Source organism: Aphis gossypii, chromosome X (genome assembly GCF_020184175.1).
Source record: "Aphis gossypii isolate Hap1 chromosome X, ASM2018417v2, whole genome shotgun sequence".
Taxonomy (NCBI): Eukaryota; Metazoa; Arthropoda; class Insecta; order Hemiptera; family Aphididae; genus Aphis; species Aphis gossypii.
Genome location: NC_065533.1, coordinates 14,377,249 through 14,446,902, shown reverse-complemented (window position 1 = coordinate 14,446,902; position 69,654 = coordinate 14,377,249). Strand labels below are relative to the sequence as shown.

Genomic DNA, 69,654 nt, shown 5'->3' with positions numbered 1-69,654 from the left:
CTTATTATTTGTCTCAAACGCGTTATACGTTCATTATAACTATTTTTTGTTTCTACCGTATATATCTCATATTCACTATCATAATTTATCTTATTTATATCGGTTACGTCTATGTCTTTTATCTCCTCAGATATATTCAACATACTAACTATTGCTTTCCCTTTATTCACAGTAGACACCGTACTACTGCAATATACGTCATTTGTAATTTGTTGTTTGTGTATGTATATACTTTTACTTTCCACGACTGGATCAGCTATTGCTATTTCTACGACGGTTTCCGTACGTGGTTGCAATTTAAAAACAATAGAACCGCAATGTTCTTCGTGCAAGGTTGCTTCATCATCTTGAATAATTAACCTATTTTTGGCTACGTCCACCATTACTTTGTTTTTTAGTAAAAATTCATGTCCTAATATACCGTCCTTGGGTATAGGAAATAACATTCCCACTACATAAAATTCTATGTCTATATTCTTGTTATTTATTATAACTGGTATTTTTATCTTGCCTATTGTTTGTATTAACTCCTTATGAATGCCTCTTAAATTAATTTTTTGTGTTTCATCTATATTTAATTGTCCTTGTAAACAATTTATTTTAAGTATATTCACCTGACTACCTGTATCTATTAATAAATTAACTCGTTTGTTTTGCTCGCAGGTGATATACATGTTATGTGATTGTTTTCTAAATCAGCGACGATGTGGTAACATTGTGCATTTCCTCCGCGATTATTTGGTTTATCGAACGAGTACCACGGTCCTCGACCGACACGTTCACGTTCCCGAATTGTGGTTCCTACTTTCATTATTACGTTTTTTATAACATGCACTTATATCATGGCCACTTCGTTTACAATATGCACATGTGGTTGCGCGTGCGTTATAATTTGTTGGTGGTTGAGTAAAACTATTCCGATTAGATGGACGATTATTATTACTTGCAGGTTTATTTCTACATTGAGCTGCATAGTGATTACCATTACAGTTATAGCATTTAATAGGTGGTCTATTAAAATTATTTTGCTGAGTATAATTATTTGTCCGTCCTTGATAACTCGGTTTACTAAAGTTATTTGGTTGGAAATTCCTATTACGACTATTCGTATTATTATTTCTTGTATTATTCTCACGTTGGAAATTATTATTATTTTGTCGTGAAGCATTATAATTGCCTTTATTAAAATCGTTCCTGTATCCGTTATTTTCTCTTTCTGAATTATATTCTACTTCTTCTGCTTTTGCCAATTGCTTAGCTACCTCTAATGTTTTAGGATTTCGTGCCTTTACAATTGTTCTTATAGGACTTATTAATCCTTTTATAAAAATATTCAGTGTTTGTTCTTTTAAAGTTTCGTGAATTACTTTTGCTTCTGATTCTTCTTTATTAAGTGTACACGCATTACATAATTTATAATACAATTTTTCTACTCTATGACAATAATCATTGACGTCTTCACCATGACGCATCTTAATGGAATTTAATTGTATCTGCAAACTTGAAGCAGTTGTCGTATCTTCAAAAGCATCCGATAAATAACTCTTAATGTATACCCATTTAGCAACATTTTTATATTTTATCATTTCTAATGCTCTACCGGATAACCTAGTTGTTATATATTTAACTAAAGTCGGTGCGCATTTTTCTTCAACTAAATTTACTGCCATACCACATGCATTCATGAACGGATAGATATCGTCTTCTCCCGTACACATAGGTATAAGCTTAAATGCTTCCTCTAATTTTATGGTAACCATTTTCTTTACACGCGGTTTTCTCCCGAACGTTAACTCAATATGTTCAAAATCGTCCGTAACCTTGCTACGTGTAACCTTTTTATTGTCTAAACTTAAACTTCTCTCTAAGCTGTGTTTTATTTTCGCGCTCTGGCGTTCACTTTGGTTTCTAAATAAACTAGGGCGTTCTTTCGGGCTTTCACTAGGGCTAGGGCTTCTACTAGGGCTTCCCAAATCAATCAACTGTTGGTTTTATTTAATACTTCTAAACTCAAATCTGGAGTTTCTAAAGACGTCTTATTCGATGGATTAGCTACTTCCAAAGGAGATGTACCTGTGTTCTCCATAAATTGCTTTCACACTCATTTGATACGTTTTACAAACAACTATAATAATATAACTCAATAATAAATCTCAATAATATATGCCCTTTAATAATTCTCAATAATTCAACAATATGCCCTCAATAATAATTCTCAATAATAATCTCAATAATTCAACAATATGCCCTCAAAAATAATTCTCAATAATAATCTCAATAATTCAACAATATGCCCTCAAAATAATATAATAATTCAATAATAACTCAAATAACTCAATATGCCCTCAATAATAATATAATAACTCAATATTTCTCAATAATAATTCAAATAAATCAATTGCCCTTTAATAATCAAAAAAAAAAAATTCCTAAATAGTTTTTTTTACGACCTACTTAAATATATTCAGTTACTTAAATGATATTTCTTAGGTTTTATATTTTTGAACATATATCCGTGTAATAATTTAATTAACTATTCACTCACAATAATGCGACGTTCGTTGATGTTGTCATCCTGTCTGATACTTTCTGCAACGTTGAATTGAATGGTCTTCTCTTCTGAAGTTATCAACGAGGTAGACTGCGCAATCTTCCTTGTTGATGGTAGCCTTTGACGGTTTGCCTCCTTGAAAAGTGAATCCTACCGACTGCGCCAAACTGTTGCGTGCCAGTATCAGATTTGAATCCAAGTAGTTAATTTGAATGAAAGTTAAACTTAATAACGTAATATGTTTTATTGCATACAAACAAAATACATGTAACAAATTAAATAAGTGGCTGAGTGACGTGAAAGTGCTCTGTTGTTGATAGCTTTGGTACATCTGCCGTTGCTGGTCTTCGGGCTCCCTTATATATTGTGGTGCGTCTCTTGTTTACGTCGTGTTTTCGCCTTCTGGGTAAAACCAGGTGTCCTTGTTGTTGTTGTTGCAAATTCGGACACGAATTTGAGAATGTGTAATAACATCTCAAATGCATCATTAGTGCACTGTAATTATTGGTGCGCTTACTATCCCGACACGTGTCATGGTCATAGTAGCATCCGCATTACCCTTGACATGAGGCATGGTCATACTAACTTAGCCTTGTAGTCTCGTAGATATCTTATAGATATCTCGTAGCCCATAACAACAGACATACATTTACAAATATACTTTAACAACATTTGGGGGCCTCTAACCACTCAGAGCGGCCATTCGGCCCACAACAAAGAAGACTTAACTAAGTTTCAAAAAAAAATAAAAGTTATTGTTGTAGTGGAAACTAGTTAGCCGTCTGCCTCTCCCGCTCCAACTTCTCCTTTCTGCTCATGATCGCCTCCACCATATCCACGAACTGGACCCTGCGATTGTTGGCTGCAACCATTAACCTCTCCCTGGATAATTGGTCATCTGGAAGTCCCGTTCTCTCTGGGTCACAGAGGAAGTCCACCACATCCTCGGGACGCAACGGCCTCCCTCAGTGACGACTCCAATCCGCGTCTCTCGCCGCACCAATAGACGCACACAGTGAGGGTGTGTTCAGCATCGTCTACCTTAGCCGGACACAGAAAACAAGCCGGGCTATGTGCCCTCTTCTTGGTCCACAGGTATTTTTGGAACGAGCCGTGGCCCGTGAGAATTTGAGCCAGGTGGAAGCTCACCTGATCTGGTCCGTGGAACCACCACCTGGACAGGTCCGGGATCAAGCGTTTGGTCCAGGCTGCTTTGGTGGTCGATTGCCATAATGCCTGCCAACGTCGGATTAAATCCGCCGTGACCTATTTCCGGTCCAGCACCGCACCATCCCTCCTGGCCATCGAAGTTTTCTTCCTCGCCAGAGCTAGCACTGTAGCCGGGGGCATCTTGGCCAGGACAAGCGAGGCCATGTCAGAAACTGTGCGGTAGCATCTAGCCACCCTCAGTGCCGCACACCTCTGCGCTTGTAGGAGCGTGTTGCACGTCTTCTTTAACGTTAGGGCCGGTTCTGCCCAGATTTCAGCACCATACAAAAGGCGGCTCATGACGACGCTCATCAGTAGACGCCTCTTGGACTGCGTCGGACCGCCAACGTTTGGCATAAGCCTGCCGAGGGCCGCTGCCGCCTTCCTTGCCCCCGCCGCCACAGTGGAAGTATGGTCCACGAAGGACAATCTAGTGTCCAGCCGTATGCCCAGATATCTAATCGCTCGTTTTACCGGTATACGGCAGCCCTGTAAAACGAGATTAGGTTCACGGAACGATTTTTTCTTCGTCAAGACGACACTTTCCGTCTTCTCCGGTGCTAGGCTGAGGCCGTTTGCGGTCATCCACGCTGCAACGTCTACCAGAGTTGGATTGACCAGTTCTTTTAGGAGTTCAGTGTTGTGGGCAACAGCAACGACCACCACGTCGTCGGCAAACGCCACAAGCCTTACACCTTGCCGAACCGGTAGCCGCAGGATACCGTCGTAGAATAGGTTCCACAAAGTGGGCCCCAGGACAGAACCCTGCGGTACTCCACATGTGACAGGAATGTGCGTGTTCTCACTGGTTAAGAGGATCCTATTCTCCATATAGGACCTCAAAATCTTTACGAGATATACGGGAACCGCCAATCTCCGCAGTTCCTTGTCAATAAGGAGCCATGGCGCCGAGTTAAAAGCGTTTTTAACGTCGAGGGAAACATTAGATTTATTGGCAGCCCGGGCTGCGCCCAGCACCTCAACGGCTCCTGAGGTGGATCTGCACCGCCTAACTCCGTGCTGGGATTCGCTGAGAGCGCCAACTCTGGCTATGTGCGGCTCCAACCTGTTCAACAGCACCCTTTCAAAGACCTTGCCGGCTCCGGCCAACAGGCTCAAGGGTCTGTAGCTGGAGGGTTGGTCGCGCGCCTTTCCTTGCCCCTTATAGAGGAGGACGAGTTTAGCGTGTTTCCACCGGGCTGGGAACGTCCCAGTGTTTAAGCACTCGTTGTAACATCTAACGAACACGTCAGGGAATTTGGTAAATACAAGCTTGATGACTTCATTCGGTACATGGTCCGGACCAGGCGCCTTCCTTGGTGGCAGTCTATCGACAAACGCGGTGACTTCTTGCGTTGTAACCGGTGGTACATTTTTCCATTAAGACGCCAAACTTGAAATCTCGGTCGTTTGAAAGCCTAATAAAACCGTGCATATTAGCTAAAATCCCATACCCATCTTGAAGGCAATCGATCAAGTTGAACCCTGGACTAATTTGATTTATCTTCTTAATAAACATTGCTCCACTCGAAGTCATGACTTCAGCAATCGAATTATTATTGGGAAACTCGGTTAAATGTAACTCATTCAGATTGATGACTAGATTCTCAGATACTATACTTAAATTCATGCAATCAGCATGATACTTTATAACCCTTACAACATCACGCATTCTATAAACATTAGTTAATGGCATATCAAAGATCTCCCCTTCCGGATTGATCTTAATACGCATTGTCCTCCTTGAAACATATATACAGAAAAATCCTTTCCTCGGATCAGACCTGTTCGAGAGAATTGCAGCCATTTCCTTTCAGAACTAAACTAATTAAAAATTGTTTAAGTTATTTTTTAGTTATTTTGATCCTGTTAGAACCTGTAGTAACTGGAGTTGGCTTCTGAATGCTTATGTTAGCATCAGGTCTATTAGCGAGCTTGTCCTTGACATCGATTATTGATGCCTTGTCTGGTAGACTTTTTTGACTAGTGTCAGTATTTATGACGTTTAACGTCGGAGTTTGAATCAGTGACTCGATCGCTTTGTTAAAAGCCTTTTCTTCGGATGACGCCATTATAATAGCGTTGGATCTCGGAAAAAAAAAAAGTCAGGCGAACAACAAAAAAGAAAACTTAAAATATGGTGGTGATTAAAAAAAAACAAAAGGGGATAGAGTCAGTAGCGAACTGGGTGCATGCTGAAAAGCGCGGTCACAAGACTAATTCGTCTAGGTCCGGTTCGCGGTGTCGGCGGCTCGGTTGGTCCGCGTGCGGTTATCGCACGTCGGTGTCGTCCGTCGTCATCTGGCGGTTGGTAAGAAAAGTAATTAGCGGTATTCCGCGTAAATTCCGTTTGATTTCAAATGGCTATTACGCGGGGCCGCGTTAATACTACAAACAGTACAAACATTTTTCTTTGTAACAGTATATAATAATAGTTATTCATAAATTAAAAAACAAATATTTACATAATGTAAGAATTACCTTTTAAATTCTAAAGAACAACATATTATAATAAAATAATTATAAAAACAAAAAATAAATAATTTAGTATAAAAAAATTTAAGTTACCTACTTTGAATTGTAATGAAAGAATAATAGCATATTAACTTTTTTCATTTTTTAACCTACAACGACGGTCATTTAGGACTAATCCGGTACTAGAAAAAATTCGTTCACACGGTACAGATGTACCTAGATGACACAATGTATTTTTGGCCAAACCACTCAAATGTGGATAATTATAGCTATGTTCTTTCCACCATTTTAATGGATCCTGACATCTTGTTATTATCGGATCTTCTAAGTAACGCTGGACTTCCACAATAGCTCTCGATTTCGCAGTTCCCATAGGTGTTGATTTGGCGACACAACTATCAATATCTTTCCAAATAGATAACTGTTCACTATTGGAATGTGTAACATCTACCAAAGTTGCTGATTCATGTGTCCCGTCTTCTTCAATATATTTGCTGCGAATAATTTCTGAAGTTTTTTCAATGATATCATTTTTTGTTGTATTCAATAATGTGGCATTATGATTGAATGGTATATGCCTAAATCGTTGATCAAGAAAAGTACATCGTGAAAGAGTTTTACTTTTTTCCATATGTTTAAAGCTATCCCTTTCATTCATATTTGCTAACAATTTTTCAACCACCTCTAAGACTCTTTGTGTAAAATTCATTTTTAATAAATTATCAAAAACTTTGAAGAGTCCCTGTACAATTACAATTACAAGTGATGCTGTTATATATTTTTGACCGCTAATAGCTTTAGTAGCTTCTTCGAATGGCTTCAATACTTTTATGAGACCTATTAAAATAACCCATTCTTCTGGTTTAAGATTCTCTGGAGCATTATTTAGCAAGCCCAAAGTACCTCGTATTGATGTCTCCAATTCAACAAATCTACAAATCATATAATATGTGGAATTCCACCTAGTTTGGACATCTTGAATTCATTTTTTGGGTTCTTTTATACCGTTATTAATTTGGTAAGTTTTTAAAGCGTTATTAGCTACCGTACTTTTTCTGAAATGAGCAACTATATTTTTTATTTTGTTTATTAGGTCTTCTTCTAATTTGAGTGCTGACTAGTTTATTAAATTCATGGTGTGCGCAAAACAACCCATATTTTTAAAACCTAACATTTTAAGCGCATTTTTAATATTAAAAGCATTGTTGGAAACTGCAAATGTAATTTTGTTGTACAAATTCCATGAATTTAATACATTTTCAATTTCTTGTGAAAGGTTGGTTGCAGTATGATTCATATTGAACGAATGACACCCTAAAAGTATTGATTTTAGTTCAAACTCGGTGTCTATAAAATGTATAGTAATTACTATGAAACTTTCATTATTTCTAGATGTCCAGCAGTCTGTGGTTAAGCAAGCACTCTCAATAGTTGATGTCAAACTTTTCATCTCTACTTAACACTTTTCATATAAAGCTGGGATGAGTTCTTTTGATATTGCATGGTGGTTTGGTAATTCATAGTTTGGATTCAGTGCTTTTACAAATTGTTTAAAACCTGAATCCTCAACAACTTTAAAGGGTTGGAAATCATTCACAAATAGTTTTAAAAGTTTCTGATCCAAATTTTTTTTAGCATTCACTGTTAGTTTTCTTGGCAAATAACCAACAACAGATGTTTGTTTACTTTTCTGGATTGAACTCGAAATTTGCATTATGGTAAAAGAATTTGATGATGATGATGAAGAAGGTGTGGATTGAATGGTTACAATATCAGACATGGGTTCAGATGGCAGTGAAGAACTAGGCTCAGGAATTGTTGCAGGGTTATCAATATTTTCACTTTCATTATGGTTCTAATGTAAAATTAAAATAATTAAGTACAATAATTTTAATTTTGGAGTCAATTAGTTAATTTTAGTAAAAACTAGTAAATTAGTTAATTTTGAATTTTTTTAGTTTTATTTTTAAATAATAATTAGTGTGAACAATAAAAGACTAATATTTAATTATTATATAAATTATTTAAAAAAAAAACAATTCAAAATTACAGTAGCCAGTATTAACTTAATATTATGTTTTGTTTTATTTTTTAATTTCAAGATTGAAACTAATTTTTAATATATATTACAATATAAATAAATTTAGATAGCAGTAATTTTAATATAGTTTAATCTTAAATATTTATAAATTATTTTAAATTCATTAGCTTGTATTTACTGTAGATATATTTGAAGACATATGAATTGAATAAACACCAGCTAAATGTTTTTTTAAGATTTGTAAGTGTAGATTTAAAAGAATATTTTTTTAGACACATATCGCACTTAGAAATTTTATTTTTTTCATCAATTACGGTAAAATGGCTCCATACATTGCTCGTACGTCGATCCATTTTCTAAAAGCTGTATTTTATTGATTGTAAAAAGTTGTTGTACAAAATAAAATGGTTTCAAGATTTCAAATTATGCTTTTTTTGTACTTTATAACATCACACGGTGAGTTAAAGAATGGTAGTGACAAGATCCAGACATTAATATGCCTTAGTAAAAATTTATTTACAATCAAGAATAAACTTGTGCTTTCAGTTTTAAACCAATTTAAAACATGCATGAATATTGAATAATCTTGTTTCCTACGACTACTACTCACTTACCACCCATTATGTAGTCAAAGAATTTTTTTTCTTTTACATATATATAAAAATTGAACAGGTTACAATATTATTAACCAATTTGCCTTTATTTTTAATATTCATGAATACTGATGAAATTAATTTATTATTGAAAATAAAGGAATACAAAAAACAAAAGTATATAATATTTATATATGCTGTTTATTTCTTTTCAAAAAGATATAACAATAACTTAATAGTTATAACATAATAATATAACAATAACAATTAAAAATACTGCATTCGTAAAAAAAGTTATACTACAATATAATATTAGGTATTAATAATTAATATTTGCATATTAACTTAAAACAAAATGAATTCGCATCTCAAATAAAAATATTCTATGGTATATGTTATACATTTTACAATTTTAGTTACATAGAAAATGTAAAAATTCGCCATTCGGTTGTTGTCACCTGTATTTAATTAAATAACACCCATTAGTTTTTCGTAATCAGAATACACATTGCAGAAAAATTAATTTTCATGTTTTAGGTACATTTTTAATGTATTGTGACTGTTATTGGTTTTAAATCAATTTTTATTATAGCTTCTCCTAGAAGTTGTAAATATCATCGCTTAATAGCAGCTTTTTTTTCTAGTAACAGTATCAATAACAGTTACGGAAATTGATAACAAGTTGCCATCACTAAATTATTACGCAGCGTACGATTAACAATCTCCTGCAGTTGTTCTCCAGTCCTAGCTATCCCAACCACCACGAGATCGTCGGCGAAGCCCACCAGATGCGCGCTAGGAGGAACGTCCATCGCTAATGAGTCGTCATAGGTGACATTCCACAGGGTGGGTCCCAATACCGACCCCTGAGGAACGCCACAGGTTACTGGCCTAGGTGTCCTGTTCTCACCTACGAGCAACTCCCTGTCCGAAAGCCAGTAGCGAATCATACGTACAAGGTAATCAGGCGTCGCCTTCTTCCTTAGTGCTTCATCGATCACTGGCCACCTCAGGTAGTTGAAAGCGTTTTGCACGTCTACCGTGACGAGGACGCAGAGTGGTTTGTACCGTCCTGTGCCCTGGGCCGTGCTGGTGGCGAGTCCGGTTACTACTCCAATTGCCGTCTCCTAAGATATACCCCTGCTGAACCTAACCTAACCTAGGGGAAACTTAAGTAGGAATTACGAATTGTGGTGTTGTCCACATTTTGAAAAAAAAAATGAAAGTATGAAATTGTTTAGAAATCTACGACCTAGACAAATATATTAAGTATTATAATTACATCGAATTATTAAACCGTAAACTGTTTATAAATTTGGTATTTTAATCATGCTGGCAATTTTTGAATATAGTTATTCGTTTTTGTTTTTCCATATTTTACACTTAAGTATAATAGAACCAACAGCATAGCAAATTACTATTTGGGAAGATTTGTTGGACAGCATTCATAAGAGCGTCTGTACTATAATCAGCGTCTCGTGAGGTATAGGTCGGCTTGTAGTATCACTTGCATTATGGGAACCGATGGCTTGAATTTTTTATTTCTGTTGGTAATTTAGTTGTGTTTTTTAATTTACGTTTATTAACAATTGTTGTGCTTAGTAGCTGTCCCGTAATTTGTCGTCGAAAGTTTTTCATTGTCATTTTATTTCCAGTAGCTTGTGTATAATATACTATATGTGAGTTTACAACTGCAATATCAAGAAAATGGAAAAAATTCTATGCCACCATTTTTTACTTTTGCCATCTATTTGACATAATTTTTTATTTTGATCCAGTTTGTTCACACAGTTCATATTTTGATTATAATCTTTCAAAACTTTTGGACATGGTATCATTGAAATTGTTCCATCTTTAGCTCGCCTTTGCACATTTTCGGCATCCCTTGGGTCATGAAAATTTGATAAAAGACTATACGACCAATAAGACCATAACTAAGACCATACGTTTGTCTTTCCATTTGATAGTTGATGTTGAAAATTGATCAATACGCCAATCGTAGTCCCCTTGTTTAAATAATTTGTCATTTTTGAACTTTGGCAAATGTTTTCTTCACAGTTCCACATGCGTAAATATCATTTGATTTTAAATAAGTTATACGTGGATAACTTGTAAAATAATTATCAAAGTATAAAAAATAATTTTTATTTTGAAGTGGAGCAGAAAAATTTTTAACCACTTGAGCACCCAAGTTTTTTCAGCTATGTCACCAGATTTCCCTCTGTACATATCGAAGTTCCATAAGTACTCATATTTGTCAGCCAAAGCCCATACTTTGTAATCTCTTTTTATGGGCTTTATAGGCATATATTGTTTACATGAATTACGACCTTTAAATTTAATCATCGATTCATCGATAGCCACTACTCGATTAGGATTATACAATGCCTGACTATTTTTCAAAATACAATTTAGGTATGGTCTTACTTTATACAACTTTTTATAATTTACTTCACCTCTTTTTGGAATGACCGAATTATCGTTCAAATGCAAATGAGACAGTATCCAACTAAAACGATTTAATGGCATAATACTACTTATATACTCATCATGTAAATCTGGGACGGATGACCAATAGTCTCTGTAACTGCATTGTTTTTTAATCCCCATTAGTAGATTTAATCCAATAAATGCATTTATTTCGTTATTATTTGTTTCCGTGTATGATTTTCCGTTTCGCATGTAATTTGATTTGCATACAAATTAGTGTGAAAAGTAATATACGAAATAACTTCTTCTGTCAGTAAAAGTTTGAAAACTGAAAACGGAGTTATTTCAGATGACGTTTCTAAAATATTCGTAGGTCCTTCCAAACAATCAAACGAAGAAATTTCAATATTTATATTTTCATTAGACGACCAAAAAGGTTCTATAAACTCGTCTTGAAAATTTGAATTTGTATCAAAAGTTTGTACTGCATTCGCTGTGTTTTGTGTTAGTAAAGGTACAGCAAGTTCATCGTTTGTTTGATTATTTTCAATATTAGGAAAAAGCTCACGACCGCGACAGTTAGAGAAAACATATGGTATGAATTTAATTGGATTTTTTCGACGATTTGACGATCGATTTTTTTGCGGACTTGGGAGAATATAAGTAACATTTTCTTCTACATTTAAAATTTCTACATTTTCATCACTGTCTGAATCTTACTCGGTAACTAATAATGTATTGTTATTAGGTACGGGAACATATGTTTCGTCGTCATCGGTATCGTCAATTGACGATAAACTTTCGTCATCTGACGGTAAATATTCGAATAGCATTTCATATACTTCGTGGTCTGAATAACGTTTAGCCATTGTAATGAAATAATAAAAAATTAATAAAATCGCACACCCCAACTAATAATAAACAATAAATCCGACAATAAACGAACTCGCACTGTACGCGTACCACCGGTGATGTTTACAACGAATACTATCACGTTATTGCACGGTGGGACATATAATGGATGCTCACTTTTACATATACATCCGGTCATATACTTAGAATAGCTAATTAAAACTAAAATCAAAATAATCTATACTATATTTGGAATTCAATGAAATAATAATCAAGCAAATCGACCGATTCAATAAGGAGAAAACTAAATAACAAAATTTAAGAATAAATATTTAAAAATAATAATTTGAGAAAATTAATTAAATTATATTTAATAATGTTAACATTCTAAGAATTTATATACATTAGCTATATATAATAGAAAACATATTAAATGTCTTAAATTAAACCAACAGACGACTGAAAAATAGAAAAAAAATAGATTATAGGTGGTATGCTATTTGTCCCACCGTGCCGGAAAGAGTTAACCTACAACCGGCAGCTCCTTGTAGTAAACTCAATACCCTTGTATTGTGTTATATTATTATTTAATGTAGAAAACACGTTAATTTAATTTACTTCTTTCTCAGGCATTTTAAGCAATAGGCCAAAGGGCAGAAGAACATGTTCTTTCCGCCGAATGATAGTTTTTACATAGGATACACTATTATAAGTAAAATATAGCCGTACTTACTACTAGTAGGTACGTTACGCGTGTGGTGAAAATTGAACTACGGAACCGTAACACAATCAGACCGTGTAGCGGGCCGGCGATAGCTAATCTGTAATCTTAAACCGTGCTATAATGCTATAAATATTAGTCGGGATAGTCGAATAGTATGCGGTTTATTAATGTTTTGTGTTCTACCATAAAAACAATTTTCACGCAGGTATTTTATTTCATTTTATACATTTTATTTAAATATCTACTTCCCAATTCCTATCATCGATAATAAGTAATTAAATAGAATACTTCTAAATTATATTTTATCTTATTTTTACCTATAATAAAGAAATGTTTAATTATACAAATAAAAAATACAAATATTTCTAAATTCTATGCCTAAAATTTAAAATGCTAAAATTATCCATTTTATGAATAATTAATTTAATAATATTTTTAGAAACAACCGTGAGCTCAGCAATGTCAACTATAATATCCCGTCCGGTGTCTTCATTATTTCAATACAGACCAGGAACCGGTTAAGTAGGTGTGTTGCCCAATCTGACACCCAACTCTAGTCTCTCTGTTCGTTCCAACGCTTCGGACGAACAAATCATATAATAATAAGTATAGTATATAGTATCATATATTAATACTAACTAGACCCGATTCTAGATTGTCTCCATAGTCCCATAAAAGCTGATAAGTAGACCCTTGTCCAAGGATCGTTGACGTCCAGTCAACTGAATTCAACCGACGTATTACTAGAGCTCAGACGATGTCCTGCGACGAGATTTACTAGACTAGACCGATGTCAAGAATGCTAAAGCAAGATAGGCCGTCGTTCAGAACATCAGTGCGATCGGTAAAATCTAATTACAGTATGCTTTCGAAACACGAGAAGTTTTCTCCTTCCGAGTGTCGAACTAAATTAGTTGCTGAATGTAAAGATTATGGACTAGCAGAATCGTTGACATGTGGTTTAATCGATATAGCTGTTCCATCAGGTTCTAATTTGTCAACGTCGAAATTTGAAGAAAAAATCAATGTGCTGATGAAAAAAGTAAGTTATTTTGAATTAAGTAATGATTATTAATCATAATTAAAAGTTAATGCAAGTTATTATTAATGATAATCTATCCGGTCTGCGTTTCCAATCATAAGCGAATCGTGTTGAGATGAGAGTTTACTATAAGCATAAAAATAATTTATAATTAATAAACTTTTTATTCTTAAAATGCATACATATTTTATTCGATTTTCACTGAAAATTAATTATTTATGTATTTTTTTTTTTTCATAAAATGCACCAGTTTTTTTTTTAATATCAAAAGTGGGTAAACTGCATACTATATTGCATGGGTGGCCACTAACCTTAACTTTGGGAGTCGCAAATTTATAAAGTTAATCCGAGGTGAGCCACATTGTAAAGCAAAGTTTATAAAATAAAGATACATTTTTCATTTTAAATCAAATGAAGGAATATTTATTTACATTTAATTTTTATCTAAGTTTGGTTCGAGAGCCGCACAAAATTGATTTAAGAGCCGCATGCGGCTCGCGAGTCTCGTTGTGGCCACCCCTGCTATATTGTAATTTGTATTACGGTAAACCATGTTTATTGATAGACCGAATATCTTTTGAGGAGATAGCCAATATCATCATCATAAAATATTTATATTACAGTTAATAGTTAAGATATGCATTAAAAGATTCCAAATTGAGGTTAATTTGTTCTATGACATTTTATCAGTATTAGGACAACAACTTAGGCATTTCAATAAATCTTGATTGGTGTGAATGGTGGTGCTGTGCCATTGTAGTATTTAAGTTACTTAGATAAAAAAAAAAGATCTTTTGCAAATGTTACACTTGAATTTTGTTCTTTTGGGGTTAGGTTAGGTTAATAACATTTCTAAAACGTCTTTATTGACATCCATGTTTGATGCTTGTGGAGAAGATTATTAAAAATGAAGAATGTACCTATATACCCAGTTGACCTCTCCTTCACCCAAAACCCTAATTATTAGAAATGTTCAAAAATGAATTAAAAAAGTATTTATTTATTAAAATAAACAACTTCCAACAATATAAATTATAAAATTGCTTTTCCTAGAAATTTGTCTATAAATATTGAATATTTTCCATTATTATATGCTTACTTATTTGATAAAATTAATTACCTATTTGTTAAATTATTTTAGGTTTATGACCTTATATTTAATAGAAGTGTTTGTGTCTAATATAGGTGATTTTATATAAACGATTTACAACATTATTAATTCTAGAAACAACCAGATAAAAATGAAATACAATGTTTTCTATTTATTAAATAACAACAATATCATAACATTTATTATGAAAATTACTGTACATCAACCGCACACAGTCTAATTTTTCATTTATGATATTTCTTTTCATTTGACAATTGTTTAACCTACGGTATTTGTCATTAGGGAACTGAGTTGTGAAAGGTTTCGCATTTTCTCAATAGTGGATTTGGCCCTCTGTATTTTCAGTTTGGGAAAAAAACCACAATTTTTTTCATTTATTTCATCTATAATCCCTGCATAATATGATATTTTGTATTAAGAAACAGTTACTACTTATCTAAAGTAAAAATTTTCATAAGAGTGTAAGAAAAAAAATATATTGAGTGTTTATTTTATATTTAACAGCGTATTTTGCAATAGGTACATACTTTCAAAATAACTATCTTTGATGTAGCTGAGATCGTTATAAATTGCTGGTTGAAGATTCATCTATACTCATGTTTTCATTTTCATTATAATATTTTAGTAGAAATTATTAGTATTGTGCTAGTTCTTCTATTTTTTTTCGCTCATTAACCTGGATGTCAATCACCAGGGATTTCAAATTTCAAATGTAGTACATTTGTTTAAAAAGTTTGGCGAACCCCTGCACTATAATAGTAATACCTTAAATGTCTTTTTGTTGTAATCAAATTATTTTGTAGGCAATTCTTAAATTAATTGTAATACACGTACATTTGTAAATCATATGATTAAGCATAGAATATGGGAAAGTCAAGGGTTATTCGGTTATTAAGAGGTGTTGCATTGCAACTCTGGGCATATATGATAATTGATTATGTTATTAATTACATAAATAATGTATTGAGATATTAAATAAATTACTAAATAAGAAACTTTGAAATGTCACCAACAAAAATATAAATGTTGATTAACGCCTTTTTTGCAGGTGGTACAAACTTTAAATTTTCTATGATCTCCGAGAAATCTCTGAAATTTTCGTCAAAATCGATCGTGTAGTTTTTAAATTTTAAAGCACAATCTTAAATTATAACAGTGTTCATCTTTGATAATATTAATGAAAACGAGTTCAATAAAATTAAATATAAATAAATAACATTCATACAGTGTTTGGGAATAGATAACTAAAAAATTATCTAAATAAAATAAGATTATTTCATCAAAATATTATCTTGATAAAAATAATAATAACCTCAAGATTTTATCTAGATACAGACAAATATAACAATACATTTATCTAAATAAAAATATAGATAATCATCATTTTTTTTCAACTCATTTGTATTGTTATTAATTAAAAAATTGTCACCAAGGTTTCCCACATTTTGAAGCTTATAAAATTCATCAAATAAATATTTTTAATAAGATGTAGGTTAAGAAATAATAATAAATAGTAACGATAAGAGTTCGACACTGCTTATGAAAAACGACATACAATTATAAACATAATATTATGTGAAGAAAATGATCAGTGTGGCTCCACGTGGAGCCGATTTTAAGTAATTTATAATAATGGAATAATAATGTAAAAATAATAATAGTTTAATGATATAATAGTAAGTATAATAATATTTATTACAAGAAATATGGTTATCTTACCTTTATTACGAAAAACGACCATAAATAATTTAAAAATAGCTGGAATTTCAAACCACCGCGAATTAAACAATTTCAACCTCTTATCTGTGCGGAGGCTTAAGCACAAATAGCTTGTTGTATGCTAGTATTATTGGGAGAGGTCAGAAAGTAATAAACAGGTTGTCGACGTCAGCAGTCAAAGTGTTAAAGAAAAAAAATGAAAGTATGAAATTGTTTAGAAATTACGCCCAGACAAATATATTAATTGTTATAATTACATTGAATATAGTTATTCGTTTTTATTTTTCCATATTTTACACTTAAGTATAATAGAACTAACAGCATACCAAATTACTATTTGGGAAGATTTGTTGGACAGCATTCATACGAGCATGCTCATGGTCAGTAACAAAACGGGTTCTATTATTATTCAACATGGAGTACGTTTGTACTACAGTCGGCTTGTAGTATTACTTGCGTTATCTGTACTATTTTATGGTTGGTTTGGGGTACCGGCCCATTAGGTTCGGTTAACCTAAACTGGCCTGTCGTATTCTACTACCGGCAGCTTCTCCATCGATAGTTCTAGTGAGGCTAGGCAGTCGTCCTCGTAGAATGTTTTCATAGGTTAGGTTATGGAGCATGATTGGTGACCAATACTGGTTCCTTAGGCTTTTTTCCCTTAGTCGCCGGTAAGTCCACCTCCATCGTTACCGGTGGGTTTGGTTGGGACTGTGATTGGCTGGCAGCCTTCTAAGCCGAGGTTGGTCTAGTTTACTTAGCTAGCCGGTGCTGTTAGCATGCCAACTTCCTGGCCTTCTTCTACTTTAGAGAATCAATCACCATTTTGATTGCTATTCGTGGCCGTTGTGCTGAAAGTAGTTGCATGTGGTTGGATTGGAGCAAATACACCATGTTTAATGGCGTGTCCGACTTAGGAGTCTTGGTTATGTTGTCTTTTCTTGAATGTCTGCCGTCATATCCCTAACCCCGGCGTTAGACGGCTGCTCTTACCAATCAAGTATCAAGTAGTGTAGTGACATCCTGTTGACTTGGTCAGTTATCCGTGGTTGACATATTTTACTTTATAATAAACGCTCTACCATTTATAATCTTAGCAATGACAAAAAACATGGTTTTAGCAGTACCTGCAGAAAAAGAAAGAAAAAGAGCAATTCAACTATACATAATAACGGCACTGCGTCAATTACGTCGACTGTTAATAATTACCATATTTATTTTATTTTATTTGTTTAATTTTACCAATTTTATCTATATTTTTCTCACGTCGAATGTATGTCTTATGCAAATAATAATAATGTAGGTATAATCTAATAAAAATATGTTGTTTTCTTATTTTAGTTCCTAAATGACAACCTTTTTTTGTAAAATAAATAGCTTCTCTATATAATCAAAATCAACCATTTTATTTTCAAAATCTAAACATTATTTTTTTTCTCCAATAGCATTCTCCTAACTAACTTAAGCATATGTGCAGCATATTATATAATTATTATGGGCATATTAATATCCTTATTACTGTACATAAATGTAGTTACTAAGTTGTCTAAATTTAAATTCCATCCTAAAAGCTTAGTTGCAGTTGCATTAGTAAAGCAACCATAAAACGTCAAACTCACTTTCTTTATTCCGTTTTCGTGTAGTAGGGATAATGCATGAGTTATAGAGTTATAAGCTCTGATTTTTGTGAAGTGTTTAATCTAGCTGTTAAAAAGTAAGCAATAGGTAGTTTCTCCAATATTCATTTATTGCAACAACTAAAAATACAAATGCTTCTTTAGGCATTTCATGCTGTCGCCATCTAATCTATTTCTCAGATCAACACGGCCATAATATTTTCCTTCGGAAGTGTCATATTTAATATTTTGCCGAATAGCCATTTCATCCATCATAAGGGAAAAATAGGTATGATTTAATGAATGTTTCACTTTTAAGGATAATGATTTTAATACTTCTTTGGTAAACCCTGGATCGGGATTAAGTGAGTACCACTTACAGTTTTAGGGTGTGTACTACAGTACTGAACTGATTTCTTACATAATTATAAGGCTTAGCTAAAAAGAAGTGTAATGAGAGAGCGAATTGTCGAACCTCTGGACTATGCATTTAATGTACTTTCTGTCCAAATTTTTTTTTTCTCCAATTACTTATTAGTTGTTTATCCTTACCAAAATTATCTAATACATAAGATCTCAGAAGCATCATCATTTATTAAATTTTGATTTTTCAGCTTATCAACGAGAATAGATATAGACACAATTCTTTTTTCTTGCCACCTGGCACTTTGTTGAAGAACTTTCAATTTCTTATTTTTAGCAGCAAGTTCGTGTGATAATTGTTGGATACCACTTTGTATCAGTCAGCAAGAACACTTGATGCCTGATAGTTTGCTTTGTACTTTTTCTAAATAAAAATATATACTTTAATTTGTTACCTAATCTATATCTCTTTTTTTATTAGAGTAAGTCTCTAAACCTATGTATTTATAATAAAATTATTAATAAATACCTTAACTGCTTGACGGTTTACATTAAATTTATCAGATGTTAAAGAAGTTGACTTAGAACTTTGTGTTTCTACTATGTCATACTCGACATTGCTTTTTAATAACTAAAAAAAATACACAAGTAGGGAATAGGTATACACAAATACAAAGCTTTAAGCATTTTGTTTTCAAACTAGGTATTTACTTGAACTGAAGGTGAATAAGATTTCAGAGATGCAGAAGTACAAGGTGCAATATCAAAGGTGTAATTTAGCTTTTCTATACCTTCTATATATATATATATATATACGAAATATCACTGGTCAATACCTAATATTATTAAAAAGAAATATATAAATAAAAAATTACATAAAATATATGTAAAATGTTCTATTTACTAATTAGGTACCTTAACTAATAACGAAGGGTTACTTATAAAATATTCTCTGACCTGTAATTCCTGTGTACATGGTGTTGTTCCCAACCTCCAAGTCGTCGACTAACTGATTCGTTGCTATATCATCAAAGTTGATACAATCTTTTGGACGCACAAAACTATGTAATGTACCTCATGTTTAAATAACTTCGTTAAAACAATCTGGTTCTACTAACAAAAGAGTAGTATGCGACACTACATTTGTTTGATAATACTTCAAATGCGCATTCTACAGTTCGTCTAGCTCTAGAGAGCCTGTAGTTAAAAATTCGACATTTGTTAGTAAGGACTCGTTCTGGGTATGTCCTTAGTATATTTTTATTGAGTGCAAATGCCTTGTTGGTTACAAATACAACATTTTGGGTATTAAGTAAATATGAAGGTTCTGGTATATTAATTCGACTAAAATAAAGTGTATTGCCCAATGAACATTCTTTGAATGTGTTTGGATCAGATTATATTCCATAAGCTCCGACATCAATTACAATAAATTTAGATTAGCATCCATAAAAATAATTCAAAAATATTTTTAAAATTAAAATTTTATGATCCTGAATTTCAAGAATTTATTTACCTGATGTGCTTACCGTCGATAACTCACAGACTGTTTGGAAAATTCGTCTTTAAATAAAATATATATGCTATTTCAATCCATTGCTTTATTTTGAGTAGTGGCAATTCTATAAGCTGCAAAATTGTTCAAATAATTGTACAAGTTTCTCAAAAACCATTTCCGTTATTATATTTTTCCCAACATGAAAGTTTGACGGGGTGCCTGTTCGTGCAACGACGTCGGTTAATGGATGAGGACGGGATGGCTGAGGTGTGATGAGTGAAGAACAAAAAAAATAAATAACTGAACGCAAAGTTTGTGGGAAATGAAGTGGTGTTTTATTATCGCCGAACGTTCGACAACCGGACGGCGGTTTACAATAAAACACTACACAATTTCACAAAAAAAAAAAAACAGAACAAAAAAAAACGATTGGTGAGGGAGTCAAAAAATGTGAGAACTGAAAAATATATATAAGAGAGGCGAATAGGTGTGTGTAGGTGCTAAGACGCGGATCACAAGACTCGCGGTCTTGGGTCCGGTGTGCGGTGTCACCGGTTCGATCCGTCCGCCTGCGGTTATCGCGCATCGGTGTCGTCCGTTGTTACCTGGTGGTTGGTAAGAGAAGTAATCGGCGGATTTCCGCGTAAATGCCGTTTGGATTCAAACGGCTGTTAGGCGGGACCGCGTCAAGTTGAATTACAAACCAGTTGATAAATATCTTTTTTAATTAATTATTTTGTGGGTCACCTGTGGCCGAATGTGTTTGAACCAAGGTTCCGGCGCGCACAGTCCTGGGTTCGATTCCGAGGTAGCCACGTGGCATTTTTGCGCGTGGTGGCGTCAAGACTCTGGAGAAAGCCGGCTAGTAATTAATTACCGGCCTCCCACCCATCCCCCTTGGCTAACTAGACTTAACTAGTTAATCTTCGACACCTTGACATGTGAAATGGGGGGGGGGGCAGTTCCCAAAATGTAGCATGTCGCTTAGAAGGTAAAAAGGGGATGTAAAATCGCTAATTTATTTAACACGTTCTTCAATGATGCGGCCTATATGCCGTGTCATTACCACGTTGCCGCAACGAATTTCCGCCCGGTCGACTACGTGTCGACACCGGCCACCGGCGCTCTGCTTTATTATTATTTTTATAAATATGCATACGTTCAACTTCAACACAATGTATTAACCTTCCCTAATCGAAAATACATCATATTTAAATAAATGTATGCATTGTAAAGTGGAAGGATCGTCGGGAAGTTCTCATAATTAGTTCTGAATTCAAAGGTGAAACAGTCGAGGCAACCAATAGACGTGGTACTATAAAAATGAAGCCAGAGACAGTCGTACAATATAATCGTTATATGTCAGGAATAGATCGTCAGGATCAAATGATGGCGTACTATCCGTGTGAAAGAAAAACGCTAAGATGGTATAAAAAAATTGCCATACATTTTTTGCAAATATGTATGCTAAATGCATACCTTCTTTATAATAAAAATGTTAAAAAAATCCTTTATTATGATTTTCGTTTAAGTGTTATCAATAGTCTTCTATCGATAAAATCGAATACAACAATTGCGCCTCAAATGTAGTTGTCTGCAGATAGCCACTTTCCAAATAAAGTAGTAAAAAACGAAAAAAATAGATTGTTACAAAAACGATGCAAGTACTGTGCTTCAAAAGGCGGCATACGAGCTGAAACGATTTATTTTTGTCCAAAATGTGAGGATAATCCAGGACCTTTGTATTGAGCCATGTTTTGAATGTCATCACAAAAATAATTAGCTTTATAATATATTTTTATACACCTAATACTCGTATTATTTTTTTTATGTTATAAACAGGTCAGGCGCTTTAGGGAGTAACACAAAATGTCCATTGAAATGGACATTAGGCGTCAGGAGGATACTCCATAACTCGTGTATTTACAAATAAACTCTCCAACTTTAATTTTTTTTTCAATTACACTTTTAGGATTATTTATTCTATTGCTTCTAAGCGTTCCAGTACAATAAGTTTTTTTTTCTAAAAGTTAACTAACGAAATTGACGCTATTATAATAATTGTCCATAAATAAGGAATGTCCCTTATAAAAATGATCCTCCATCAATTGTTCAACCACACACTCCGTGTGAGTCATATCAGAATTTACATTAGTGCCTTGACCAGTATATATTAATATTTTTTGAACCAACCCTATTGGTTCAGTAAGCATATGTAGTTTGACACCATATTTATGTCGCTTATTTTTTATATACCGTCTGAAAAGTAATCGCCCACGCCATAAAAAAATTATTAGTCACTAATAAATTGAAAAAATCGATCGGTTGATCACCTGTAGGTTGAACTTTAAGTCCGCAATTTTCGTTAAAAGGTATTTAACTTATACTAGTTTTGTCTTCTAATCATGTATAATTTTTTCGACTAGTTTTAGAAGCGGGAGCCTTCCTAATAGTTTGACTAGTTGTAGGTGAAGAATCAACAGAATCCGATTCAATGTCGTACGTTTGAACAACCATTTCATTCTCAGATTCATTTGGGGGATTAACCTGTCTAAGTATTGAATCATTTACAGCTTCGTCGTCGGCAGAATCACCTTCGCCTAAATCGATATCCGAAGAAAAGTTAAAATCATCATCAGAAGACAAAGGATCATCAAATAATTTCGATACTTTATTATCACTTAGACGTTGTTTTTTTTATTGGTGACATTTTATTCATATTTTTTTTTTGAGAAGTTGAGGTACCCGAAGGTCCAGCATCAACTTTCATTATTTACTAATAATAAATAATTATACTTACAAATGTATTTAGAATGAAAAAATCATTTTTAACATTTTATAAATTATTGTTAAAAAAAATACTTACAGAATAATTAGTATTCGCACAAAGAATATCTATTCTCAGAACAAAAAGAAATTAAATTTTTATTTTATTTTATTGTACAGATATTATTTGATACACACGAAAAGTAAGAGTACTATGTTATAATGGTTTTTGTGAATTGTGGATAGTATTTTTATAATTTATACATCGACAACTCCGTATAGGTACATATTGGTTAGATATGTTAAAATTAGCTATTGTAATATATGTTATTTGTCAGATATTTATGTTACACACTGTATATCATTTAAGAACCTACGCATATATTTTTTTATACTTTATAAATAATAATAATTTATATTACTTAATTTATAATATCATTTTAATTAGTAGTGTTTAATTTTATATTGTCAACGAGTTGGTCCATAGATACATGAATAATATCATTGTAGAAACTATAAATAGATTTGCTTATAACTATTAAATAATATTTTAATTAAATTCAATTTATTATAGACGATAATATTCAGTATATAAATGCTATTATTGAACTAATAATAATAAAATTAGTACCGTCTTTACATTCCGGGAAAAATTGAAATAACAAATGTATTTTTAGACCAAAAACAAAACCAAACATACCATTCATAATATATAAAATATATAAATTCGTAATGTAATCATAAATAGCCAGAAGCAAAAATTAATACGATCAAACAATCCCAGAAATCGATATGAGACATTTAAGTTAATAACTAATTTGTCGACTACGTGTCGACGCTGGCCACGTAAAACGCGTTAAAAGATATAATTTAGTTATTTTTTAATTTTTATTTAATATTCGTAATTTATCTAGATTTAATGTAAATTTTATGGTGCTAGGGTAGCGTGCGATCTACTAGCTTGTTTTTGGAAGTATAAAATTAAAAATATAAAAATCATCCACATAAAATAAGTTTCATTTTAGACAATTTAGTCGTCGTTAATTATGTTTGTCGCCCGCGTATCATTTAAAAATGCAATGAAAATTTGGTTAACTTTTCCTCCATATTTTCCATCTATACTGATCCAAATGTGACTGAAGCATAACCTCTCTTTTTCTTCAGTATGGATTTTTGCATCCAACCATGATCTTTTAACACCCTGTATGTGCGCACCTGTTAAGGGGTCAACATAATTTTCTTGATGATTGACAGTTTCATGAATGAACCCTTCTGATGTTAAACATCGGTATGAGGGCCACTCATTTGAGTGAATGACGGAGCCTCCTTTACATTCCCTCTTAATAATAGGTAAAAGAGTGTCCTTGTCACTTCGTTCTATGTAAAAATACTTACTGTCATTTTCTTGCTTGGGACCGAAAACCCACGGTCCATCAACCCTGACACCATGGTTATGGTTGTTTTGGACCTGTACCCCTCATCCGTATTTGCTGGTAGTTTATCTCCACCTAACATGCGACCATGGTTATATTTTCGACAACTGGTGAAGCGGGTTCAGAAGTGCCAAGCATTTTTGTTTTTTTTTTTTAAATACAGCAGTGCACACTTCAGGACACAAGTTATACCAATCGGTGATCGTTTTATTGGATCTGCCATTAAGATCTGCCACCTGAATGAGAGGTATTTCGATGACAAACGTGAACACTATTTCCATAATCTCGTTGTGTATTAAATTACATGTTATTATGCAAGGTCCGTAAAGTGAATAAAGGCATTTCCTTGGCGAACTGAACGAAAAGTTTGACAACCTTTTTTTGAACACCTAAATATAGGCACAAATTTACTCTTAAGGTGGGTTCCCACGGCGCGTGACTCGGCGAGCTTCGAGCCAAGTACGCTGGTTCGGTACACTACACGCGCCGTGGGAACGAGCGTTGCCAGAATTTGATAATGATTAAACCGTACAGTGTTACTAGTATTACCGTATTTCTAATAAATTTACCGTACATATAAATTATATTCATTACTCGGACCTCGCTTCGCTCGATCCTCACAAATCGGGGATAATTATTATTGATTATAAAAATCAACAACTGAGTACTGAGGAGCTTTTTATTTTTTTATTTTAAAACAAAATGTAAATATCTTTAAATAGTTCAAATTAAACACAACAAAACATATAAAATTAAACAAACGTTAACCGACTAGGTATACAATACAAAATGTAAATATCTTTGAATAGTTCATATACACAATAAAATATATAATAATAATTATATAATATAAAATATATACCTTTTTTTAATTTGTACTGACTAGGTACATGAATTATGATATAAATTAGTCTTCAATAACAAAATCTTGCAACTCGTATTTTGAGTCAAGTCTGTTGCAATTGGGTATAGATTAGATGATGTCATTCTTGCAAGCATATCTTTAATAGGTTTGAAACTAATGCAATTTCCATTATCTTTTTTTATGGATTCGCTTGAAATTACTGTTGCTGATACCGTGCTAGTTATTAATTTGTTTCTGGATTTTGTTTTTACTGAATTTATTTTGCTAAATATTCTTTCACATGATGCATTTGAATGTGGAAGGCATAAGACCGATATGGAAAATACTGCAAGATCTTTAAATTTGTCACATTCCAAGTCTTTTATGCAAGTCCAAAATCTATCAGGTTCCTTTTCATTTATTATATTTTCACTTAATTTATCAATTTTTTGTATAATAATATTATCTTCTGTATTTAACATTCTAGGAAGATGTTGCATAAGATTATATATTGAAGGGTCTCTCTTACTAATTGATAAAGCAACTGACGGTTTTAAAACATTTAATAATGGTAAAATAGGGTTTGAAAAGTCATACCTTTTTTTTAATTTGTACGCAACTTACTTTTAAAAAGTCAATACATCTAATATAAAATTCATTCAGTAAATCTGGTCTTTTTGTAATTGAATCTGTTTTAATATGATTTAAAACTTTTACACCTAGATATACAGTTGATGCTTTTAAAAAATGATTTTCATCACTAGGATTTATTTTTCTTAAATCAGTTTTCATAACATAATCTCTTTTCATATAGCATAGTGATATTTCTTTAAAAACGAGTTCCATTTTTTCATTTAATGTTGTCAATACAACATTTTCTGTTTGGAAAAATTGATTCAAAGAAGTGAATTTTGGAAGAACCCACTCTAAAAAGTAAAAATAAGCCTTAGTAAAAGGATCGTTTAATTGTAAGTAAATATTTTCTGCTGAAATTAATTTTTCAGAGAGCCATCTATCAGTGAAATATAATTGTAATGCATCCCATTATTCAACAATTCTTTGCACAACAGATGAAAGTGATAGCCATCTTGTTTGGGATGGATGCAGTATTTTGTGAACATTTAAGTTTAAAAATTGTTGAAATTGCACAAACTGACTTTAGCACTTGGAGCTATGACTAAAAAAGTTGTAAATATTACGGGCCAAGTCTTCACACCTTCTGGGTAGGCTCTTACAAGCTTCATTGCAGCATAGATGAATTGAATGACAGATGCACTTTATAATAAAAATTCTAGGAAAATATAACTGCATTCTACTTGACATAGAGTTTTGACTACCCATCATAGTAGAACAGCCGTCCGATCCAAAACCAAGCAAATTATCTAGATTTATATTATATTTTTTGAACGATTCAATGCAAATATTAAAAAGATTTTCAGCAGTCACACCTTTGTCTACAGTATCCAAACTATTTGTATTAAATACTTGTAATAATTCCCAGAAACGTGAGACAACTATTTTACTTTCATAATCATAAAATCGTACTACAACACACATAGTTGATTGGCATGCTATGTCTGTAGACTCATCTACCATTATTGAAAATTTAGAAATATTTAATTTATCACATAATATTTGTTTTTCTGCAGGGAATATTACATTTTTTATAATATTAGTCGCTTTTGTACGTTTTAGTTTCATTTTTCGACATATGGCTGAGTCTGAAAATATTTCCTTTAATAAAGGAATTAAATGGCCGACAAGTAAAACGCACAATTATGCTCTGCTAATAAACCACACAGTTTTATTTCTACAGTTTTTACTTTATCAGCAATTGGGTCTGTCGCATTTGATATAAATGTGGAAAAAATATTTTGTGAACCTTTTGTGGCATTTGCCGCGTTTTCGTGAGCTTTACTTGTAGCATGTTTCTTTATATAACTTAATTCTGATATAAAACTAACCTGACATTTGATGCATTTGGCTTTGAAAGAATTATTTTTCTCGGGTTTAAGCCAACCTTTGAACAACTTATCACTCTCCCACTCACAACGGTATTTTTGCCTTCTGTGCTTAGGTTTCTCATCGTTACCGAGTTCATTTCCCATTGCCCTCTTTTTTTGTGGAGTGGAAGGACACTGATCATCAGATAAATATTATTTTAATTAATATTATTTTTTTATATGAAATTATTATTATTTATTCAATGTACTTCAACTAATCGATTCGACCTTTATTAAAAATTAACAAACCTGTGGAGTATCCTCGATGTCAGACATAGCTTCTATAATTTCAAACTTAGAGCTTTTTACTTCAATAAGACAGCTGCTGTAGGCAAATTGAGTCGATGAAAATGAAATAACGATTGACGGTGAAACTGTTATCAGCGGCAGGTTAACCAGCGGTTAACCAGGTTTGACAGCGTCAAAATGTCGAATTATCGAAAAACCCATGACAAAGTTTAATATTAACTAGAAATATTTTAAATTTTAAGAATTATTATTATTTACTATTATTTATTTTATCAATATAAATTCACAATATCAGTTTACCATATTATATTCTTATCACAATTCATAAAAAAAAAAATTCAGGTAACAAGCTGCAGCTGTAAGTACCGTACATTTCTGTACGGCTTTCAATGTATTACCGTACACCGTACAACGACCAAATTTACCATATTAGTACGGTCCAAACCGTACGTCTGGCAACACTGGTGGGAACACTTTTGCTCGTCTAATTCCCACACTTTGGGATGAGGTTTGATGAGTCTTAACAATGAAGCATGGTAACTTTCAACGAAGTTATTTGTTCGGATATCTTTTTTAAAAACTGTTATTGCCGTAGGTCCCATCGTTTCAAACCAATATCTCCAAATATAATCGAATAAAAATTCCTCAAGACACATCATTAAATTGGGAAATTGGTTCACATAATCAACAATTGTTTGAAATCCATCCTCCATTGATGGGATATCATCAGTTTTTACTGCAGGCAAATATGGTAAAGCCAATACCTGTAAGTAATGAATCTAACTTAATTTATTTGTTAAATTATGAAAAGTATTATTTTATAGTTTTAATATTCAAAAATTACCATTCTCAACACTCTGGCAGCAATTGGATTTTTAGTAATCAAGTGGTAAATACTAGTTTTTTTATTTCTAATAAAACGTATTATTGCCTAAAAATAAAATGTTAACAATTGCGTTCTTTAATTTTCATGAAAAAAAACTAATAAGTGTTTGAACTATATTTTATAGATATCTGGCAAAAATGAAAATAATACCCTTGTTGATCGCTTTCAGGAAATATAGTTTTTATAGCTTTCATCAATCCATATTCATAATCGGTTATTATTGTGAGTTGGCTGTATGTTAGTGGTAAAACATTTCTGATGTATGACAGCAACTCAACATATATTTCTTCTGTCTTCCCTGATATAATTGCATATACCAATGGAAAACTCTATAACCAAGTATGTGCATTATTAAATAATTGTTTATATTATTTCTTGTTATGATTTTTAATTATTTGCTATATTGTAGATATTGAAATCTTGGAAGATTCCAGGTGCAGAATAAACATTTTCTGAAGATTTGGAGCTAAATAAAAATAATATACAGGGTGATAGATTGACTTTTTTCATTTTTTATTTTATTTATTTTAACTTACTACCATAATATTTATTATATTATAATTTATTTTATTTATATTATTTATCTAATAATGTCAAATATTAGATTAAAAACATTAAAGGTACCATATAATATCGATGTAATTATTTACTATTTTAAATTTTGAACATCGTTATCATTATATGTACGCATATCTTTAAATTACAAGACACCTACAAATTAGTAACTCCAATTATTAAACTATAATGATGATCAGGAAATGAAAACACACTGAATAAATTTTTTTTTTTTGTATTTTATATTAATTTGTTATAAGGCATATAGGCATGTTAAGGCTGCGGCAGTTGCTGCGGCGGTTGCTGCTGCTGTAGCTCCGGCTGCTGCTGCTGCTGAGCAGCCAGGGCGGCCTCCTCCCTCAACTTTTTTGCAAGAGCAATGGCCGCTTCTGCGGCCTTCTCTGCCCTGGCTGCTCTACTTGCAGCCTCAGCGGCAGCATCCGTGGCCGCTGCGGCGGCGCGCTTGGCGTAATGGCACTGTGTGGCGGTATGCCCCCGCTTGAAACAAACTATGCATTCTAGAAAATCAAATGAATCAAAATTAAAACATATCCATGATAAAATGTTAATTCGTTTTTAATTTAAACAATTATTTATAACCAATGGTAATACGTTATACGTATCACATTATGCAAGTATATAGGTATATTTAATAATAAATAAATAGATCATTAATAAAATATATTAAAATAATCAATTTTATACAGATTTCAATATAGTTGAAGATGAGCTAGTATTTGATGGTATGGAAGTGTTAAGTGCTGATGATAGTAATGATTTGGATATGGAATATGAAGTACCAAAAAGTAGAGAAAGTATGCCAGGTAGCTGGAAAAGAAATGTCAATCAGAAATTAAGAATGAAAGGAGACCCATATTTAGGATATAGCAGGTCAAGAATAAATCAAGTTTTACATAATGTTGACTGAGTAGGTAAAAATATTAGACCAGCTTGTGCAAGTGAAAAATCACAAAAAAGGAAATGCAATGAAGTAGCTGAAGTATATAGATTAAAAATATTTAATCGTTTTTGGAAAAACTTGAACTGGGATGAAAAAAAAACTTATGTAACTTCTTTAATAATAACCACTTCTGTGAAACAAAGAACTGTAGAATCATCACGAAGGAACAGCACTATGTCTTATAATTTAAAAATTCATGATGCATATTAGTGTGTATGTAAAACAATGTTTTTAAATACACTTGGGTTAGGTGAAAAACAAGTTCTAACTTGGTGCCTAACTGAAAAAGATAATGAGATGAATTATGAGAAAAATAAAGAAAATAACAAAAGCTCTACTTTAAGAATTACTCCAGAAAAAAGAAAAAGGATATTTGTAACTGAATTTCTTAACAAATTACCAAAACTACCCTCACATTATTGTAGGAAATCTACCTCTAGATTATATTTTGAGCCATATGTCAAATCTAAGTCTCAATTATACAGTATGTACAAAATAAAGTGTGATGAAGAAAATAAACAACCAGTGTCTAGAAAAATATTTACTGATATTTATGAAAAAACCAATTTTTCTGTGTATCACCCAAAAAAGGATCAATGTGACATTTGTTGTTCTTATCAAACAAAAAATATTGAAGAGAATGATTGGAGTAAACATATGAAGAATAAAGATCGAAGTAGGGAAGAAAAAAAACTAGAGACAAAGAAAAAGCTATGCTTGATGATATTATTGTATTCACTATGGACCTCCAGGCAGTAAAAATTTGTCCATATTTAAAAGCAAGTGCTTTATATTATAAGAGTAAATTATGTGTACATAATTTTACAATGTATAATTTATCCTCTCGAGACTGCACATGCTATTGGTGGGATGAAACACAGTCAAACCTCTCAGCATCATCTTTTGTTAGTTGTGTAATTGATCAAATAACTGAATTTAATTTAAAAAATCCATTTAAAAATATTATACTTTGGAGTGATGGTTGCTGTTATCAAAACAGAAATTGTGTCTTATCTAATGCATTATTGGAGTTTGCTATTAATAATAAAATTATAATTGAACAAAAATACTTAACCAAAGGCCATACACAGATGGGATGTGACTCTGTCCATTCAACAATAGAAAATAAATTAAAAAATACTGACATTTATTTACCTTCAGATTATATGAAAATAACTAAAAGTGCCAGGATTAAACCCATATCGATACAATGTAAAATACTGTGATGTAACATTTTTCAAAAAATATGAACTTGAATCATACAGGTTTGATACTATTAGACCTGGTAAAAAGCCTGGAGATCCTACTGTTACTAATATAATGGCTATTAAATTTTACTTTTTTGAGATACGACCTATTAGTCGCCCATTGACGATATACGTCTTAAATAAATAATAAAATTAAACATAATAAATAATCTATAACTAAAATTATATAATAATTTAAAACATAGACATTTTTACAAAAATCGTCGTCGGCCAGTAATTAAATTACAAAAATCTGTTGGGCAACAAAAAGTTTTCTCTTTGAGAGATTTTTATCGCCCAGTATATTAGTTGAAATATCCACTGAATGCACATGAATATAAATTGTCCGTAGATAGAACTAGACTATAGAAAACCAATAAGTTGGTATCATATGATAATATATACTTACTATTTCTGTTAGGGGCTTTACCGCCACCACGACCACCGCCGCCACCACCACGACCACCGCCTCCACCACCACGACCGCCGCCTCCGCCACCACGACTGCCGCCACCTCCACCACCATAATCGTAAATGTATGTTGGCATCTAAACATAAGTTAAATTATAGGCATAAAGTTTATATAATAAATGAGACAAAATATTTCAATATTTATGCACTATACTACAATAAGTTAGTTATTTATATCAAATTAATGTTGTTATTTTGGAATATAAATATTACGATGAATAATTTCAATTTCAAAAATAAAAATAATAAATTTAACAATATTTACAACACGATCAATATTAGTTGTATATTCAACCACAATAGGTACGCTGAAAGTTAAATACTTAGTTATCCTATTTACCAATTAATGTAATAAATTTGAATTTATAATAACCAAGGAAAATTAACTGTTACTTTTAAATTGTACAGAATTATGAGGACGCTATGGTATGCACTTTCATAATACATAATACCTTATATAATCATAGATATGTTTGAGGATAAATCGTTATCGTTACGCGATTTCATAAAAATTTAAAACTCAAACGTTCAAAACATTTTTCCTATAATGACGCTTCAAATTTTCTCTATAGCTTTTTGAAGCAAAACTTATGGAAAACTTAGTGTTGGATTTTTTTACCGACACTTTAAAAAAAAATTCGCATAAAAACCGAAAATTTCAGTGGTCTATAAATAACTCAAAAAAAGTCAAACATTTTTGAAAATTTAACTGTATATAGATAACACTAACATAAATATTTGGTAAAAATTTCAAGTATTTACATTGATTAGTTTTTACGGTTAAGTATTTAGTTTCTTTTAACAAGAAGAATGTGAACGTGAGCCTAAATGTGGCCCTGCATATTATTCAAAAATAATAATTGATTATTTTGTAATACAATCATTAAATGTATTTAAAATTGAACTTGGGAATAAAGATAAGTAAAATATAAAATATATAAAATATTAGAGGTAGTCATCAATATTGTACTTACATTTATATTGTGTTTTAAATTAAATTTTAAAATTTTAAAATTAAAACTTTTAATATTGACGACCGTTCCGCGTGATCGCAAAATACAGAATGACACGGTCACCGGGTGGCGGCTATCGGCTCTATTTCAACATTTTCAACGGCTACGCGGCAAAATACATTTTTAGCGCTTTGCCTCAGACGAGTATGACGTATCCTAGCGGCGAACATTCGCACTCAATTTTGACAAATTCCCGCGTTCATGACCCGTATAAACGTGGTTTAATTTAATTTGCTAGCTGTTTTTAAATTATTTTACCGATTTCCGGCCGTCGCTTATTACTTGTAAATTAATAATTATATCATGGCCTTATAATAGGTTATATACAGTGTTCGGATTAAATAAGTATTTTTTTATCTAGATAAAGATAAAGATGATGCAACTCAAAAGTATTTAAATAGAGATGAAAGATGACTAAACTCATATTCATCTAGATTCTAGATAAAGAGATAAAAAAAAGATAATTTTTTTTAATAATTTTAAAATAGCTGTACCATAATCTGACTTAACAATATAGTTTTTTTTTGTTTTTTTTTAGTATGTAAAAAATATTATTATATGTTAATGGATCAACATATTATACAGAACAAGTGAATCACATTTTTGACCCAATCAAAATACTTGAAAATTGTATACAAAGTTCCTCATATTAAAAAATTATAAGAATACATAGGCACAATTTTTTTTATTAGCATTTGAAGTTCAAATTTTGACAAAAATTTGTCAAAATCATGAATATTTGCAAATTATTTTGTAGTTCAAAATTCATAAAATTGTTTGTATTTATATCTAAAGTTAAAGTCAAAATTGATTAACCATGCCTTTTGCAAATGCGTCCTAATTGAAAAATAAAATATTTGTTTCAAATTAGAATGTATGGCAATATTTAAATATAATTTATCCTAGACTGACAAATCATCTCCGTCCAGAATCGTTTTTCGTATACAATGATTTTACCCAGGGCCTGATTAACCAATAGGCTTAGTAGGCTACAGCCTAGGGCGCCAATTGGTCAACGTTAAATTGGGGGCGCCACAACATTTTTTTTTTACGAATGTAGAATTTTTGCTAACCCTAGACTACTGGTGACCAACTCCTTAATCAGGCCCTGATTTTACCAATCATTGCATTCAAATTTAACCTACCCTAGTCCGAGGTCCACCCCACCCCCTAATGTACAGCAGAGCGGTACCCATTTGCCGACTTTTTTTTTAAATTTAAGTATATTTTAATTGGGCAATAGGTTCTTACATAATAATTAATAAATAAAAATAATAATAACATTTTTTTATAATAGACATAGCCAACAGATTATAATAAAATTAAAAAATTTGAAAAATGTATATATTGTATAATCTAATAATAATACATAATATATGTTTTAACGGTAGCGTTTTGAAATTTTATTATTTTTCTGACTTATTAACAAATGCCGAAATCGATAACGTGATACACTGATGACTGAAGACAGTGAAGACAGAAAAATGAATAAATGACAATTGATTATCGAAAAACAGATTACATAGACAACACACTCAACAAACCAAACTATAAATAAAATCTAAAATATTTCGAATGCGTATTGACTACCTATATTGGTATATTGTGTATATTGTGTTTGTCGCTGATAAGTCATAGGCTGTAACATTGTCAGTGTGTTTTGTGGGCTTCGGCGACCGATTTTTTTATTTAAGTTGTAACTATATACTTCATATTTTAATTGTATAAAATATAAATAGTCCATAATAGACAACCGTCGATAATAACCAGACAACAGCAAGCATCTATTCCTAAAATAGACGAATTGTACATTTTAATTTCTACAGGCTACGACATGCGACAATGGGAAATGAGTAAACACGGTCGTTATTTTACGTTAGTTGTACATATTATTATAAATTAGATTATTTATAAAAAATACATTAAAAAAAATTTAAAAAATCGTTTGGCCAATTTTTACGATTTTCATCAATAAAAAAAAGTCGGTTAGTGGATACCGCTCTGCTGTACATTAGGGGGCGGGGTGGACTTTGGACTAGGGTAGGTTAAATTTGAATGCAATGATAGGTAAAATCATTGTATACGAAAAATGATTCTGAACGGAGATGATTTGTCAGTCTAGAATATATTATATTTTAATATTATTATTAGGGCAAAAAAAATTTTTTAGAAAAATTGAAAATTTCTGTTGTCTATAAAGTTTAAAAAAAGTCAAAATTCTTTGAAAATTTATCTGTGTATGGAGAACGCTAATATAAACATTTGGTGAAAATTTCAAGTATTTACATCGATTAGTTTTTGAGTTATAGCAAAATAAAAAATTTAAATTTGACGAAAACTGGTTTTGCGTAAAAAATCCCGTTTTCCCTCATTTTTTTAGGGGTTTTCCCGATTCATTTAAAAATATTGAAGATTTTTAACTTTTGACCCCCCCCCCCCCAAAGTACCAACTAGATTCAATTTCCTTTTCAAAGAGGGGCTGAGGTCAAAAATCGAAGCATTTTTACTGCTCCAAATGTTGTCGACAGACACAAAAAAAAAAAACACACATCATTGTAAAATCAATACATTCATCACTCCGTTCAGAATCTAAAAGTAGATGAATTTATTTAGATTAGTAAACTATTTATCTAAGATGAACGTGAAAAACGGCGCATGGGTACCTGCACGCGGCAGTACGAAAACATGGTCCCCTGGGCTGATCGGTCGTATATTACTATGTCCCCGAAAGCTTTGTACAAAATGAAATTATAAACTTTCGATAGAAAATTTTCCTGGCTTTCCGAATATATTGGTTTCCGGAAATATATTCCGGAACATTGTCAAAAAAAATAAAAACGGCGCGGACCCTGGACGTTCAGTCGCTTATTGCTGTACAACCGAGACCCGTGTGCACTCTATATTTATATTTAGCACGTAGAGAATTTTCCTGGCTTTCCGAATATAATATCAAATTTTTTCTCCACCTTCAGGAACATTGTCAAATTAATAACCGCGCGCCCGCCAGTACCGAAAGATCGTATGCATCTAGGTACTTATAATATTATACACAGTACATTATATTATAATACTAAAATCAGTATTCACTGGGTGAATTACATGGCGCTATCTTGTGCTATAATGTAATTTAAGCGTATGGCGCCTTGAAAATAATAAACTGCAACCAGGCGTACAAGGTTTCTTATCACTAGGCGTCCGGAAAGATAGTCCCCTAGCACGGTTAAAGATATAATGGTTACTCAACGAGCGTGGAATTGTCGTTTTCAATATTACTTTGGTGATAACAACAATTCTGCAGCGCTCTATAACAGCAGTGGAATACTTATGTACTATTGTATGATAGAAATAGAACTATATCACAGAATAGATTAAATTAAATTTTATTGACAATCGCAATTTCAAAATATATACCTTATACCTATGTTAATGAATGTGAAATTTTAATTTTAATTTAGTGTTTTACAGGACACCCTTTTTTTGCATTAATTTTAAGAATTTACAATGAACAATAAGGAGTAAGGACAACCAATTAGGTATTACACAAAATAATAATCTAACAATTAACTATAAAAACAATATAAATATTATTATATTTATACAATTATGTATTCACTAGTTTAGAAAGCTTTTTCTTAGTTTTATTTAATTTTTTGTTATTTTGATTTTCAATGTAGCTATACTGGCGCATTCTCATAACCAAGTAATAAACAGTAATATCAGTTAGCATTGATGTTCGATGATCTACACAAGGAAATGTAATGTGGACATTATTTTTAAAGAAATCTTCACATGTTTTATCAAACACATTCAATTCATCTGCAAATTTATTAAATGAATGCTCGAGTGACTTCAATATATTGAAGAGATTACTATCTGGATGAGTAAGATAACCTCTACTTTTTGCAATGACTAATTCTGCCAATGTTCCAAACTTGGTTGTGTTTAAATTTTTTAAACCATTTATGCATTGTACACATTTTGTTTTTCTTATCAAGCGTTTTGCTATGTATCTGTTAATTACGTTTAAAATAATTATTATATTTATATTATAACAAAAATAATTACTTTTTCTATTTACCCAGCTAAATAATATACAATACAATCAAAGACTGTTGAATCAGAATAATTATGCTCCAAGAATATATCATCTAGATCCCAGCATTCTTCGTCAACAATATTATTAATACCCATGTTTGTAATATGTCTTCCTTTTTAAAATGGTATTGACATATCCTAGATTTGTCTGCTAATGTAATACCTAAAGCTTTCTCCCATTTAATTTTTAAGGAAATTTCCTTTGGTACCCCAAACGTACTGGTTTTTAAACCTTTATAAGAGCAGAAAGATAAGCAACACGACATAATTTTTATAAAAAACACTATGCCAATTATAATGTAAAAATACTTTAAAAACGTGCATGAAATAATTATTTTTAAAACTAAAAATAATAATCACGATTAAAAATTAAAATATAGATTTATATTATCGGTGCCCCCTCCCCCCTCACAACAGTTCAAAACTGATCATTTATTTAATCAATTTATTTAATCATGATCGTAATGACATTGATTAAATTTTGAATTAAATTCTTAGTAAATATTAGTGGTAATGGTTGTGTGCTTAATAAGCATTAAGCACTACTTATATAATTTAAATTAGGCTGGAATATATTTTCATATAATATTTTAATATGGCATTGTTTTCACGGATAGAGAGCGCACTAAGTTAGTTAAACAGCTGATTCTGAAAGTAATTTCAGTAGTCGTGTGATATCGCTTATAACATAGCCCGTCGCGTAACCATAATATCTTTAATCGTGTCCCCTAGCTATGGTCCCCTAACTTCACACTCGTATGTCAAACACTATATTATACGTATTATCACTTATCAGTTTCAAATTTTATTTTATCTCTTTAGATTCTGAACGAAGTGATGAATGTATTGATTTTACAATGATGTGTGTTTTAGATTCTGAACGGAGTGAAGAATGTATTGATTTTACAATGATGTATGTTTTTTTAGATTCTGAACGAAGTGAAGAATGTATTGATTTTACAATGATGTGTGTTTTTTTTTTTTGTTTTTGTGTCTGTGTACAGCATAACTAGTCGAAATAATGCTCCAATTTCAAACAATGGGAGTGGTTTCCGATGTAAAAGTGAATATCCTTGGTGCATTATAGAGGTAAAAAGTTAACATTTTCCAACAGTTTTCAAAAAAATCGAGAAAAACAAAAAAAAAAATGACGGAAAAACGGCAATTTTTACGCAAAACCAGTTTTCGACCAAATCGATTTTTTTTTATTGTTGTAATTCAAAAACTAATAACTGAAAATACTTGAAATTTTCACCAAATGTTAATGTCAGTGGTATCTGTATATAGTTAAATTTTCAAAAAATTTTGACTTGTTTTGAATTATTTATAGACCACTGAAATTTTCGATTTTTTTGAGAAATTTTTTTTTAAGTGTCGATAAAAAATTTTTGGATGACCAAAAAGTTTTGAAAATTTAATACAAGGTTCCTTATGAGTTGTTTTTATTGTAGTTAAAAAAAATTAAAAATCGTTAGTCACAATTTTTTTTTATAAGCGTTTATAGTTCAAATTTTTACGAAATCTGTCGAAAACGCGAAAATTTGCAAGTAATTTTGAAGTTGAAAAATCATAAAATTTTTTTCTTTTATAACTAAGTTTTGAAAATTTGGTACAAGGTTCTCCATAAATTTTCCTTCAAGTATCTGTAAAAAAAACTCTACCGGACTCAGACAAAAATTTTTATGAGTGTTTGAAATTTAAATTTTTACAAAACTGCGTTAAATAACAGTTAAGCCTCAAACGATTTTTGATATTTGTTATTATTCAAAAAGTATAAGTCGTAGATACTTGAAAATTTTACCAGTTATTTAGATTGGCATTTTCTTTACATGATTTAATTTTCAAAATATTTTGAGTTTTTTTGAGCTATTTATAGATAACTGAAATTTTAAATTTTTCTGAAAAATTTTTTTTGAAGTGTCGATAAAATTTTTTTGGCCCTATCAAAATACCTGAAAATTTTATACAAAGTTCCTCATATGTTATTCTTATAGTGATTAAAAAATTATGAATATTTGCAAATTATTGTGTAGGTATAATTCATAAAAATGTTTGTATAGATAGATACCTATCATTGCATTCAAATTTAACCTACCCTAGTCCGAGGTCAAACCCGCCCCCTAATGTACAGCAGAACGGTACCCACTTGCCCACTTTTTTTTTTGTAAATATTATTAATTATTATATTGAAAAGTAATAATAAAAAAAGTATTTTTAATTTAAATAAAAATATTTTACCGTGATTTCAGATTTTAACTCCTTATTCAAAGCCTTGCAAACTTCTTGTACACATCTGAAAACAGTTTGAAGTTTTGAACGGAAAACCTAAATAAATATGATAAGCTCTTAAAGCTATCTCCCTAGGCTAAAAATCTTAAAGTTACAGCCAGCCTTTCTTGAACAGGAATACACTTTCTCATGTTTGTATCATTTTTTGATATTATTGGACCAATTTTTTGAATAAGGTATTCAAAATCTGTGGCAGACATCCTACAAAAGTTTTGGAATTTTTTTGATGGTCCTCGTCTTAAATCTTCTAATAAATTCGTTGCATTGTATCTAAAATATAATATTATTTTAATTGATGTTATTTACTGCAAGTTAAATCACTAGCTTATAATATATAATTAAAAATATTATAAACTGTTATGACCTTATATATAAATTTAAAGTTTAAAATTGTCTTCATACTCGTAAATATATTTATATTAAAAAACTAAACATTGATATAAATAAATTAACATATGCGTATTTACTTATATATAAAAAATATATTTATGTAAATATTCAAATAAAAAAAAAACTTGAAATTAATAATTATTATTTTAAGTTACCTAGTACGGCTTTTATAAATATCATGCATCCAGTATCTTCTTTCCATGGATTTTCTTTTTTCTTTTTGGGTTATTTTTCTTTTAAATACTCGCCACTTACCATTACAAAATACGCATCTGCGCAAGCAGCGACTTGCGTCTGATCTAGAGCACTAGCAATTTTGAACTGAGAAATTTGGTAACTTTATTTTCCTCAAAAAAGAGGGAGTTCTGAACGGCTCGGATAAGCTTGTGACTCGCCAAGTCACGCGTCGTGGCCGTGGGAATGATAAAGATATTTTAGGCTCGTGATATGCCGAGCATATAATATGTAGGATCGGTACAAAAACTGCGCTGCTCGAAGCTCGCCGAGCCACGCGCCGTGGAAACCCGCCTTAACGTTAACGTTATTAACGATAAATTACCGATAAAGAACTGGATAGTAAGTTATGGCTAGAGATCACAGGAAGAGCACATGTATGCGGTAGATCGCACGCTAGTACGCTACACTAACACCAATCATATTATTTTATGAAAAAAGTTGTTCATTTTTACTGTGTATTAAACTTAAAATACAATTCATTATTAGATTCTGAACGAAGTGATGAATGTATTGAAGAAAATGATGTATTGTTTTTTTTTTTGCAAATATCCTTGGTGCATTATAGAAGTCACAAATAAACATTTTCCAACAGTTTTCAAAAAATTCGAGAAAAATAAAAAACAAGTAACGGAAAAAACGGGAATTTTACCCAAAACCAGTTTTTGATCATATCGATTTTTTTTATGGTTGTAACTCAAAAATTAATCACTGTAAGTACTTAAAATTTTCACAAAATATTTGTATTAATGTTATCTAAACACAGTTAAATTTTAAAAAAACAACTGAAATTTTCGATTTTTCTGAGAATTTTTTTTTAAAGTGTCGATAAAAAAATTTGGATGCCCAAAAAATTTAATAAAGGTATCACATAAGTCGTTTTTAGTGAAGTTAAAAAAAAATCAAAAATCGTTAGTCATAATTTTTCGTTTATAACCATTGTTTATAGTTCAATTTTTTTCGAAATATGTCAAAATCGCAAAAATTTGCAAGTTAATTTTGTAGATGAGAAATCATAATTTTTTTTTGTATTTATAGTTGAAAAATATAACACTAAGTTTCCTATAAATTTTCCTTCAAGTGCCTACAGAGAAAACTCTAAGCATCATTATAGAAAATATTTTAATTTTTAAGTGTGTTTGAATTTTAAATTTTTACGAAATAGCGTAACGATAACGATTTATCCTCATACAATTTTAAATATTTGTAATATTTAAAAATTAGAAGTTGGTAGATACTTGAAAATTTCTCTAGTTATTTAGATTGCCATTTTCTTTGTATTGTTTAATTTTCTATAGACATTTATAGACATTTGAAATATTCGTTTTTGTTTAGTTTTTTTTATAAATACTGATAAAATTTTATTGGCTGAGTTAAAATACTTGAAAGTTTAATACAAAGCTCCTCATAAGTTAGTATTATAGGGATTCAACAATTATAAGAATTCCTTATCATAATTTATATCATTATTAATATTAGCATTTGCATTTGAAATTCAAATATTGACAAAATTTTTTAAGATCATGAATACTTGCAAATTATTTTGTAAGTATAATTCATAAAATTTACTTGTATAAATATTTTTTTGGTAATTTCTTAATTTCAGATAAAGACATAAAAGACAATAATACCACCACAAGTAGACAAGAGTCAGCTTCAATCCTGGTGGTGCAAGTTTTTCATGAGTATACCTCAAACAGTCCAGGTGTCCATCCTCAGTGGATTTTACTCACGTGTATTAACGGGATTATAAGACATCAGAAATTGGCAAGAAAAGGACATACAGTTAGCAAGAATATGCAACGTAACAATCAAATATATACTAAAAGAAAACGGAGTGATATTTGTAAGAAACAAACAGACAATTTTAGGTTAATATTACCACAAAACGTCCAAAACAGATAGCCACAATCAAATACAAATGTTACAAGTCATCCAACATCAGTTGCTCCATCAAAAGATTTAAATCTGGTTGAATGTTAATTTGATTAACTTATTTGTACAATGATAAGATAAGTGATTTATTTTGAACTTCTAATATAAAGTTTTATTTTATAGTTTTAATTTTCTTTCGTATAAATATTAATCATAGGTAGCCAAAATAGAGCAGTTAACAATCATAAGCATGATACGAGGTATGTTCAAAAAGTTCCCGAATTTTTCAATTTTTTATTTATGGTGCTTACTTACAAGCTATTGAGACTTATCACCCTCGAAGTATTCTCCCTCTTGGTTAATACACTTTTGCCAACGACGTTTCCATTGTTGAAAGCAATCCTGGAAAGCGGTTTCTGGAATTGCTCGTAACTCTGTTAGCGAATTTTCTTTTATTTCGTCTATCGTAGAAAATCTTTGTCCTTTTAACGGATATTTTAGTTTTGGAAATAAAAAAAAGTCTGCTGGTGCCAAATCGGGAGAATATGGTGGATGAGGAAGCACGATCATGTGATTTTTCACGCAAAAATCACGAATTAACAGGGAAGTGTGAGCCGGAGCATTGTCGTGATGAAGAAACCATGAGTTTTTTTTCCACACTTCAGGCCTTTTTCTCGAAGACGTTTTAATACTTCTAGATAGTACCATCGGTTAACAGTTTGTCCTGCAGGTAGAAATTCGTGATGAATAACTCCTACGGACGTCCTGAACGTGGGTCGTCATCAACTGATTCCCGACCGTCTTTAAAGCGTTTAAACCAGTCGTAACACTGTGTACGTCCTAAACACTGATCACCATAAGCATTTTGCAACATTTTGTGAGTCTCAGTAAAAGATTTACAAAGTTTAACACAAAATTTTATATTAATACGTTGTTCGTGAAAATTACTCATCTTAAAAATCGCACAATACACACGACTCGTCTACTTTGAACGCGCACAGTTAATGATTCGATAGCAATAAACATTTGGGATTTAATTGAAAAGATAGCTGCTTGTCTCTATTTTATTTTGATATCATAACATTTACAATAATGTAATTTTTCTATTTTTAGAAACGATAGTTCGGGAACTTTTTGAACAGACCTCGTATTTTACCTATTATACAAATCAGAGTTTCTCAACCTAATGGTCTCAATCTCAAGGGCTTAGAAAAACTGAATAAAAAAATAGTATAAACATGACTTATCTAGTATCGCCGCAAATTTTTCCACCGCTTGCGATGATAACGTATCTTGTGGCCCGACATTTATACAATATAAATATGTGAAAAGCCTAGACTATATGAATTAATATAAATAAATAATGTTGGTTAATACATTTTAAAAATATAACTAAAAAAAAAAAGAAAAAAAAATGAGCAAAAGAGCATGCAAAATAATTTTTGATTTAAAATAATAGGATGACAATATATCTAATTTTGAATGAAGTTGGATAAACTTATGCTAAGCTGCATTCTATTAATAATAATAGGTAGTTACATATAATAATACCTGATGGAAGTCTGTTATTTGTAACACTTAAAGTACCTATTATATTATCTATATTGAATAAGGAAATTATTTACTTTATGAAAGTAATGATATATAAGCTGTTAATGTACAAAATACAAATAAATAATAATGTTAAAATAGTTTTACAAAAACATGGTATTTGTGTCTATAGTTATGTCAATGAGTAAAAACACTTAAAACTCAAATGTATAGTACTTCCTAATCAAACAATTATTAATTAGGAGTGCACATACTATGAATAAATATTAAGATATATAACCAACAATTCATCTAAGAACCAACTTATTATTAAAGTAAAAATTAAAAAATATAAGTTTTACTTACGTTAACATGCTGAACCAAGCACCAACTTCCATGCAGAGCGACAAACGTAAATTTATCGTTAAAGTTGTTATAATAACGGTTATTTAAGCCTTAAGGTGTCAATTACATAGCATTTTTCCAGTCGTTTATAGTTTTATAGCTACATAGCATACATTTTGTGTATGTTTGAAATTTTAAATAGTATTATTTTTACTACAATCTTCTTACAATGTATCAAAGCATGGAAAGATATCCAAAAGGTTAAGTCTATATTACTTTCTAATACTATTAAATTAGTTTTAATTGTGTTATTTTATAAGCGTGTTTAAAGTTAGTGTTCATTTTTATGAAATATGTGAAAATTGCGAAAATATGCAAGTTGTTTTGTTAAAAATTCATAAAAAAGTTTGTATAAGTAGTTAGATAAGAGATGAAAATTCTAAAATACAAAATATTTGAAATAATTCTAAAATACAAAATTTTCCACAGTTTGGCTTATAATAATTATAAAAGTACCTACTTGATAGATAGCCAATTAAACATTTTTTATCTAAAGTTTAAATTCTTACGAAATCAATTATTCACATGTAAAATAACGGTTATTTGCAATCAAATCATTTTAGACGTTTGTTACTTATAGTTAAAAATTACTAGTCGTAGAAACTTGAAACATATATCAGTTATTTAAATTTAAATTTTCTGTACATGATTTAATTTTGAGGTATTCATGTCATTAAAATAAACCACCTTTTTCACCAACCAGTGGAAAATATATATCCTAAGCTGACAAAATCATCTCCGTTCAAAATCCTTTTTTGGATACAATTTTACTTGTCATTGCATTCAAATTTAACACATTCATTATAGTGACCTGAGTACCTGACTCTCCTACTCTATTGTACAGCAGAGCGTTATCCACTTGACTTCTCTTTTTTATAAATGATAAAACGCAAACATAAGAAAAGATAATAATTGACCAAAACCGGGTCCATATTGTGTTATAAAAAGTGTTAGTTTTTTCACAAAGTTCTGTTGTCATTATCAATTAACTTTGATAAACTTTGAGAAGTTTTTCAGAATGATATGTTTCAGCCGATGCATATAAAATAGACTCGCAAGTTTCGATTTTCGATCTGTTCGCGATTTAATTACGTTTGCTGTTCTGTAGTCATATATCAAACAGATGTGGTGTATCTATAAATACCTGGCCGCTGAACAATAGCTTTCTCAGCGGGATTTGTTTTCATCACAATGCCGGCGGGGTGAATCGAAAAAGAACCCCATATTTATTTTCATTCATTTTTTCCTGCCCGATACGGTCTCTCCCATTCGTTTACGCTTTAGTTATTATTATTACTATTATTACTTCCAAGTCAAATAAACAAACGTGTACGTGCGTGTACACACGGACTGTGCGTCGATGACGAACGGCTGTCATCGAAGAAAAAAAAAACTATGATTTTTTTGTTTACCCCCCAGACAATTCAATAGTCATCCTACGCCCCAATGACTTTTTCATTAGTGCGAACTTCAAAACAACAATCATACCGAACTGCTATTAAAACTAACGGGCCAGTGATTTCTAAAGTATTGGTGGACTACCTCACACTTATAATTTTTAAATTTTTTTCATCTGTCAGTTTATTAAGTATACACATTGATATAATATAATAATGGTACTTACAAAAAAATGTAATATACATTACAATATTTCATGATGCATCAATTGCGGCACCTGCTTGTTACATTTCAATTAAAATATTTTTTTCAAATTCACATTAAGTAGGTACACCTACCGTAGGTATTAGAAAAAACATTTCATGGGCAGCATAGAAAACGAAAACAAGTTTTCTTAATACATTTAAATAATGCTCTATTATTTTATATGAATAGGAATCATAAAAATTTTAATTTTTTAAAAAGAAAAAGATTTTTTTTATTCTTATTTAATAAACAAAATTTACCACTTGTTTAATAAAATTAACAACATATTAAAAAAACATTGAAATACAATAAAAAAAAAAAAATTTCTTTTTAATCAAAACCAAATTATTCATGATTAAACATAATATAAACTTTATATTACAAAGTATGTATAATTATGTTTACAGCACGGTTTTTGAATAGAACCGGTAGTACCTACACGGTTGTAATTCTATCTAAATTCTACAAACATGAATGCAACCAAATGTTATTGTTAAATCATAGATATCTATGTTTTAAACACTACCCTTGGCATTCACCATTTTTCACTAACATGATACCTGCACAATTTATTGTTATATTGATATATAATACGCATTATATTCATTATAGTTTGTTTTGTCTATGATAACATGTTAACCTAATCGAATTGCCGAACAACAAACCCTAGGTAATATAACTGTGGACTGCACACTGTAGACTATATATTTCAAAGCGTACCTACTCGTACGTTTCGAAATTCAAATTTTGTATTTAATTTTATCGGTGCAATTGTAACATTGTGGTGTCCTATTTTCTATAGTTTACACCTTTCAATTTTTTTGCGAATTAACGTGCCGCAATTTTGGAGTGTCCTACGTTTAATAATATTTTTATCATAATATGCCTAAATAAAGTTTACTTTGTTATATTATACATATAGGTACCCAAAATAAAATAATAAATATAAATATGTGCCTATTTAAATAATACTTTACTTCAGTATTAAACTTAATTTAATTGTGTTGTATATTATATTCATTCAACGTTATTTTATTGTTATCATTGTTTATTTAACCATATTAACCTTTTAAATACCACATTAATTTTTAACTAAAAATAAAAAAATTGTTTTCACGAATATTATGAATACACTTATTAGACTACGAATATGAAGTTTCATGATGATAGAATAATTTGGTAAGAAGTTATAAGTTGTACCTTGCAAAGTACATTGATAGTCAATACAATAAATTTTCATTTTTATAAATATTCTTTTTATATAATTAACAATAAAAATAAAACTATGTACAACTAAACAATTATTTTTTTTTTATGAAATGTAGCAAAACAACTTTTAGAATTGACTATACTTAAAGGTGAATTAAATACATTTGAAAAAAAAAATACATATTTCACACATAACATGAGTCTTTCCATTACAATTCTCTATTTTGCACCTCTGTTTTTCTCAAAGTTCAAAAGTTGGGCAAGTTAAATTATTTCATCATAAACATAAATTAAATAATTAAAATATAAGTTAGTTTCTAAAATTACTCAAATTTCTTACTTGGCTCAAAAGTTAATTTGACAAAAATAATAACTAAACGTAAGAATTTGTAAATTTTTTTTAGAATAAAACTCTAAAATACATGTTGATTATTATTTTTTGTTTAAAATGTGACAAGGTATCTTGTAATAATTCGTGTTCTATTATTATTTTTAGTATATTTTTGTAAATTTTTTGTATGCTAGGTTTAGAGTTATGTTCAGATTTAAATATAGATATTAGTTTGTATGATTGGACTTTTAAGAATTAAAATAATTGTCTTCGAGTTTTGTTTGAAAATGTGAATATGTTTCCAATATTGTTTTCAATGTATTTTTTTTTATTTAAATAATGATAAATTGTAATGAATCGTTCTGCAATTTAACCGTGCCAACCACTAGCACATCAATTAAATCGAACTCCTCATCATATTGTATGGCCCCATTTATTTTCGATTAAATATTTTATTTTATGACTATTTAACTCCATATAAATACTTGGATTATCATTTATATCCTCTCTGTAAATTAAAAAACGAGTATATTGTATAATATATATATATATTATGAATTAATTATAAGTGGAAATTTAAAAACTTTTAAGACACGATATATATGTCAGAGAATACATTGCTGTGCAAATTTTGTAATTTTAAGCAAATATTTTGAATTAATTTGTTATTATATGTACAATAATACATACATTTTCCATTTTCGTTATTAATATTATCGGTAAATGAATGTAAGATTTAATAAAAATCATAAATTATATAATAAATAAAATATTCAATTTAAGATTTAATAATGTTCTTTAAAATCAAATAGATTTCTGGGCTTTGCATTTTAAAAATCGATTTAAAAAAAAGAGTAGTCAAGTGAGTAAAACTCTGCTGTATAGTAAGTCACTATAATAGATGTATTAAATTTGAATCCAATGATAGGTATTATTATTGTATACAAAAAACAATTCTGAACGGAGATGATTTGTCAGCCTAGCCGCCTAGGATATAATTTCCAGTAGGTAGTTGGTGAAAAAGGTGGTTTATGTTTTAATGGTCTAAATTTAACACCAAAATTTAAGTTCTTTTATAATTAATGTAAGCCAAACTTATGGAAAATCTTGTATTCAATTTTCAACTCTTAGCTACTTATACAACATTTGTATAATTTTTGTACAATAATATAATATGAACAAAATAATTTGCAAATATTCATGATTTTGATGAATTTTTGTCAATATTTGAACTTGTTGCAAATGTTAATAAAAAAATTGTGCCTATGTATTCTTATAATATTTTAATTACTATAAGACTAACGTATGAGAAGCTTTGTATTACATTTTCAAGTTTTTTTGGTCATCCAAATTTTTTTTTTTATCGACACTTCAAAAAAAAAATCGAAAATTTTAGATAACACTAATATAAATATTTGGTGAAAATTGTAAGTACTTACAGTTATCAGTTTTTGAGTTATAACCATAGCAAAAAAATCGATTTGATTAAAAACTAACTTTGTGTAAAAACTCCCGTTTTTCCGTTACTTATTTTTTGTTTTTCTTGATTTTTTTAAAACTGTAGGAAAATGTTTACTTTTGACCTGTATAATGCATCAAAGATATTCACTTTGCTATCGAAAACTACCCCCGAAGTTTGAATTTGAAGCATTATTTCGATAAGTTATGCTGTACACAGACCCAAAAATACACATCATTGTAAAATCAACACATTCATTGCTTCATTCAGAATCTAATAGTAGATAGGTAAATGGACTAATTTACTACAGTACCTATACTGTTGGTTATTAGTTATTACTTATTACTTATTATGCCTGCTGAATAATAAAAAACATTCGATGCGTTATACATTTATTTGAAAATTTTAATTTTTAATAAAATACTTTTACTTGTATTATAAATATACATAGATATACATAGGTAGGGTCTTGAACTACCTACTAACAATTAATAAAATAAAAACTGAATTTAATTAATATTTAAATTACTGTTTAAAAAGTTATAAAATCTAAATTTTTTGGTGATAATCTGTTTCTACGTTCGTTGGTAATAAGTCCCTTTTCAAAAAAATATCATTTGAAATAATTATTCGATTATAATATAATTGATATATTCAATAATCGAGGTATCTCGATTATATATCTTGAGTATGCCCATCACTAGTTGTTATATCTTAATCGACAGTTTTATCAAGACCTTGATACTGAACAATACAATAACATTTATAAACATTTTAAAATATTTTGTACAACTGCATCATGTTTAAAAAATACATAAAAGCTGTAAAGGTATCATATAAAAAGTATAATATACTTTAATATATTTTACTTTACTGAACTTTATACTTTACTTTCTACCTCATATTATGTGGTAAGTACATAGGCAAAACTATTACTTAAAATATACGCAATATATTTTTACCTATTAAAAAACAAATATTTAGATAGTTAGGTAATATTAATTTATATTATTGTTATATAGGTATTATTATATTAATACTTTTTATGAAGTACTAAATTATATACCTCATAACTAGGGTTTGGAAGTTGCCCTTAAAAAACCATTAAAAAATGACCTAAAACAATTATAAATATTTATTTTCAATTATTAAAAATACATTTTTAAAAATATTTTACTTTAAAATTCTATATAAATTAATCAAAGCTTACAAATTCCTAAATATATGACTTAAAAATGTGGCTACCTACCTTTAGGTACTTCACATATTTTACAATTAAGGACTATGCCATTGGAAGATAATCATTTAATTATATAACTATATAGTATATTGTTATTTAATAACTACATTAATTAGTAAATTATCAGAATAATTTAAATGGAAAAAGTTCAAAATTAACGTAGTAAAAGTTTAACGTGTATTGAACTTGAAAAATATGTTAATAGTACCATTTTCGGTGATATGTCCGTTTGAAAATTCAACAAAAATCTAATTTGTTACCGATCGTTAAAAAATTACATCAAATGTTTTCTTAACAAGTCAACTACTCAGTACATAAGTGGTGGAACTAATTATTACGATTTACAGTATCCAGTGCTTATAGCTGAAAGATACGTTTTACGGGCTAAACATCTGATTTTGGGAGTTATAGATCCCTGTAAAAGTGGAATAAGGGCAATACTCATTGCTACTTAACCCCTCCTTAGGTTCGAAAATACTCCCCGGGTGTCTTTTTATAGAATTCATCGATAAAAAGCGTGGGTAGTGTTGAGCTAAAATTTCTACATTTCGCGATTTCACATAATATTTCCGACCATCTAATCACATAACTTCCCCGTCCAAAATCTTCCACGGTATTCATTTTCGCAAAAATTTGAAAGCAGAAAAATAATCAGCGGCTCGTGCTTTACAGATTTGCACTGTTCAGTTGTTCAGTATCAAGGTCCGAGGCATATACATTTTCCGTACTCATTGCCAAAACTATCGAGTAAGATATTAAGAACAGAGGAATTTCTTATTCGATAGTTTTGTCAACGGATGTGAAAAATGTATACCTACACCTCGGACCTTGATACTGAACTTTATTTAGTTATACAATTACTGTATTATTGCTTTTCCTATAAAATATATTGAAGTGGTACTTAGGTACGTCTTACTTTTTGTAAAATGTCAAACATTTTCGTGGTTTTGAACCACTTGTTTAACAAAAATCAACATAAGCTAACAAAAAACCTACACTGATTCATAGACGATATAAGTACTGTTATTTTACCCATAAATCAATTGTCCGTTTTCAACTGTTTTGATTTACACAAAGTTCATTTTACTTACTTACATATTAAATAAATATTTATTTTTAAAATAACTCAAAATGTTAATACATTAAATACGTAACAATACCAATATAATACTAACATTTATTTTATATTAAAAATTCTTTTAAACAGTGACACAATTAATTTTAATTGTAAAATTTATTAAATCGATTTAGGTTTTAAGGAAAATTCATAAAATTATGCAGTGATTAAAAACTGAATAACAATTTTATTAGATTTAGATAAATATATGTATATTGTTTTTTACGAATAAATAAATTATTCCAACTATTTGTATACTGCAGATAAAGTATAAGTAAAGAAATATAAGTGTTACAATTTATTCGTATATTAACAAGCATTTTAGTACATTATTCTGAGATTAAAACATAGAAAATAATGAAAAAAAAAACACAACAATTTGGTTTATTGTTAAGTATAGTATAGACAGGGTCGATTAAGATACACAATGATAGTATTGTTCAAAGTAATAGATCTCTGAATTTCTCGTAGTGTACATTCTGTTTCAGAATTTCTGCGGACGAATAAATTAAAATTTAAATACTTGAATTCAACAGCTTAATTAAATATTTAAATAATAAACGAAAAAATACGGTTTTCATATTGTATTCTTTTATAGCTTCCTAACAGAATTTTAATAAAAAATAATGTTAGTATAGTAACTAGCAATACTCGTTTACAATAAAAAAAAATTACTTTGTAGTTGTAAGCCTTCCTCTAATCACAATCAATTGATTTTAATAATTAATTTTTCTTATACATGCATGCATTTGAACGCATTTTGAATTTTTGGTTTTTAGATAGGTAGTTATTATTATGACGCGTTTACAGATATTTCTCATAATATCTGACCGTAGATCTGACATCAAACAAAACAATTACTGGTACGCTTAACGAATGCGAATATTACTCATTGTGAGTAGGGAGGGGCATAAAAAAATGAAAAAATAAACAGAACGTTACAGGACTTACGCATCTGTACGAACACATATACAAAGTCCAAATATTGCGCGTACACTTTACGACGACACAACTCTTGTAGCGCTTTACGCGCTACTGGCGCGTCGGCGTCATCCCCGAGGCGTGGTTCGTTCCCCGCCGACACTAACCCTGTGCGCTGTGTGTGGTATCACGCTCGCGTCGTCTCTGTCGTTGACGGTGGCGGTGCGGATCGCGATAACGCGATTAGAAGCGAAACGGAAAAATAAAAAACCGTGTACGTTACACATACACACACACACACACACACACACACACACACATACACACATAATATATAAAATAACAAACAAATAAAAACAACACCGGCGGCGGCGGCAGTGCGATATAATCTCGGAACGAAAGTTTCACGCGGAGACCGTAATTCGATTAATAGTACGACAGCGCCTCCTGGGTTTTAAATTGACACAATTGAAAATAATGGACAGAATAAAAACGCTCGCACCCCGCGAACTGGGCGGGCGGTCGTCCGGTTCGCAAGGGGTTGACGATGTTTGTGTGTGTGTGTGTAGGCTGGAGGGAGAAGAAGAGAGGACTGCGAACACCCACGCGACTACTCGAGCACCGCAGCGCCAAGACTTGATGGTCGTATATCGATCAACCCGCTGCGGCTGCCGACAACGGTCTGGTGTATTATTTATCACGCGCGTAATGACTGTATCGCGGCGTATTTAGCGATACCGGCAAACGGGTCAAGATTTTTGGAGGCATAAAAAAAAAAAAAATCTCTTGGAATAATCACTTTTTGGTGGAATCGATTTAGCGATAGAACTCTTCGTTTACTGGGCTCTTGGAACGATACAAATGAATAATAATAAAACATAATCGAAACGCCACTGCTGTGTCCGGCACAGATGGTAAACTGATTTAAATATTATATTAAAATTATTTTAAAGTTATTTGTACAAGCACTCGTGACGAGGATTCGATGATTTCTAAACAGTTGATGCGTTCATTTTTCTGACCGTAAAGATCTGATGTTGCCAACAATTATAGTAGGATTAAATTTTAAATCACAATTTATTTTTGACGAATCTTCTTATATATTTTATTAGAAACTTGACATACGTTTGGACCAATTTGTATAACTTTTCTCTTAATTAACACAAAAATCACAGAATCGATTTTTTTTCTGCTGGCTCTATACTTCACATTTAGATTCCATACGTGTTATTAATGTCAAACTGTAAAGGATTTTCAGAAATCACTATATTTCAATTTACGTTGACAAAATATTTGTTTTTCGTAAATATTTTTTACAATAGTTAATATTATCAGAAATATATGAATCATAAAGACTTGAAATGTTTCATCATTATATAGTATCAGGTATTTTCTACACAATGAAATTTCAAAATATTTAAAACATCATATTACATTTTTAGTTTCTTAATGTTTTCTCTTTTGTTATAAGTAGACGATAAAATTTAAGTCATTTTTATGATTTAAAAACGAGAATAATAACCATTTGTTGGTTATCAACTCGTTGTATAATACTATGTATTGATTATTAGTGTATTATGTGATACTCCCGAGAATTGAACTCTAGTCTCCAGTCGTGGTTACTTGTATTAAAGTAAATTATAAAATAAATTGTTATCGAGTTCAATACCTATGTTGTTCGTGCATACTTCTCTTCTTAAGTTTTTAATACAATGTAGTTATGCCGTTATAACATTATGTTTCTTAATGGTATACAAATTATCATAAATTAAATGAATATCATATAATTGAAACAAATAAGTAGGTGACTACTTAAACAAAATGTATCCATTTTATAATATGCTATGCAGCTCAACAATTAAATTAATTATTTAATTACTTAGAGTGTACTAAATACTTTTCTATTCGAAGGACGTACGTCAAAGTTTATGACAAACAATAAAACAATGTTATATATGTAATGATATTGATTATAGACACTATAGACAATAAGTAAATAAGTATTTTAAATCAAGAATTGAAAACTTATTGCATTTATAACGTTCTGTACTGTTTTATTTTAATTCCTGTATATTATATACATATAAAATATATCGTAATAAGTGTATTTTCAATTAATTTAATAGTCTATTAAGTTATTATAATTGTAAGGCAATATTATCACATGTATTATATTTCTTTAAGTACTAGCTATAATATGTTGTATACATAATATATTCAATCTAAAATATATTAAACGCATATATTACCAGAAATTAATTTTTAGTACATCGTAGGGCTATTATTTATAAGTAGGGTTTGGAAGTTGATGACCTTAAAAACATTAAAAAATGACCTAAAAAAATATATGCGAATATGGCATAAAATGAAGTACAAAATTACAAATATTTGTTTTAAATTAATAAAAGTACTTTTTTTTTTAATATTTTACTCTATTTTATTATAAAATTCTATATTAATTAATCAACGTTTACAAATTACTCAGAATATGACATAAAAATGAAAAAAATCTCCTTAAAAAATAATAAACATAAAAAAATGTAAAATAAAAATTAGTTATTCAGTTCACATGCTAACGAAACATATTTGTGGCATCGTCTGAAAGTTCCAAAAAAAAAAAAAAATACAAAATGTATCAACTGCCAAGCCCTATCTATAAGTCATTACAATAAATGATTGATCTCTTGGATTTCTTTTAACATAAGTAGGTACTATAATACTATATACTGTATACATTAGTACTCTGCAACTACAAATTTCCGATGTAAATAACCAAAATGTATTATTTAAATAAAATGAACAATTTTATATTATAATTATTTCTACACAGAATTCAATGAACACCATTTTCCAATTAGGTGCAAAAAAAAAAATTAAAAGATTCTAAATGTTGGGCTGTATTTAAAAATCCATGTTTAATAATAATAATTTTTCGGTAGGTATAAATGAAAATGAACATAGTTACAAGTCATCTATTTAAGTTCCCTCTGCAGACAAAATTCATATTTAAACAACAATACAATTCTTTAGGTTAGATAGGTATACAATATGTCAACGTCATCTCTTGTTTTGATATTTTTGTTTTGCTTTCGAAAACGGGTCGTGTGGTTTAAAGTAAACTATGCTAGGGGCCGTTAATTATGGCTTCCAATTAGGTCTGATTTTTAAAGGTTTTCATTAGTCATCATCGATGCAGCTGCAAAATCAGATACCGTACGATTATTACGGTAATAATTTTCTTTTGTTTTTTCTCATTGACGCCAGCTGTTTTTATATGCACTAATTTGTTCACCCGCTGCCATTGGACATCTGCAATAGTAACATGACCATATTATATTTATTATTATTATTATTTACCTACTGTGTACAGTGTACTATGACGCGTGTAAGATAACTCTGTATATATGTAAATATTGTAAAATGATTAAATATTATTGAATATTAATAAAATGGATTGATTTAAGAAAACAATGAAATCATGGCTTTTTAATTAAGGAAGTACTAAAAATCAATAATCAAAATATAACAACTACTAGTAAAATGGTCATTAACAAATAGGTAATAATTATAATGTTAGTAGTTTCTGAGTGAAGCGATAAATGTATTGATTTTCTAATAATGTATGTTATTCGCATGTGATTGTAACACTAGACACACTATATGATATACTATAAAAAATGTGTTTTAATTATTATTTTTAAAATTTAGATGATAGCAAATTGGATGTAATCGGCACTTTTGAACGGTCAAAAGTAATAAATTGTTATTACTTTTCAAAACTACTGGAAAAAAATAAAAATTAAATTAAAGAAATACGAAAATTTTCTTGCAAAACCAATTTTCGATAAAAATATTTTTTTTTTTTTTTTTTTTTTAACTGAATAACAATTTTAAAATGATTATGTTGTCAATGTAGATATTTAGAATTTTTCTCATGGAAACAAAATAAAATTATAACTCAATACACAAAGGTATTTATTACTTTTAATTTTTTCAAAAAAACATTTATCCTAATTATCCTTTTTAATATATAAATAATAAAATAAGCATTGACCTTTTATAAAAAGTAACAAAATAATTATATACAAGGAACAATTAAATTTCTTTCAGTGATAATAGGTTCGTACTTCTTGAACACATGTAATAATTTAATAGTTCATTTCTAAATTTAATGTAATTATAATAATAAAAAAATAAAAATTATTACTTTTTGGTAACTTAATTTTTAACATAAAAACAAACATACATAATTTTAAAATACTTATACATAATTTTTCCAATTTTCTACTCTACCTACTATATAACTCATGCTATCGATTTTCACAAGTTGTTAACTTTTTGTTTGTGTTATACTGGTTTAATTGCTAATAACATGGAATTTTTAAACCTAACGATTGACGATTTGTCTTAAGCAAGTAATTACGAACCAATTTAAATAAAAAATTATCAAGGAAAATATAACACTTTATTATAATATAATGACGTATAAAAGTTTGGGTTAATTCTATATTGCATATTCTTTTGCCCCAACAGGTTTGCACCACAATAGGTGGTTTTATCAACAATAAAGTAAAAATATTCTTCCAAACTATGTAATTAAATAAACTTTACTTACTTTTACAGTTTTACGTAATTTGACTCAGCTCTTGTGAATGTCAAACAAAATGATTAACGGTTATCGATAATAAAAAACGTATGATCATGAATGTATAAACATCAATATATTGTTTTTTCTATCCTGACTCAATGTTCAGAAAAGCCTTATCATATGGCATTGTCCCTTGTACGAAACTATCCCGCTTTCTTATAATAATACATTGTTGTAAATCCAGCGTCAATCAATCTTAACAGAAATAAAACAAAATACTAAAACCTTTTTATTATTGACAACTTTTACATTTATATAATACACTTGACAAATAGGAATGAATAGCACGTATTAGAATATAAAAACGAACTCGTATCAGGAACATGCCATTACACCAAATATTGAAATTTGTATCTAACTTTAGTTGGTAGCAGTCACGATTCAAAGTTTTTCTCGTAACTTTCATCATAATGATAAAAAAAAACTAAGTAAAGTTTACTGCCACAAAGGTACTTATACTACTTTTTATAACAGTTTTTTTTCTTTGTTTCCGGCCTTGAGGCTGAGCTGAAAGTTCACAAATGTCGTGGAACATTTGATATTTTTAATATTTGTATTATTGATTAAATCCTTCTCAATAAGTATGAGTTGCATTAAGGAAGCCAAATGGTGCAGAACACAAGACTATATTATCTAATAAAAAATAAAGCAATAAGTTAGGTTAACAAGTTAACATCTTTGTTAGTTAAACAAAACAAAATATTTTAGTCGTAAGAACAATATATATATATTTGTATTCACAGCTTTAAATCGTAATCATATTTTATAAATATTTAATTTCTAATGGTTTTAAGTACCTTGTATATACAGTGGAACGTATGTACATATTTATATAAACAAAATTTATTTTAATGAAGGCAAGTATGTGAAAAAAATAACGCGAAATATTAATCATAGTCAATAACAATTAACAATATAACATAATATGATATTGTAAAATCAATATTAAAACTATTCTTATCTATAATAAAATTCTGAAATTCAAAGACTTGAATTAAATAACTAATAATATTATTGTACTCAATTTAATGTATAACAGAAAGTACACTAATCAAAACTTTTAATTGAATAAAAAAAATAAATATATGTCAGATGCTTAGACCTTATCAAATTATTTTCTAATGACCTAAAATAAGAAAATTATACAGAAAAATCTCAAATGCGCAAATACAGAGAAGCATGGTAGAAACTACTACGAAGAGAAAAATCACACTCAGTTTCAGTAAAAGTGTGTAAACGACTACATATTTATTTCCTTGAAGTCCTTTGTGGGAGAAATGATATTGTTTATTTATTATTTTATGTCGCTAACAAATAACAATACTAGAAACGTGTCTGCATTATGTGATGACGTTAAAACTTGGTCCATTATTTTGAGCTAGGATTGAATTCATTTATATTATATCTCTCAATAAAACTTTCTTCTTTGAATAAACATTAAAATAAGTTTTAAAATGTACTCTCTTTTAGTTTCTGGTCGTTGTAACATAAAATATTATTGTATTATTTTATTGCTAGGTAGTGAGTACTTGATAATTAATATATCTACTAATAATAATAATAATAATTGATCATTATTACTTTATGTTAAACTTTTTAACGAAAAAAAAATTAAGAAATACGGATTTATATAAAAAACAAATAAATCTTAAGAGGATTTCAGCACATAATTTGTTTATTCTCTTTGACCCACGCACAACACAGACAATTTACGTTTAGCAGAACTAACTTTGTGTTGTTAGCCTTAATATTAGAGAGAATTCAAAATGATTATGTAAAATTTTACAGTTTACAAAGTACTCATATATCGCTTTAGAATTCAATTATCGTAAAAATGCAATGTAAGAACATAGACAAATTCACCACAATAGATAAACTAAACGCCTATTGAACAGCATAGAAGTAAACACTTATCCACTTTTTTAAAATTATATTTACGATTTAAAATGAAAACATTTCAAATGATCATATCTAACTTGTACTATGACGTGACAACTTATTTTAAATTGTACATGTATATATAGATTATAACTTCAGATACCAACAGCGGTAAACCTATCTATCCAAGTAAAGGTTGTTGAAATAATAAATTATAGGTACGTATGATATTAATAGTTGCAAAAAAAAGTATCTAATAACATCATTCAAACATAACTTATTTAAGTTTAGACTTCATTTATAATAAATAACATACTTATAATAGGTAGATAATTATATAATTATTGTTAAACGACATGCGACTTTAAAAAACTGATAAAGTTAAGAGGACTTCCTATATTGTATTATTATACTATATTATAGAGTAATTCTTTTACCAAACAACACTGTTTTTATTTCTAAATCTTATAACGTTTTTGAAAATATTTTTAAATATTTATTTAAATAAAAAAACATTTATATATGTATATACCTATTGAAAAAATTATATTATATTTTTAATATTATTATTGTTATATTTTTAAAGTTTTTTTTACATTTTTGAAAGTTAACATACCTATATTTTTAGTTTCATATTCTGAAGCAGAATATTTTTCGGAGTATTTTAAATTTCAATGTATAATAATCGAAATTCGAATTAGTAATTTATGAGTTATAAATATTAAAAGTTTATAAAAAATAGTTATTTAAAATATAATAACTGGTTAATAAATTCTACTATTAATTATAGTTATTCCTACTATATAAATTCAACTAATTCATTTTAGTACTCCCAACTATTCATTTATTGTGTCACTATATTAACCTGAAATTATGATTGCGTTAATCATTTATGTGGTTGTATCATCTACTATTTTTTTCTGTGTTTGTTACACATGGCACATCTTTTGAGAAACATTACCATAACTATATAATAGAAATGAACGATTCTCGAAAAACAAAACACAACGAGCTATATTACCTTAAGTTTATTTATTGTTAAAATTGACGTAGTACTTTAAATATATATAAATGCCAAATAATAGATATTACTTAATAATAATATGTATAAATCATTAACTAAAACATTGTTTGAATCGTTGATTATAAAAATATGATAGTGGTCTTCTGAATGATTTTAGAATTTCTAATGCATTGTGTGCTTATATAGTTATGTATTAGTACCTACTTGTATGGTTTGGTTGCAACTGTTGTATATTGTAGAACACTATAAAAATTATAATACACGAGTAGCATAGGAACACTATAATAAAAATAATATAGAAATAAGATATATATACAATACATGTGTTATAGCGTGTAAGTCACTACTATGGGTATATAGTCACCGAAAAGCGAATTTTGCAGAGGCAACATAATAATATTATGTTAATTAATGTCGCCATCGCTTCCGTACGTGCTAGGAGAGTTCCGCTACTGTCGTCGTAGAGTGCGACAGGAGCGTTATAGGTGTGAGGGTCGTACGCGGAAAGACAAACGGGCGTCACACTGACCTCAACAGCGTTTTATTTAATACACGTTTTTCTGGCCATAACAGGTGTGTTGTAATTTATCCTTGTAATTGTCAACCTTCGAAGACTTGTCCAAGCTAGGATATACAAACCAATGAGTTATTGAAATCAAAAAGAGAACGAGCGTAGAACCGATAAACGTATGCCATATTTTACTTTAATATAAGTAACAGTGTTAGTCTAATTAATTTTTAGATAAGGTCATCAGCTCGGAGTGTACAATGGTTAGACTTTGTAGGTTTTGGTGAGCATAACTCATAACGAGCGATATGACACAACACGATAAAAAAAAAATCGATCACTCTGTGTATAATTGTACGGTGGATGATGGACGGCAGCGGCAACAAACCCGCAGACACTGACACTAGTGATGCCGAGTGACAATGACGGGTCATGACGAGCGGGCGGCAAAATATTGTAAAGCTGGTGGGCTAACGGCGGGCCGGGAACGTTTTGGACTGTCGTCATAATAATTTTTTTCCCAAACGTGTCGTTGCAGCGTATGCGCGATGCGCACGCTCCCCTACCCCCACCCTCTAACAAATTACACGGTGTGGTATTCCCCAGAGCCTTGACCATATTGATGTCGCCGGGGCAAGTCCCTAAGGAACGGCATCGGTTTGGTTTCCTGTAGCGGAGGCGCCAACTTATTGAATAATAAAAAAAAAAAAAAAACAAATACACAAAGTACTTGTGCGTATTATATTCAGACTTTTCACAACAAACTGCAGGGTTTTCCGAGAGTCAGCGTCGGAGAGATGTGACGATGGCGGAGATGAGAGTGCGGAGCGCATTACAGTGAAAGAAGGATCGGTGAAACAGCTCTCGGTGCCTGTAATTCTTAAATACTGTGCAAAGAAATAGATAGGTACCACAGAAGGGATTATCAACACTCTCGTCCACCCCAGCGCGCTGCTGACTTCTTGTATATTACTTTAGTTGACAGCTTAAAATCTCGTTATTATTCAAAAGATTTCATAGCTAAACATGCGTACATGTACATTGAGAGGTAATATAGAGTTGAGCGTTAATAACTAATTCGGTTTGGTATACATGTAACGTCATAATACTGTACTCTATTTTATTTATTTTGTTATTATTACTTTTTTTTTTAATCGAATCAAAACATATGGATCCATTTAAATACAATGGTGTAAATGCAATAAATCTTCACGGCTATTATGCTGTGTTAGTGTTTCAACCCTGTTTCAAACGCACGAAATTATATCTAGTACGGTCGATTGCGCACGGTGTTTTTTTTTAGCCGGGTGTTCGACACCCAAAACAAGTCATTCAATATATACCTATGTGTATATAATTTATATATATATATATATATAATTTTTATAGAGCTATAATAATTGTACCATCAAAAATATTATGTTAACATTCTATTTTCACTATATATTCATCATTATGATAGAATAAAATAATATATGTTCTATTTTACTTAAGTTATTTTTCCTAACTATTTTAGATGCTATCTTCTAGTTTTTTATTGGGTGGTCTATCCGATTTTTTTTTTGTTTATTTGTATACATATTGGTAATACCTCTTAGTGTTTTTTTTATAATTATCTATAAAATATGTAATAAATATAATTATGCACAATACTTATTTTATAGATATACCTTGAACGAAGATACAGCGATGTGATGTACCTTACACGTTTTTAATTACTTTTATTTGAAGTAGTCTTTTACTTTATAGCAAAATTAGTTATTAAAGAGAAAAAAATCTATAGAAATAAAATATAAATACTAAAATATATTAAGAGTACCATTAGCATATAATTTTTTTACATAGCCTATATTCATTAACAACGCCTGTATTGATGTATACTAAATACCGTTATGAACGAAAACGTTATTTATTATTATATTATAATTTAACGAAAAATGTTTTAGTCAATGATTAGTCACATAATGTACCTCTTTGACTATTATTAAACATATGTAATTATTAGATATTGCAAAACTATCTTCTTTTTTTTAATGTTTTATCATTTTTTTTTTTTTTTTTGGTATAATTCTATATGTATAAAGTATAATGTAATGTAAAGTATTATTTTATTTGTTCTTGAAATCATAACATTGTATTAAAAATAAAAAAACACTAGGTAACTAATAAATAATATTTAAAAACTAAAAAGCAATATAGATATGCGTATTTTATTGTTTAAACACTTTTAAGGACATAGTTTGATATAGTATATTTCATAAACCAAAGATTTCTAGTGCATGTCCTTCGTTAACTGATAATTTCTTTCTTTTTTTTTTTTTTGTAGGGGGAAAATGGTAATTTAAAATGAATCTGTAATGTATACTCCATTTTATGATATAACCATTAATAGAATAAAACCCAAAATTTAACTGTAACAACTGAAGTGGACGTAAAAATATGTTAATTATAAGTAAAAGGTCCTTTCCAAAAATATGTTTACAATCTTAACTAACGTGATATTTTTACAAGTCCTTAGATAAAATTCGGTATTATTACCTATTATTATTATTAATATTACTATTATTATTTAACCAGATGAATTCCTAATATTAATTTTAACAGATAATTGATATTTTAATTTTTTGTTTTCAATTGATTTCTAATAGTTCTACTTGTTCATTAAGCATAGTATATATCAAGTGCATTAATTTTTGATAGGTATAAAATAATATAATTTTATCTCTCAAAATAGTTATAGACAGAGAAGTAAGAAAAGTATAAATACAGTATACACCAAGATAATACATTATTCAACTAACATTAAACTCAAAAGTTTTCGTCATAATATCGTTAATTTTTACTGTTGACTATAAAATTCGGAATTAAAAGCCTTTTTCCCTAGCTTCACCTGGAAAAGACCCTATTGTTAAGTGCCATTTTCTTTAATCGTTGCACTTTGGCTAAATCTACAGAGATAACAGACATAATAGTATTAAAAAAAGTTAATTTGTTTAGATGCCGTCAACGAGGTTTTAGTTCATGGTAATCGAATTACTTTATACATTTTCACCCTTGCACCTGTACATTTTTCAACCGTATAACGTTTATCTCGAATTACAATATAGTTCTAAACATACTTACATTTTTTAATTTTTAACATTTTCATGTATAATTGACCAATGTTCTTCAACATCATAGTAGTTACAACTACTTTTAGTTATTATTTATGTTTTGTATCCAATGTATGTTTATATATATTTTAAGCTGTTTGGGTACAAATTGTGGTACCTATATATGTGAACAAATGGACAAAATGTATTTTATCATTCATAATATTACTTTTAAGAACTCCTTATCTGCAGTGTTATTAAATTAACATTGAAATTTTAAGATAAATACAATTCAATAATTAAATTATATTTTAATGAACTTTTATAGTGGTAGTAAATATTTTGTTTTATAATAAAATATTCATTGAATATTAATTTTTTTTTTTAAACATTATGATTGAGCATGAATATTATTTTTCTTCGTGTGTTTTTATTATAGTCAGTGATTAAAATATTAATTTTTCGATAAATATGTATAAAGTTTTATTAATTATAGTATTAATACTATCATTGTTTTTTAATGTTATTTATGTTATATGTATACAAAAACTAATTGTAAATTATTTTTGATAGAATTTTGAAAGATGTTCTCTCTTCTCCCACTATATTTTGAGATCACAGTAAATAAAAAAGTATTTATTAAATTTTTTCTTCTTAAAATTTAAAAAAAATGTAAAACAAAACATCTTATAATATGAACAAATATTTATATAATAAAAATTATCATAATGATAAGCTTAGAAAAGGCAATTTATAGTCTCTGATACGTAGGTTACCTTTTAAGTTTTGGGACAAAAAAATACAATATAATACTAATTATTTAATGGTTTTATCGTTTTTCTAAATATTCTCCACTTATATCAGGGATGGGCAACTTTAAGTTACTAGAGGGCCAATTTTTAAAAATTTAAAATCTAGCGAGCCAGAGCATAGAAAGCAAAATAAAAAAAAGACATTCAAAATATGAGTATAACACGATTCCGCACGTTCATTGTTCGATATTACCTTTTTTTTCTACCCAAATGCGTATTGTATTCGATTGCGACGTTGCCATGAGGAATACGATTCCGCACGTTTTTTTTTTGTAACATGAGATTGATACAATTAGTATATTATTTAGGCACCTGAACTTTTCCACTTCTTTACCACGATATTTCAAGTTCAAATTAATTAAAAATAAGATAATTTGGATCTTTTGATAAAGTCGAAAAAGTAACAATATACAATAAATATACGGCAAATGGACATCGAATGGTGCGAAGGCGAAACTATAATATTTTAGATATATACCACAATTTACTGAGTATCCTAGTCTATATGATATTTTGATTAATATTTGATATCTGAACGATAATTTTGTCGTCAAATTTTGCGAGAAAATTGTAAAAGAAAAACTGATTTTAAAGTACCTCATAATTATATTAAATCTTTTCGAAAAAATATGTATGATTTACGTCGAAAAGATTTCCCGACATTTCCACAGTCTTTAAATAGTGCTGTCATACAACTTAAAGAAATGTAAAACGAAGATCGCTTTAAGTTTAAAAATAAAAAGTTTATTTATGTTCCTGAAAATCAAAACTTCATTTGTATTACGACGAGAACAAATATTAATTTACTGACATAGTGTGATGATATATTTATAGATGGCACATTTGAAGAAACTTACATTCAAATGTGGATATTTTTAAAAAACATAAGTTTTTAATATTTATCCATCAGACTATGTATCCACACATTACATGTGGATTTTGAAAAAGCTGCACATGAAGCCGCAAAAACCATGTTTCCTGGAATTAGCTATCTTTGGGTATAGATTCCATTTAGGTCAGGCATGATGACGTAAGGTAATTAAATAATATTATTACTTAATTTTTATAATTTTTATATTTTACGTAAGACACACTCCGTAATAATATCATATAAATTTGTTATTTAGATACAATAAATCCCATTAATTGAAACCTGAAAATAAAAACGACAATTAATGCAAATCCCACAGTTAACTATTATAAATAGTTATTACGGTTATTAGCTTGTACCTTAAGCGTTGAAGCAATCCCTAACATCTTTATAATAAAGATAACATTTGTCAAGGTCACAATTTGTTTCTGCGCATTTCAAAAATTCTTTAATTTCTCTATCGCAAGGTCTTTCATAAATTTTTAAAACTATCTCCCTCTAATAATAAATAAATTATCATTATAAATAATATATTATTTATATAATTATTAAATTATTATACATACAATTGCAATTTTAATACCCTCAGAAATTAAAATCTTGAAAATTTTTTTTTTTAACTTACCAGCTGCATTTAGTATTGATGTAGTGGGCCTAAAATATTAATAACATTGTTAACCTTAAAAACTATAAAGTATTTGTTTCAAAATTGAGCAATATAATTCTAAAATTATTAAAATGATAAGTAATCTAGATCATAATCGTTGTCTGAAATTATATAACTATGAATTTTTTTAAGTCATAAACCATACAAAACAAATAGTAATGAATATTGCCGTTTAAATACATGTAAACATACATTTATAAGTCATGAGTAGTTTTTTAATTTCTCTATAGTTTTTCTCTAGCGTAATAGTGAACTGCGAACAAATTGTTAAAATAATAAAAATTCTTATTATTCCTTTTCAATGAAATTTGTTTTGGTTGACTTGAATCATAATTTATTAGACTAAACAGTGAATAATAGGTACTAATTACTAAGAAAAGTTATTATTTTTTTAATTATCGTATAGTTGTGTAATACATTTTAAAATTTCGCACATTTTCGAGTAAATTTAACTGAAAACATTCTATGAGCATTATACTTTTATACAGTATATCTTAAAATGCCCGTATTACCATTTATACCTATTAGTATTTATAATAAATTATTTTGTGTTTACCAATAGATTTATGTTTTCAAAATATATTAAAATACGAATTTATTTATATATATTTTTTTTTACGTCAATTTGTAAGAAAATTTCAATTAACTGGTATAAGTTTTTTAAAATTGAGTGGTAATTGACCAAGTTAAAACAAATTAAGGTTATTATTTCATAATAATAACAATAATAAATTATTACATTATATGTTACCTAACAAAGTACAAATCATATGCTTTAATCTAACTTGATTAGAACGCGAATTTAAAAGTTGTTGTTTCGTAATTAAAAATTAAAAATATTGGATCCTTGCCTATATTTTGTTGTGCCCATTTACAAAATTGTAAATGCTGATATCACCTGCACAAAACTGTTGAACAGATTTGATTTTCTATGGCTGTATTTTTTTTTTATAACTTTCTACGAACGGACAATTTGCTTGCTTCAACTTCTATGTACCAATACGTAATGTTGAAGATAGGACACTTCTAAGAATATAATTAATGGTGTGGTCAATATTTGTTGCGCTTTTGATCTATCTGACCTATTTTGATTATTGATATTTTGTAATAAATATGCAATTTGTTCAATCCTATGGAAATAATTAGGCAGATACGTGACTTCTGGGACATATTTTAGAGTAAACCAAATTGTATTAAAATAATATCGAAATCAGCGAAGTGATTTAAAAATATTAACCTAACCTAACTTGAACAATATTTTACTCAGTAAGTTATATCGAATAATCTGGAGCTATTTCTTGTCTTGCTTTCATTATTATTAAAAATCCCATGATACATTATAAAAACAAAATGTATATTAATTGATTAAATTTTTTATTTTTAATATAAATATTAACTATATAAACAATTTTGTCGCGTATATTAATTAATTATTAGTTATTATTAATTATTAATTAATTAATTAAATAATTTGATACGAATAAAAACATATAGATACTTGAAAATCAAGTTCCAAGAAACATTATTAGAATTAAATCAATACTAGGAATATTTAATGGTAGAATGGAAATACTTTGTACCAATATTAAGTTGACTTTATTTTTTCCCCCTTTTAAAAATCCCTTAACTTTTGGGTCATTACTTCTACACTCTTCACGAACATTACTCGGTGATATCAATTTACTCAAATGTATTATTATAAAATATAAACGTTTTTAAAATAAAACAGGATAACTATTTTTATTTTTCTATAATATAATCTGTACTCTGTAGGTATTATAACCACGTTTTTATTAAATGTTAACATTGTTACCTATATTAAATAAAAACCAATAAAATTAGAAAATTACACATTATTACACCGAAAATGTTGTCATTTGTTTTAATGCATGATTTATTTACGTGTTCTATATTATATTTTTTAATTAGATGTCTAAATGAATATGGTGAAATTTTAGTTATTTGAAGTAAAACTCTGATATCCATACCAAACTTTAAAATCTTTATAGGAAGTTATACTATATTTTAATAAACATAATACAATTGTTAAATTATTATTATTAATGTATATTTTAATGTTTTAAAACCAAATAGTATCTAATTATATACATTTTTCTAGAATATATATTATTTTAAATTTAAAGTTAGTAAAAAAAAATCATCGTTTTTTTTTTTTAAACCAACTAAAAAATACAGATAAAAAAGTTTAAGTAATTTAATAAGTTAAAGTATAAGTTATTGTATTGAATTTGTATGTTTAATTACAATTGACTGAACGTAAGTTGGCGATTACCAGTCAATTGGTCAACTGGTCAATCCGCAGGATATAACTGTTTTCTGGAAGAGCATTGCTAGACTTAGTAAAGTTATAAAAGACATTAAAGACATTGTGAGATTTCCAGTAAACTGCAAAGAACTACTTAGGAATTCAGTTTTAACAAAAGAGTGGTCAAGTGAGTACCGCTCTGCTGTATAGTAGGTCATTATAATGGATGTATTACATTTGAATCCAATATCATTGTACACGAAAAATGATTCTGAACGAAGATGATTTGTCAGCCTAGGATATAATTTCCAGTGGTTGGTGAAAATGGTGGTTTATGTTTTAATGACCTGAATACATCAAAGTTCTTTTATAATTATTTTAAGCTAAACTTATAGAAAATCTTTTGTTAAATGTTCAATTCTTAGCAACTTATACAAACAATTTTATGAATTATACCTACAAAATAATTTGCAAATATTCATGATTTTGACGAATTTTTGTCAATATTTGAACTTCAAAAAAAAATGTTTACTTTTGACCTCTATAATGCACTAAGAATATTCACTTTTCCATCGGAAACCACCCCTGAAGTTTGAAATTGAAGTATTATTTCGACGAGTTATGCTGTACTTAGAGAAAAAAAAAAACATCATTGTAAATTCAATACATTCATTACTTCGTTCAGAATCTAAAATATGGTGACTATGGTCACCCTAAAAATATTGAATATTGTTTAATGTCATAATTTATATTATTAGCTTGTTCTTCCCAAAAAAGTGATCATATTCATAGAAAAATAAAAACACTCATTATTAGGGTTTGGAACTTATTACGCCAAAAATGATCAAAATATGATTAAAAATACGCAAGTATAAATATTTTTTCTAACAGCATAGAGTTAAATACTAATTTTTTGTGTTCTTTTAATCCGATTATGTTGATACTAGCCTGCTAATTATGTTTTTTTTTTGTTTTTAAAATATTTTATATGACAGTAAATCAGTACAAAATATATTTTCTTCAAACTTGTTTATTTATTGGCTTTTAAGACTATTATTTGATATTCTATGCATTTTTAAACTCACGTAATAAAACAACATATTTGAAAATTATGTAATTAAGTCGACAAATATGAACACAGCGGAAACGATAACCATGATACACTTATCAAAAGATTTTGTCAAGGTGTTTATTTATTAAGTTTTTAATCGTAATTTTGTTCAATCAAATGAATAACAATAGTTAAATGTCGATAATAAGACCTAAGACCTTCAAATAAAGATAATCATACATTTTTATGTCAAGATACAAACATAATATTAACAAAAAAATTGTAATTATATAAAATTTAAAAATGTGAAAAATGCACTAAGTATCTAATATGCTAATTCTTTAAAATATAACAAAATATGCAAAATAAAAATTTGTAATTAAATTATTTACTTCACGAATGTAATTTCCATCTTACTTAGAACATTTTCAGACATTACAAAAAAATCATGCAAATATAAGAAGTTCCGAACTCTATTCATCATTATTCATTGAAAAACGAATGCATTACTTGCTTAAGTCAGAATTTAAAATAAACAAAAATTATTTTATGCATTTTTATTTTTACATATTTACATAATTAACTTATTATAATATATATTATTGTTATATTGTGCATTAAAACTGAAAAATCAAACGCTGACATAACATAAAATATAATTTATACAAAAGACTTAAAAATATTAAGCTAATTTTACATTATTATAAATATACTGTTATATATTTTAAAACGTTGAAAATGTGTGTAGCTGTATAAATGGTTCGTATTATAGTGAAGTAAACCCCGATAATCCAGCATAATGCTATATAGCACAGCACGTCTATAATAATCTTCGGCGGTAGTTTTGTTACAAAATACAAATTAAAGCTACACTGATAACTATTATTCGGTTTATTAATATATATTTTGTTTGTTTCGTCTAAAGATACGCCGTTAAATATTATAAAAATACGTAACCCAAAAAAATGATTCAGCATAATTATAATAAATAATGCAATTCAGTATTAATGCCTTGATATTAACTACTACCGTGCTTATTACTCAGTATATTTTTATAAATAATGTATATATACTCGCGAATAAATAATTTTACATTGTATTAATTGATATTGATAAATAAAATTTATGGAATCATCGAGATGTTTTGTTTACATTTTGTGTTACGTTCGTTTTTATTAAATACTGATCACGATTTAGGAACGCATACACGGATAGTACGATCATTTTTTTTTTTGATTTGTTTTACAGCTTTTAGTCGCATCAAAATAATTCTTTTAAAATTAAATAATATCAATAATTAAAGAACTTTAAGAAACAATCGTTGTGCGAGGAACATCAAACAACGCGCTCAGCCTAAGGATTTTTATCGTATAACAGCATAAATATTGAAGAGTTTGAGGTCGTTTGTTTTGGTATGTATTTTTTTCCCCTCGCACTCGGTTTTTT

The 69,654-nt window shown here is 29.4% G+C and overlaps 3 protein-coding genes, 2 long non-coding RNA genes and 1 pseudogene across 5 annotated transcripts; 1 reads left to right on the top strand and 5 right to left on the bottom strand.

Annotated features, from left to right (window-relative positions):
• Nucleotides 1–6,362: 6,362 nt before the first annotated feature.
• LOC126552366 (E3 SUMO-protein ligase ZBED1-like) lies at nt 6,363–7,178 on the bottom strand. The gene has a single exon (XM_050207056.1). It carries the CDS (start codon nt 7,176–7,178, stop codon nt 6,363–6,365), a length of 816 nt encoding a protein of 271 aa, XP_050063013.1.
• An 18,833-nt stretch (nt 7,179–26,011) lies between these two features.
• LOC114128614 (uncharacterized) lies at nt 26,012–27,720 on the bottom strand (annotated as a pseudogene).
• A 153-nt stretch (nt 27,721–27,873) lies between these two features.
• LOC114128618 (uncharacterized) lies at nt 27,874–28,649 on the bottom strand. Its single transcript, XR_007606204.1, has 3 exons — nt 28,556–28,649; nt 28,364–28,450; nt 27,874–28,283 (listed from the first exon to the last, which is right to left on the bottom strand). It is a non-coding gene; the product is annotated as an uncharacterized LOC114128618 (long non-coding RNA).
• Nucleotides 28,650–28,711: 62 nt separating this feature from the next.
• LOC126552790 (uncharacterized) lies at nt 28,712–29,710 on the top strand. The gene is made up of 3 exons (XR_007606203.1): nt 28,712–28,744; nt 28,815–28,893; nt 29,668–29,710. It is a non-coding gene; the product is annotated as an uncharacterized LOC126552790 (long non-coding RNA).
• On the bottom strand, nt 29,151–51,928 carry LOC126552789 (uncharacterized). Its single transcript, XM_050207727.1, has 3 exons — nt 51,422–51,928; nt 31,578–31,716; nt 29,151–29,478 (listed from the first exon to the last, which is right to left on the bottom strand). The coding sequence occupies exons 1-3, from the start codon at nt 51,437–51,439 to the stop codon at nt 29,234–29,236; spliced, it is 402 nt and encodes a 133-aa protein (XP_050063684.1). The 5' UTR covers nt 51,440–51,928; the 3' UTR covers nt 29,151–29,233.
• Nucleotides 36,254–37,048, bottom strand: LOC126552788 (uncharacterized). Its single transcript, XM_050207726.1, has 2 exons — nt 36,731–37,048; nt 36,254–36,662 (listed from the first exon to the last, which is right to left on the bottom strand). Exons 1-2 carry the CDS (start codon nt 36,841–36,843, stop codon nt 36,254–36,256), a joined length of 522 nt encoding a protein of 173 aa, XP_050063683.1. The 5' UTR covers nt 36,844–37,048.
• Nucleotides 51,929–69,654: the final 17,726 nt, after the last annotated feature.

Coding starts and splice junctions, on each gene's coding strand:
- LOC126552789 (XM_050207727.1), bottom strand. Junction 29,479..31,577: donor TAAAGCCCCTAACAGAAATA/GTAAGTATATAT, acceptor TTGATTTTCTAG/AATGCATAGTTTGTTTCAAG.
- LOC126552788 (XM_050207726.1), bottom strand. CDS start 36,843: ATGGGTATTAATAATATTGTTGACGAAGAATGCTGGGATCTAGATGAT. Junction 36,663..36,730: donor ATTGTATATTATTTAGCTGG/GTAAATAGAAAA, acceptor CGTAATTAACAG/ATACATAGCAAAACGCTTGA.
- LOC126552366 (XM_050207056.1), bottom strand. CDS start 7,178: ATGATTTGTAGATTTGTTGAATTGGAGACATCAATACGAGGTACTTTG.